The sequence below is a fragment of the Xenopus laevis genome, chromosome 9_10S, assembly GCF_017654675.1.
Source record: "Xenopus laevis strain J_2021 chromosome 9_10S, Xenopus_laevis_v10.1, whole genome shotgun sequence".
NCBI lineage: Eukaryota > Metazoa > Chordata > Amphibia > Anura > Pipidae > Xenopus > Xenopus laevis.
This window is the reverse complement of record NC_054388.1, coordinates 28,960,608-29,027,298: the sequence shown is the minus strand read 5'-3', so window position 1 is coordinate 29,027,298 and position 66,691 is coordinate 28,960,608. Positions and strand designations below refer to the sequence as shown.

The following is a 66,691-nucleotide window of genomic DNA, read 5'->3' as shown; positions in this document are numbered from 1 at the left end:
TACAGGGGCCAAGTTACAATAATGCTGTTTAGGAAACTCACAGTTATCTCTCAAACGGGTTAATTGGAGGAACAAAAGTTATTTTACACCTCCCAGTAATGATAATTATGTGAAACTGGTACAAAAAGATATACAAAAACTTAAAGTGAAATTGTCACATAATCCATATTTGGGCATGACAGGGAAAGAGAGAAGGTGTTTGAATGACTTAATGGGCAATAAGGAGTTAATATTCAAACCTGCAGACAAAGGGGGTGCACTGGTGGTTATGGACAAGGATTATTATCTATCTGAGATTTCTAGTCAGTTAGCAGATACTGATGTGTATGAAAACATTCCAGTTAACCCATTGAACTCCATAAAACAATGCATAATGGACAGGGTCCACCAGGCAGCTGATATGGGTATAATTGATGACCAGTTGAAAGAATTTCTTATTAAGACTAATCCCATCACCCCAGTGTTTTATACTCTTCCAAAAATCCACAAAAATTTGAACAAACCCAGTGGACGTCCGATAGTGGCTGGCACTGACTCTGTACTAAGCCCATTGGCCATTTATGTTGATATGGTTTTACAACCTTTAGTACACAACTCAATACCAACTCATATGTAAAGGATACCAATCACCTACTTAAAATTTTGAACACATTACAGTTACCAGATGATGAGGTGTATTTGGTGAGTTTGGATGTTTCCAGCCTTTATACATCAATTAGACATAATTCTGAGCTTACCGCTATAAAATATTTTTTGGCGCAAAGGGAGTTTATTATTGACCCGTTGGAAATTATTTTGCATCAAAATCCTCAATGGGCAGTAAAGTGGCATCCAGTTATGCCAATCTCTATATGACCTATCTGGAGTCACATAAAGTTTACAACCATCCTTTATATAAAACTCATTGTCGTCTTTATCTACGCTATATAGACGATCAGCTCATGATATGGGATGGTACCCTTGACACATTAATCACCTTCATTGATTTCCTTAATAACATGGAGAATTCAATCAAATTTACATAGGTATATGATACCAGATGTATCAGCTTTCTGGATGTAAACATCACCAGAAATGGGCCACAATTGGATACAGATTTATTCAGAAAAATAACAGACAAGAATAGTCTTTTACAATTTGACAGTTTTCATCCACACCCTCTTAAATGTTCCCTTCCATACACTCAGGGCAGCCATCAGGGGGGAGAGTTGTAGGGGGCCCCGAGGGTAAGGGGGGTCAGCCATGCCACACTTCTGACTGACTTCAGGAAGGCATGGATGTTTGAGGGGCCCTGGCCACCAATTTTCTCATAATGTGGGGGGTCCCTGGCCACCAACTTTGGCCACCAATTTTTTTTTCTCATGTGGGGTCCTAGCCACCAATATTTTGTAAGGGGGGGCCCTGGCCACAAATGTTTTTTATGGGGGGCCCTGACCACCAATATCTTTTTATTTTTTATTAACATGTGGGAACCCTAGCCACCAATATTTTTTTTACTGTGTGGTGGGTGGCGGACCTGTGGGGTGGGGAGGGCGGATCTGTAGGTGGGGCTTGCAGTGGGTGCAGCCAAGGGGGCCCAGGAAATTTTGTCGTATGGGGCCCTGCGATTTCTAATGGCAGTCCTGCATACACTCAATTTTCACGGGTCAAAGGAATTGTATCCAATACAAATAAATATGAGGAAAGGAGGGATGAAATGAAACATCATTTTGAGGAATGTGGTTATCCAAGGGAGGTTTTGAAGAAGGGGCTGGCATTAAGTGAGAATGAAAGTCGAGGTGAACTTCTACACTGTTCTAAAAAGAAAAACAGGGATAATGATAGTAAATTGGTATTTGTTTCTAACTTCTCGACTGCCAGTGAATCGGTCAGTAAGATAATTCATAAACACTGGCACCTACTTACCTCATGTTTTACAAATATACCAGCCTTTGCACAACCACCACTTATGGCATATAAAAGAGCTAAGAGCCTCAGGGACAATCTGGTGAGAGACGATATTGGTCCTTTGAAACAGAAATCCACACGTTTTCTCTGCAATCCAAAATGTGGGACCTTTCCCTGTTTAAACTGTGTACAGTGCAATTCGGTCACCAAAGGGAATGTATTTTATCATTTGGTTTGGTGCTCAAAGGAGAGACAGAAAGCGGAGTATATAGCGTCGCACAATCCTGAATTACCCTTGTGTTAAACAATGTGTCTGCCTGCCTGAAGCGATCAACTTGTATTGAAATGAATAAAAATTGTTAGATTCGTGTTGTGCTCATTGCAATCATGTCTTCTGTGATTAACAAAACAAAATTGATTAGAGTGCATTTATAAACAATTCATAGTGACTTAAATATTTAAAGTGCATGGTGCTTGGTTGTGAACATGGGAATGTGCTTGAACCTGCGGCTTGGACTAATTAAAGAGACATCATAAAAAGTAACTTTTATTTCATCTACTAAAAATTCATGGATAGAGAGGAAGTTAATTGTTAAATCCACTAAAAACAAGTAAAAATTCAGGGTGGAAATCGGATCTAGATTTGGTATAGAAAAGGGGTGACAGTAAAAATGTTTCCTTTAGACTGTTCCCATATCGATCTTACAACACCCGTTTCCCTATACTGGCTGATTAGTAGTATGGGAGTACGTTAAGGATAAATTAGCACTGTTGCAGTGGTCTCCAAAAACGACTGAGCGAAGGTAAGTGAGGATTGGGGGTTGTGGGGAGGTGCCCCTTGAGTAGATAAGCGTAATGTGCCAGCCACTGTACAGTATGATGTGCGCAAAATTTAACTGACACTGTGTCCTCTCAGAGGCACCTAATGAGTTGTGGCCTATTCCCTAGACACTACAAAAGCGACACATCGCACTGACAGAACCGCTGAACAGGACGTTCTGAGGATAGGTTCCCCCACCCAGAAATTATCATCCGATCCTTCCCCCCTAGTCCTCTAACCCACTGCGTGCTTGGGTAAGATTCCTTATAGTTCCCAAAATTTAAACCGCTAAGTTAGCGGCTGAGCTACTGTGCCTGACGCACGTTTCGCCGGTTAGGCTTTTTCAAAGGCAAATGGCGGCGTGTTCTCGCGATATTTACGTCCTCACGAGCACGCCGATTGGTCTCTTGATGTCACGTGACCCGCAGCCGTCACTGCGTTTGTATCTTATGCAAAATGCCTCACGTGATCATAACATCCTTGTATTTGTATTGGATACAATACACTGTGGCAATTCTGATCATGTTGGCCACTGTTGCAATACATCTTTCTTACATTCCCATGTTTTTAGATACTTTCTGTCATTAAAATAGCACTTAGATACATATGAATTCACACTTCTCAATAGATTACCTGCTGATTAAGCAATATATAAAAGAAGCAAAAAAGGGCATAATTTTCTGTTTTCTGTATTTTAATTTATAATATTATCTTGGATCTCATAATCTTTTTTAGACGTTTTAACAGATCCTATTTAAGACAATTATACCTGACAGAATTATGATGCTTATAGCTTCTATGAGCCTATATACGTGTGTAATGATAAACTTTCATTTAAACCATGGGGATTGAGAGTATTTAGTTCATAGATCCATCTGCTTTCTGTTGAAAGTAGTTTATGGTCTAAATCACCTCTTCTGATTCCTAGAGAAATTTTTTCAAGAACTGACACTGTTAAGCCATCTGGTGAGCCATTGTGGTGTAAATAAAAATGTTTCCCCAAAGGACTGACTTTTTTGGGGTATAGCATTTTTTTGTCTGTACACAATGAATCTGAAGATTGAGTTTCCAATAACGCTCTCTGTGTTGATTTTATACTATTTATATGTTCAGAAATCCTTTTATTTAAAGATCTTTTTGTTTTGCCTATGTAATGTAAATTACAAGGACAGGTGATCCTATATATCACTGCTTGTGTTTTGCAGTTGCTCCACTGCCGTAGAAGATGTTTCTTGCCGAATCTGTCTTCAACCTCTTTGATATTGTGTATATAGGGGCAGATGTTACAAGTGCCACATGGATATGTGCCCCATTTTTGTTTTGATACATTCCCTTTTTATTGTTGAAGTGACTTCGAACCAGTAGATTTTGTAAATTGGGAGCCCGTCTGGATGTTATTTGTGGGAATATTTGAATGTATTTACTCAAGGTAGAGTCAGCATGCAAAATGTGCCAATGTTTTTTCAGGATAGATCTGATTCCATTCCACTGTTTGCAGTATGTTGTAACAAATCTCACACTTTCTTGATTGGACTCTTTTTCGGTTTGACATAGAGTTTGTGATCTAGATATGGATTGTGATCTTCTCTTTCCCTCCCTTATCGATCTATTACTGTAGCCACGTTTTTTTAACCTTTTTGTTAGCTCTTCAGCTCTCTTATTAAAGGTGAAATCATCGGAGCAATTTCTCCTAACCCTTAGGAATTCACCAATAGGTATTGCTTTTTTCACATTACTTGCATGGTGGCTGGAAAAATGTAAGGTAGAGTTGGTTGCGGTTTCTTTCCTGAACATATCTGTTTGTAAGAGACCATTGTCATCCTTAATAATGGTTATATCCAGAAAATCAATCTTGGTAAAATCGACCGCATATGTAAGTTTCAAGTTGAGGTCATTGTCATTTAGCTCCTCAATAAACTCTTGTAGAGAATCCACTGTGCCTTCCCATATAATTAGCAGGTCGTCAATGTAACGTATCCATTGGTTGATCTTGCAAGTCCATTTTTCATATTCTTCAGAGAAGACATAAAACTGTTCCCACCACCCCAGAAACAAATTGGCATACGTGGGGGCAAATGGAGCCCCCATCGCTGTCCCTTGTATTTGCAAGTAGTATTTTTCGTTGAAAACAAAATAATTATGCGACAGAAAGAATTCTAATAAATCCATTAGGAAAATTCTGAAATCCAAGTCGTAATTGCTCTCACCTTCGAGAATAGTATTGACTGCTCTTATACCTGCCTTGTGACTGATGCAGGTATATAATGAGGTGACATCACAGGTTGCTAGGACAGTATCTTTGTTAACCCTGATATTTTCTAGTTTGCATAATACATCTCTGGTATCTTTAACATACGATGGAAGAGAGGTGACAAAAGGGCGCAATTTTGTGTCAATATATTGACCTGCAATCTCACATAGGTTCCCATTGCCTGAGACTATCGGTCGGCCAGGAGGTCTCTCTTTATTTTTATGGACTTTTGGTAACATATAAAATGTTGGTATCCTTGGATTATCATTAGATAATGCATTGAACTCTTGTACAGAGAGTAAGCCAGATTCCTTAGCATCACTTATGAGATCATGGTATCGTTTCTTGTAGCTGTCAGTACAACATACTGCAAACAGTGGAATGGAATCAGATCTATCCTGAAAAAACATTGGCACATTTTGCATGCTGACTCTACCTTGAGTAAATACATTCAAATATTCCCACAAATAACATCCAGACGGGCTCCCAATTTACAAAATCTACTGGTTCGAAGTCACTTCAACAATAAAAAAGGGAATGTATCAAAACAAAAATGGGGCACATATCCATGTGGCACTTGTAACATCTGCCCCTATATACACAATATCAAAGAGGTTGAAGACAGATTCGGCAAGAAACATCTTCTACGGCAGTGGAGCAACTGCAAAACCCAAGCAGTGATATATAGGATCACCTGTCCTTGTAATTTACATTACATAGGCAAAACAAAAAGATCTTTAAATAAAAGGATTTCTGAACATATAAATAGTATAAAATCAACACAGAGAGCGTTATTGGAAACTCAATCTTCAGATTCATTGTGTACAGACAAAAAAATGCTATACCCCAAAAAAGTCAGTCCTTTGGGGAAACATTTTTATTTACACCACAATGGCTCACCAGATGGCTTAACAGTGTCAGTTCTTGAAAAAATTTCTCTAGGAATCAGAAGAGGTGATTTAGACCATAAACTACTTTCAACAGAAAGCAGATGGATCTATGAACTAAATACTCTCAATCCCCATGGTTTAAATGAAAGTTTATCATTACACACGTATATAGGCTCATAGAAGCTATAAGCATCATAATTCTGTCAGGTATAATTGTCTTAAATAGGATCTGTTAAAACGTCTAAAAAAGATTATGAGATCCAAGATAATATTATAAATTAAAATACAGAAAACAGAAAATTATGCCCTTTTTTGCTTCTTTTATATATTGCTTAATCAGCAGGTAATCTATTGAGAAGTGTGAATTCATATGTATCTAAGTGCTATTTTAATGACAGAAAGTATCTAAAAACATGGGAATGTAAGAAAGATGTATTGCAACAGTGGCCAACATGATCAGAATTGCCACAGTGTATTGTATCCAATACAAATACAAGGATGTTATGATCACGTGAGGCATTTTGCATAAGATACAAACGCAGTGACGGCTGCGGGTCACGTGACATCAAGAGACCAATCGGCGTGCTCGTGAGGACGTAAATATCGCGAGAACACGCCGCCATTTGCCTTTGAAAAAGCCTAACCGGCGAAACGTGCGTCAGGCACAGTAGCTCAGCCGCTAACTTAGCGGTTTAAATTTTGGGAACTATAAGGAATCTTACCCAAGCACGCAGTGGGTTAGAGGACTAGGGGGGAAGGATCGGATGATAATTTCTGGGTGGGGGAACCTATCCTCAGAACGTCCTGTTCAGCGGTTCTGTCAGTGCGATGTGTCGCTTTTGTAGTGTCTAGGGAATAGGCCACAACTCATTAGGTGCCTCTGAGAGGACACAGTGTCAGTTAAATTTTGCGCACATCATACTGTACAGTGGCTGGCACATTACGCTTATCTACTCAAGGGGCACCTCCCCACAACCCCCAATCCTCACTTACCTTCGCTCAGTCGTTTTTGGAGACCACTGCAACAGTGCTAATTTATCCTTAACGTACTCCCATACTACTAATCAGCCAGTATAGGGAAACGGGTGTTGTAAGATCGATATGGGAACAGTCTAAAGGAAACATTTTTACTGTCACCCCTTTTCTATACCAAATCTAGATCCGATTTCCACCCTGAATTTTTACTTGTTTTTAGTGGTTTTAACAATTAACTTCCTCTCTATCCATGAATTTTTAGTAGATGAAATAAAAGTTACTTTTTATGATGTCTCTTTAATTAGTCCAAGCCGCAGGTTCAAGCACATTCCCATGTTCACAACCAAGCACCATGCACTTTAAATATTTAAGTCACTATGAATTGTTTATAAATGCACTCTAATCAATTTTGTTTTGTTAATCACAGAAGACATGATTGCAATGAGCACAACACGAATCTAACAATTTTTATTCATTTCAATACAAGTTGATCGCTTCAGGCAGGCAGACACATTGTTTAACACAAGGGTAATTCAGGATTGTGCGACGCTATATACTCCGCTTTCTGTCTCTCCTTTGAGCACCAAACCAAATATTTATATAGGAGTGGTCAGCACATCCATGTCAAGTTGCTCCTAACTCTCGGTTTAAGGGGCAACCCTAAAGAAAAACAACTGGTTAGAAGGTGCGGCTACCATCTATAGTATTCTCCAATGTATTTTATCACCCTCATTCAGGCAAAAAATATAACATTCGGGAATATTACACATGTGATTTTTCATATGAGATATATTCGATAAAATGCCCCTGTGAACTTATTTACATTGGTGAAACTACACAGAAGATTAAGGATCGCATTTCCAAACATAAATCTACTATACGTAAACAGTTGACGGCTCTGCCGGTCCCAGCACACTTTCAAGAGGCCAAACACACAGTGAGCCAGTTACGTTTTCAAGTCATTGACTCAGTAAGGATCCCTAGATGCGGAAGTGATAGGATACTTGCCCTTAAAAATATGGAAATGCAATGGATCAATAGGTTGGATACTATTTGGCCTTGCGGGCTTAACAGGGACTATATATACCCTGGGAATGTTCATCTAATACAAGATAAAGTATGCAGTTCTGTTTGATGGTGTGTAGTGTTGATATTAATGGAATATATAAAAATGTAAACCTTCAAGATTCTGTTTTTAACCTTTAACATTTTTCTTTTTCCTCCTTCTTATGTTAAAGGAATTTGATCTACAATGAACACTCTTGAGTATTGGTGCCTATTGGGACATACAATGAAGCGTCTCAGGTGCTGAGTGCTGAGTGCTGTATGTTTCTATGGCTCCAGGAGATTTCTCAGGATTGTCAGATCAACAAACTAAGTTTCTACAAACTAAGTATTAAGAACAATGTGTCATACTAAAGTCACTTTGGAAATTTTCACAATCACAATCTTTAGCTACAATTGTAGCTTTTTAATCAGGAGGTGGTAACATAAATTTCTTTTATATTGTTATATATTTACACTTGATATTTATGAACTTGGTGGTTTTCCAGTATATTTTTTAATTATTGTGAATTCTCTTGAATAATTATAATTGGTTGATTAATGAATTGATTGAGGGTGGGGCAGTAGGAGGGGCTAAGCCTACCTATCACTATTTAAATGTATTTTTATATTGCACCATTAGGCTTGACAAAGGGTCGTGTAGTGGCCATTTATGAGTTGAATTAATAAACCCACAACTGGTTTCACAAGCATCGGATGTGCCATTGGTGTTTTATTCATGGCCTTTAAGTCATTTGTCCAATTGCTTTTGAGCCCCTGAATTGAAGCAATTGTGTAAAAAAAAAAGGTTTTTGTTCCTCATATTTTTATGCAATCTTTTTGTTCAACCCACTGAATTAAAGCTGAAAGTCTGCATCTCAGTTGTTTCATTTAAAATTCATTGTGGTAATGTACAGAACCAAAATCTGTCCAAAGATTTACTGGCCTAACGGTATATAATCCTTTTCATTTTTTTTTTTAGATTTCCACGGTCATTACAGAGAGAACTACAGGAATACAACCACCTGTTGACAGTCTATGCTTGGGGCACCACCTGCCATGGGAAGCTTGTTTCTCATTACAGTAGACCTTAAGAAATAATTTAATATCCTATTGTATGATGTTAGTCAAACAAAGTAAACTTCATTTACACTATAAAAATTAAAACATAATTGGTTTATATGATTTTTAACAACAAGAAAATGTGTTTTTGTAAAACTTTTTTAAAAATATATTAGTTTCATGTACATAAAATGCAGAATTTTGTCAAAATCAAAAGAAAAAATTCAGTTAAAGGAAATAGCACTGAAACTAGGATCCAGGTGCCAGTGAGTACAACTGGGAATGATAAAATGGAAGCAAATACAGGCATGGGACCTGTTATCCAGAATGCTCAGGACCTGGGGGTGTTCATCTCCCAAACACTTTTTTTTCAATTCAGTTGTTTTCAGATTGTTCCCCAGAAATAAAAACTTTTTTCAAATACTTTCCATTATTTATTTTTTACTGTTTTTTCAAAATCTAAGTTTAAAGTTGAATGTTCCTGTGTCTGGTAGCTCAGTAATTCAGGCGCAGACTCTGAACTGTTACAATTTCTCAGCAGCATCTCTGGAGTATTAGTAACTATTGTATCAATTATAACAGCTGCCTGTAATGAAACCCAGAGATTCTGCTCAGCAGGGACAAAGATAAGAAATGTTTCAACTAAACGTATCCATTTAGAATAGTTTACAGGGTCGGTGACCCCCCCTCCTAGAGCTGCTTCAGAAGGTGAAAAATAACTTTACACTTCGATATTAGAAAAACGGTCACACATAGAAAATAGAAAGTCATTGGAAAAAGTCATTATTTCTGTTGATCTATCTGAAAACAACTAGTTGTTTGAAGGTGAACCACCCCTTTAAAAACAAATGTTAAATTCCCCTACTTTATATTTTAGGTGAAGGCCAAAGAGAAATTTTTATTTCAGATTTTGTGTGTACATGGGCCACATACAGCTGTAGCTCAGTTGCAACGATAATGCTGAAAATGCTGCATTTCAAAAAGAGTGCAATAATAATAAGTGCACTGCCACCACTATTACAGAAATGACCAATTTCGGCAACCATTTTGCTGTGTGGTCAGATAGGGGTTTAAACATTTACTATAACAAGAAGCATCAGGATAGCTGGACTCAGGAGAAGACTGTTAAGCCCTGGTTTCCAAGCAGCTTTGAAAAAAAATGCAAAATGTAAAACTGAGGTCACTGCTGGCACTAAATAATTTGCCTATTAGACGTTGCCATTAATTTAGACATGGGTGGTGGTGCAAGAAACACCTGCAAAGGGAACAACTGGCATGTGCCCTGGCTGATGCACAAGCAGAAAAGGTGACAGATGGACAGGGGATGTTCTGTTGGACAAATTGAAAGTACAGTATCCTTTTCAAAAAGGATATGAAAGATATACATATGATCTATCTGAAAACAACTAGTTGTTTGAAGGTGAACCACCCCTTTAAAAACAAATGTTAAATTCCCCTACTTTATATTTTAGGTGAAGGCCAAAGAGAAATTTTTATTTCAGATTTTGTGTGTACATGGGCTACATACAGCTGTAGCTCAGTTGCAACGATAATGCTGAAAATGCTGCATTTCAATAAGAGTGCAATAATAATAAGAGCACTGCCACCACTATTACAGAAATGACCAATTTCGGCAACCATTTTGCTGTGTGGTCAGATAGGGGTTTAAACATTTACTATAACAAGAAGCATCAGGATAGCTGGACTCAGGAGAAGACTGTTAAGCCCTGGTTTCCAAGCAGCTTTGAAAAAAAATGCAAAATGTAAAACTGAGGTCACTGCTGGCACTAAATAATTTGCCTATTAGACGTTGCCATTAATTTAGACATGGGTGGTGGTGCAAGAAACACCTGCAAAGGGAACAACTGGCATGTGCCCTGGCTGATGCACAAGCAGAAAAGGTGACAGATGGACAGGGGATGTTCTGTTCTGTTGGACAAATTGAAAGTACAGTATCCTTTTAAATAAGGATATGAAAGATATACAGTTGTGTTCAGAATAATAACAGTGTTTGAAAAAGTGAATAACACTCAAAATACTTATAATAGCTTTTATTTCCATACACACAAATGCATTGGGAACACTGCACATTCTATTCCAAATCAAAATGTATCAATTTTGTGTTATTCCTTTACAGAAAGTGAAGAAAAGGAAATATTAGACTGTTCCAAAAAATAGCAGGGTCTGCATTCTTCTTTACAATCTCAAAGATTTACTGCATAAACTGAAAAATGTTTATGATTTTGCTTTCCTTTGAATCACTAATATTTAGTTGTATAAGCAGTGTTTCTAAGATCTACTGCACATCTTGTGTCAACCAACTTCTGTCACCTGTTCCACGATTCTGCATGTCTTGGTTTTGCCTCAAAAACAGCATTTTTGATGTCACCCACAAGTTTTCTATTGGATTAAGGTCCGGGGATTGGGCTGGCCACTCGATAGTGTCAATCTTGTTGGTCTGGAACCAAGGTATTGTTCATTTACTGGTGTGTTTGTGGTTGTGGTTTTGTTAAAACATTTCAAGGGCATTTCCTCATCTTGCTATTTCTATTTAGGTCAGTCAATGGGGCAAATTGTAACCTCTTCAGCACACATCTTTTTTTTCAACAGTGGGACTTTGCAGTTGCTTCTTGCCGATAGCTAGGCATCTTCCAATTGTAACTGTACTCACAGGTAACGTTATAGACCTTCTTTGTTCTTCCTGGAGCTGAGCATTGGCTGAGTCTTTACCATTTAACTATTGTTATATCCATTCAAATGGTAGTTTTCAATTTTTTTCCACGTCTTTCAGGTTTTGTTTGCCATTTTAAAGCATTTGAGATCATTTTAGCTGAGCAGCCTATAATTTTTTTCCCTTCATCATTAAAGTTTTCCCTTCATCATTATGAGAGAATCTCAATGTGCGTCACGCACAAGGAAACAGATTACAAAATTATTATGCAATGGTACATAACAACCCACTAAGCTACACTCAATTTATCCGGCAGTATCACCAGATGTTGAAGACAGTGCAGCGATACGGGTACCCTATACCACATTTTTTGGACATGCCCTCTCTTAGAATACTACTGGAAAGAAGTATTATGTTTATTAGAACCCCTATTGGGACTCAATTTTGTCACCAACGGCACCCTAAATCCAGAACCAGTGCTAGGCTCCCTGGTCTCGGCTCTTGCTTCTGCCTTTAACCTCGGGAGGAGCCCTCGGCTAATTGGATGCCGTCTAAGAGAGGAGCAAAGTTACATGTTCTGGACAAGCAAAGGGGCACGATCGTCTCACCAAGGATACTGGATGGAAGAACACCACAAGGAAGGCAGGCCGGACAACACAGCGTGAAACAGGCAGGCCACGCCAGCACAAGTGGAGGTAGAATAGTCAGACAGGCCGGAATCAGGATTTGAGACCGTCGGCGGATGGAATACCTAGCAGCACTGCATCGCTCCCAATTACCAAACTTTGGGAAAGTGTGGGTTACGTGGGACACTTTACATCCTCGGACAGTATAGCACAATGTCTCTAAATGATGATAACCTCCCCAAAAAAAACCCGGGCTCAGAAGGTTTAAATTATTTTTCTTAGTTTTTTCTCCTTTCACCCACTTTATTTCTTTTTTTTTCCTACTCCTTTTTTGTTGTTCTCCAATTTCCTTTTTCTTTACTTCCTCAACTTCCTTTCACCATAAGATTCACATGGCTCCTCACTTCTGAACTGGAGAGAGATGCTCCATAACGAATAAGGTGGGAAATATGTTTAGCATGAGCTAATGTGTGAATTGATGGCCTTCTCTAATATATACAATGTGAAGATATGGATGTTATGATATGAAAATGGAAATTAAATAAAGAGTTAAAAAAAATAAAAAATAAAAAACAAAACAGGTAGGGTGTGGGAGGTGGGCAAAAACGGAGCTAGAGGGGGGGGCGTGCACTGGCGCAGGACGCGCAGCCGGGCCCCCCTCCGTACACCCGGAACTGGCCGGGAAACATGCGGTGGGCGGACTGCCGGGGGGCCCTGAGGGGGTGCGGGCCCCTGCTCCCCCGGTAGCTCTGCCCCTGGAGGTGGGACAATCTATGTGCCTTCCTACTCCTGCCCCTCATGTATACATTACAGTTCAAGGATCAAGTAATGCATTGTTTAAAGGAATAGTTCAGTGTGAAAATAAAAACTGTGTAAATAGATAGTCTGTGCAAAATAAAAAATGTTTCTAATATAGTTAGTTAGCCAAAAATGTAACTAACTATATTAGAAATATTTTTTTATTTTGCACAGCCTATCTATTTACCCAGTTTTTGTTTTTACACTGAACAATTCCTTTAAAGTGCAAAAAACCAAAATGACTGTGTCCATTTTTTGGTCTTTGTACACTGCATTCCTTATCCCAAATGAGTCTTAAAGAGCTGCAGAGAAATCACTCCCCCCCACTCCAGAAGTAATTCTGATAAATGCATAAAAATGTGGGTTGTGGGAGCACTTCAAGGCATAGTATACAAGTAAATATACAAGTACTAAACATTCCTGAGCATAAAAACACATATTTCCTTTTTCTCTATAATAATAAAGCAGTCAGTACCTTGTACTCGATCCTAACTAAAATATAATTAATTTTTATTGGAGGCTAGACCAGCTTACTGGGTTTATTTAAAAAGTACATGATTATCTTGTATAGTCCAAATTACGGAAAGATTAATTATCCACAAAACCCCAGTTAACGAGCATTCTGGATAACAGGTCCCATACCTGTACAATAGAAGTGCAACTGATCTGGCCAAATTAGCTACAAACATACAGAAGGGAAAATACATGCAATTTCGCTGGTCCCGTTTCATAAGTAATTCAGTATCTATACAAGTACATGGATTTTTAAAAAACGGGTTTTTAGTTTCAAATTTATGATCATAAAATTAGTGAGCCACCATACCCCATACTTTCACAGCTCTCTTTTATTCACTTGTATATAACACATTTATCAAGGTGTGAAAATGAGAACGATCTTACATTCCAAAATCACTTCTATGTGAAGGTTTCGATAAATCTTGTGTGTGGGATCAAGACAGACAATGAATTTGTCAAGTTTATCATTTATACATGAGAAGTTTGGGGGCTCTGTAAATGCGGTGCCAGGCAGATTCTAATTAGAGGTTTTTTTAATTGTATTGTGGGATACCAGTTTAAATTTTTCCCCTAAATCCACAATAAAATATAAATTTTCTCTGAACCCAATCCTTTGAACATAAAGATAATTAAAGTCATAATAAAACAAATTCAGTTATCAAATCATTGCTAACTCTGTGTGTATTACTTTTATATAACTGGAGTGCTGGCAGCAATGTTTTTGAGTGTGTATACAAGGGTGGGAGTTGCCATACAGTTTCCTCTGCTTAGAAAATCTCTGTAGACTTCACTGAATCTGCACTAATTAGTGGCCATAACATTTTTGTCGTGTCATAATATGGGGGATAATTTTAATTTATTGACATTGCATGAAAAAGAAATTCCAATTATTCTGAAAGCTTGTAACACTACCAATTTTATATATATTAATGATAAACAAAACAGCTATGGGATTAAACCTGAATCTACTCCAGGATTTGGTTTGCACCAGTTCTTACATCCCATTGTACGTCCTGCTTAGGAAACTTAGAGGCATGAACAGTGTGAGCTGACGTAGGTTCCTTAAGTTCTCCCTCCTAGTGTGTGTTACTCATTTCTCCAGCGTCTCAGAGAAAGCACACTCAAAAATGAAGACCTTGGTAGTGGCCTTGATTCTTATGGTGGCTTTGGCTATTTTTACTGGTAAGTGTCCAAAGAAATTGCAACTATTGCTTGAAACCGTAGACTTTTTGTTCGAACAGTATGTTTTTATACCAAAATTGGCAGAGACATCTTCTAAGGAGGATTACGTACTGCACATATAATGATACTGTAGGCTGATAGATAGATATTTGGATAAAGATATATAAACACTAAGAAATAATTTGCTAGAAGGATGCAGACAGATAGCTAGGCTGATGTGTAGATGGACATAGACAAAGGTAGATATAGATTACTATAGATTATTATGCCACTGATTTACAATAATAAATTGAAAATAATTTAAATGTGGAAAAATCAAGACTGTGTTTCAAATGTTATACCTGTTTTATGAATTCATGGATTCTGCCATATGTAATCGCCTGTACATGCTAATCAAATATCGTATTTCTGATTGCAGTCAAAGCATGAACACTGTGGGGCAGGTTTATCAAGGGTCGAATTTTGAATTGAAAAAACTTCGAAATTCGAATTCAAAAAGACCAACCGAAATTAAGTCCGTTTTTTTGGGTCGAATAGGTCCGTATTCGGCCGAATTCGAATTGAAGGAGTAGCGCATTCGATCAAAAAAACCCATTGATTTTTCAAAGTCCACCAACTGAAACCCAAATGGGTTCTAGGAGGTCCCCCATAGGCTAAAACAGCAATTCGGCAGGTTTTAGATGGCGAATGGTCGAAGTCGAATTTTTAAAGAGACAGTACATGATACATTTCGATATTCAAATTTTCGAATTTTTTTCAAATTCGAATTGAATTTGGACTATTCCCTAGTCGAAGTACACAAAAATAGCTCAAAACTCAAATTTTTTCAATTCGAAAATTCACCTTGACCTTTGATAAATCTGCCCCTAAATGTAGCAAAAATACAGTTGTACAAGAGTCCAAAGTCAGCACATATGTTATGCTCATATAGTGCAATAATATGCCTACTATTCTTAGCGGAGGAATATCTACATAGGCATCCTGGATTCAACTTCAACGCGATCCCTGAAACATGTTTTGTAGAAAAACTAGATCTGTTTCATATTCTTTAGAGAAGTTTTAGAATCTACAGATTTCCTGAAGACAGAACTAATATGTTAATAACACCCATATGCTAACTATACAGGTAAAAAATGCCACTCATCCTGTGGAATGTGCTGTCCCCTGAGGATGAACTTGCACTAAAAGGAGACTTTGTCCATTCATCAGACCAGACTGCACTTATTTGCACAGGAAGATGAAACCTTTTGCTTCGGAGGGACTATATATATATTATATCTTTCCTGCCTAGCGTGAATTTTTTAACTTTACAAAGCAGTAGCTTTCTTTAGAATATCTTTAAGCTTAAAGACGTTTACTTCCCCTTTTAGCAAATGAAGAATATCTCTGAAAATGCAGACCCACAATCTCTTTAAGGCAAAGTTAAATTAGAACCAGAATATTTAACAGTGGTGATAATAGATGTCCCCTGTGCAGTAAGATTTAGCCAACACAAGCAGGATAATGTACTAAAATTTGCACAGGTTCACTTACCCATTGTCACTGGTCAGCTGACAAGTAAATGCTCCCTATTTATTAGCAGCATTTTTTAAAAAAAATTACATTACCTCAATGGTGTCTGGTGAGCCTGAGGGCCCATGGCCAATAGGTAAGTATTAAGAGTACATTGGATTAGTTATCCAGGCCCTTTCTTACTTGTAAGATATTATTCCAAGTGTAATCTCAACTGTAGGTGCATAAATATCCAGGATTTTAATTACTCTCTGCCCAGTTCTAGTGGTGATGCTGTGGATTTACCTCTTGTGACCTAGTCCTAAAACAAACATTTATCTCTGTACAGACATAGTTTATGCACAAAACTGCAGTTTACAATGGCATAAGTGTATACCAAGTGCATTATGATTAAATTACAATATTTGCATATAGCTCCTACACCTGTGCTTTACTTTAGCCATCTACAAAATAAAAGTGTTTAACTTGAAATTAACTATTACTATAGTGCAGACAGATATTTTCTGAGATTTTCGGTTGGTCTTTATTTTTTATTTTGTGTTTTTTTTTTATTGATCTTTTTGTGCAGCAGCTCTCCAGTTTAGAATCAGCATGTAACTGGTTGCTATGGTCCATATTACCTAAGAAACCACGCAGACTAGAAGATAAAGAGGAAAGGACCTGAATAGAAAGATCGGTAATAATTGTAGCAATAGGAATGATGTTGTAGCCATTGGCTGCTGGGGTCAGTGACTCCCATTTGAAAGCTGGGAAAGAGGCAATTTTTTAAAAAAACTGTAGGAAATAAAACAAATAAAGAACAACTGTAATAGTATTTAGAATAGGCCATTCTATAACACATTGCTGTTCATCTGGTGCCCCCTTGTGTGGCCTTCCATTAAAGTCTGGCAGCTGTGACTGCTTACCTTTGTGAAAGCTTTAAAAGGTATCAGAACTGAAATTAACTGGCCCCTGCACTGTTCATACCTTAGAATCAAGCTTTAAAAGTCCTGCATTATTATTCACACCTGTAAGCACCTGTATTGTACACACCTCTGACTGTAAGGGTGCACATTCTTAACCTGATCACTCCTCAAACAAACTGTAGGAACAGCTATGGTATTGTGTCACTGTACTTAATACAGGATGTACTGTTCATCTTAGAGTGATCATGATCAGTTACTTGCATGGCCGTCTAGGTCTCTCGTCCCTGCTCTGCTTGTGTGTGGCATATTCTGCCTATCCTATGCTGCCTGTGTGTGCGAAATTCTGCCTGCCCTACTCTGCCTGTGTGCCATACTCTGCCTGCCCTACTCTGCTTGTGTGCCCTACTTTGATTGTGTGTGCCATACTCTGCCTGCCCGACTCTGCCAGTGTGCGCCATACCATGCCTGCCCTATGCTGCCAGAGCAGATCTGCTTCTCTCAGCCTGCAAAAATACACAGACTGAGAAGAGCTGGAGCCTTCAGTCTGTGTGCCCACGGCCTAAATGTGGGTAAATGTGGTTGGACAGCACTGATCTAACATTCTAAAAGTTAACTTAAAGGTTTGCCACCCCTAGAAGAACAATACTGCAAGTTCCCCTACATTATTACCTACATTATTATACTGTATATTGTAATATACAGAGGCCAGTCTATGCCCCCTACCTTTCTCCTTAAGTACACATTATACAGACATACAAGCAAGGGGTGCTGCCAGACACAAGCCACAAGGGAGCCCTATATGTACTGGGCCTATGGCAGGTAATAAGAACTTTCTGGCTCTGTACGTTGCATTGAAAATCTGCTGCCTGGTGTGGAGCACAAAGCCGGTGACCACAAGTCCTTACCATTGGCCAGGCCTCAGAAGCAAGTACTTCTTGAATGGGTTTTTGTGTGCCCCTGAATGCTCTAGGACTTGAATAAATGACCCCTCAGTATTTCCACACTTCTCATGGGACCTCTTATTAAAAAAGATTGGGACCTGGGGGGTTTCCCAGATAAGGGCTCTTACTCTATTTTGGATTACCATATCTTTAGTCTACAAATAAATAATTTAAACTTTAAATTACCGTAACCTCCAATATCGATTCATACAGCTTAATTAGAATCAAGTGCAGAGCACTGTCTTATTATTAATCATTGTATTCGATTACAATGGAGTCTGTGGGAGATGGCCTTCTCGTAATTTGGGGGTTACCAGATCCCATACCCATATATGCATCGATTAATCCAGATGAAGCCTCTGTTATAAAGGATCCCTATGTTGCTTTTGTAATTTCATTTTTCAATGAGTAATATATTTGTCTCAGAAGCAATATACTCAGACCCTAAATTTAAGATACCATTTGTTCATTGCAGATGCCTCCCCAATTCTGCCTGAGAAACAAGCCAAACAGGTCTTAAGAGCCAAGCGATCAGAAAGAGAAAGAAAAGCTGGACATCGCGATGAACCAATGAGGGTAATTTTGAACATCAAAGGCAATATATTTGGTTATGGCAAATCCAGTTGTATTTTATATATATATATATATATCTCATCATCGTGCTTTACCTTGGTTATAACAGGGAATAAATGGTGGATAACAAACAAGGGTTTACAGAGTACAATAGGATTAGAGGGCCCTACAAATTAGAGTTTACAAACTAGAGGTTAAGGTACAATGTAGACATTAGGATTTTAAAAACAATTTTGTGATTTATGATACAGCAATGATTGATTAATTAAGGTACATTGAATAAGCTTCTTTAAACAGGTGGGTCTTTAAGGAGCGTTTGAAAGTTTGGAAAGAAGGATAAAGTCTGAGAGCTCGAGGCAGAGAGTTCCAGAGAAAAGCAGAAGCCCAAGAGAAGTCTTGTAGATTAGAATGGGCAGAAATGATGATAGGAGAAGTGAGGCAAAGGTCAGAAGCAGAGCAAATGTTGCGTGAAAGAGTGTATTTGGAGATCAGAGATGAATATAGGGAGGGGCTTCACTGTTAAGGGCCTTAAATGTAAGTGTGAGAAGTTTGACTTTGATTCTAGAGGAGATTGGAAGCCAGTGAAGGGACATACATATGGGAGCAGCTGGTATTGAACGGTGAGATGGAGGAATGAGTCTAGCAGCAGCATTTAGAACAGATTGGAGTTGTGAAAGGCGACTTGTTGGAATACCTGCTAGGAGTAGGTTGCGGTAATCAAGGCAGGAGATGATAAGAGACTGAATAAGTGTTTTGGTTGATTCTGAACTGATTTGGTATTCGGGCCATGTTGAGCAGTTGAATACGACAAGATTTTGCAAGTGTTTGGATGTGAAAAAGACAGATGCGAGTCTAGGATAACTCCTAGGCAGCGTGCCTGTTTGTTGGAATGAAAGCTAGTGTTATTTACTGTGATTGATATCTGAGGGACAGGGGAAGAACTTGGAGGAAATATATTGAGTTCTGTTTTTGAAAGATTCAGTTTCAGGTGCTACTGTTTGTAACTTGGGAAAGTACAAAATATTGCGATTGCACACTCATTTATATAAAAATTAGGGATGCACCGAATCCAGGATTCGGTTCGGGATTTGGCCATGATTCGGCCTTTTTCAGAAGGATTCGGAATCGGCCGAATCCTTCTGCCAGGCCGAACCGAATCCTAATTTGCATATGCAAATTAGGGACAGGGAGAGAAATCGTGTGACTTTTTGTCAGAAAACAAGGAAGTAAAAAATGTTTTCCCCTTCCCACCCCTAATTTGCATATGCAAATTTGGGTTCGGATTCGGTTCGGTATTCTGCCGAATCTTTCGCAAAGGTTTCGGGGGTTCGGCTGAATCCAAAATAGTGGATTCGGTGCATCCCTAATAAAAATCTAATTTTATTGTATCAAAAACACTTATATAATAGTAATTTGGTCCAGCAATTGGCCCAATTGCTGGACCAAATTACTATTATGTAAGTGTTTTTGATACAATAAATTTTGATTTTTATATAAATGAGTGTGCAATCGCAATATTTTGTTTTTTGATAATTGTACCAGGAGGCTGAACTTGGGCAGTCTCCATGGGATTGGCACCTCAGCATTGATATTAATTATTCATTATTTTAGGATGTGCGTCTTCCATTATAGTTGTATGTAACTTGGGAAAAGGACAGAACGAGAGAGGTCAGGAGTAGACAAGTAGAGTTGGGTGTCATCAGCATAGAGGTGAAGGTGAAGTCCAAAATAATGAATACGTTTTCCTAGCGAAGTAGTATAGAACGAGAACAGCAGGGGGCCTAGAACAGAGTATTGAGGAACTCCAACAGAGAGAGGGAACGTAGCAGAAGTAGAGTTAGAGAAGGCAACTGTAAAGGAACGGTCAGACATATAGGATGTAAACCATTAAAGAGCAGTGTCACGAATATAATGAGTTCTGTTTTTGAAAGATTAATTTTTAGGTGGAGCTGTGACATCCAGGAGGAGACAGCAGAGAGACAGTCTGTAACTTGGGAAAGGACAGAAGGAGAGAGGTCAGGAGTAGACAAGTAGAGTTGGGTGTCATCAGCTTAGAGGTGATACTGAAGTCCAAGCGACTGAATACGTGTTCCTAGCAAAGTTGTATAGAGCGAGAACAGCAGAGGGCCTAGAACAGAGCCTTGAGGAACTCCAACAGAGAGAGGGAAGGTTTTAGAAGTAGAGTTAGAGAAGGCAACTTTAAAGGAACGTATAAATGTAAACGTAAGGATGTAAAGAATGTCTAGGAGGCAGGGCCGGGCCAACCCAGTCAGGCGCCCTAGGCAACCTGGCTGGGCATGGCGCCGGCTGAGTGCGCATGTGCAAAACCGTGCTCTGGTACGCAAGTGCAAAACTGCGTGCGCTCATGCGCAGAAGCACAATTTCAAAAACATATGCCTGGCAGTCGGGGAGATGGGACCGGACAATGGGGTAGGTGTCAGAGCAGGTACGTGCCTGGTCTCCCCCGGCTTTGCGCCCTAGGCACGTGCCTACTCTGCCTACCCCTAGTTCCGGCCCTGCTCGGAGGAGTGGGTGGTCAACTGTGTCAAAGGCTGCAGAGAGGTCTAGATCTAGTGCTGGTAGAAACCAAAAGCAAAAATGTAGCATAGAAGAAAGGTCCAGGGGAGTAGGGATGTAGCGAACGTCGGAAAAAAAGTTCGCGAACATATTCGCGAACTTGCGTCAAAAATGCGTTGCAGCAGGTGCCTGGGCTCGTTCTGGTGATTCCGACCAGAAATCGTGCGCTTCCTGCTCCTCGTCACGCTGGTCTACAGCCTCATCTGTCACTCGTCGCACGGCACGCTCCAGGAAGAAAGCAAAGGGTATTAGGTCGCTGATGGTGCCTTCGGTGCGACTGACCATGTTTGTAACCTCTTCAAAAGGGCGCATGAGCCTGCAGGCATCGCGCATAAGCACCCAGTAACCTGGGAAAAAAATCCCCAGCTCTGCAGATCCAGTCCTACCACCCAGTTCAAACAGGTATTCATTGACGGCTGTTTGTTGTTGCAGCAGACGTTCCAACATGAGGAGCGTTGAATTCCAGCGAGTCTGGCTGTCGCAAATTAAACGCCTGACTGGCATGTTGTACCGCTGCTGAATGTCAGCAAGGCGTGCCATGGCTGTGTAGGAACGTCTGAAATGGGCCGACACCTTCCTGGACTGCCTGAGAACGTCCTGGAATCCTGGGTACTTCGAGACAAAACGTTGGACTATTAAATTCAGAACATGTGCCATGCAGGGCACATGTGTTAAATTGCCCAGTTTCAGTGCTGCCAACAGATTGCTTCCGTTGTCACACACCACTTTTTCGATCTTCAGTTGGTGTGGGGTCAGCCACCGATCGGCCTGTGACTGCAGAGATGACAGGAGTACAGATCCGGTATGGTTTCTGCTTTCCAGGCACGTCATCCCCAAGACAGCATGACAACGGCGTACCTGGCACGTCGAATAGCCTAGGGGGAGCTGGGGGTGCGCAGGTGTGGAGGAGGAGGACCCAGCAGCAGAGGAGGAAGAAGAGGAAGAAGACGAGGTAGAGAGCGAAGGAGGAGTAGAGGTGGTGGCAGAACCGCGTGCAATCCGTGGCGGTGACACCAACTCCACTGTTGTTGTTGAGCCACACATTCCCTGCTTCCCAGCCATTACCAAGTTCACCCAGTGGGCAGTGTAGGTGACATACCTGCCCTGACCATGCATGGAGGACCATGCGTCAGTAGTCATATGGACCTTTGGCCCAACACTAAGTGACAGAGATGCGGTGACTTGGCTCTGCACATGGTGGTACAGGTGTGGTATTCCCTTTTTTTAAAAAAAATTGCGGCTGGGTACCTTCCACTGCGGTGTCCCAATTGCTACAAATTTGCGGAAGGCCTCAGAGTCCACCAGCTGGTATGGTAAAAGCTGGCGGGCTAAGAGTGCAGACAAGCCAGCTGTCAGACGCCGGGCAAGGGGGTGACTCGCAGACATTGGCTTCTTACGCTCAAACATGGCCCTCACAGAAACTTGGCTGGGGGCAGATGACTGGGAATGGGAACTGGTGGTCAAGGTGGAAGGCTGAGTGGAGGGTGGTTCAGACGGGTCAAGGACAGCAGAGGTAGAGCAGTAAGATGCTGGACCAGAAGGAGGGTGGCTTTTAGTTTGTCTGTTGCGTTTGAGGTGTTGCTCCCAAAGTGCTTGCCGTTCATGTGCCTTCGCATAGAGGTTGTACCTATGTGGCTGTTGGGCTTCCCAAGACTCAGTTTCTGACTGCACTCATTGCAAATTACAACGCTTTTGTCAGAGGCACACACATTAAAAAAATCCCACACTGCTGACCTTTTTGAAGCAGGCAATCTGGCGGTAACAGTAGAAGTTGGCGGCGTTGGCGGCAATGGCGGGTGCGTTGGCCGGCTGACCACAGGTGCCGATACATGTTGTTGCCCTACTGTTCCCTGCGAGCTGTCCTCCCTGCTTCTTCTAAGTCTTATTCTCCTCCTGCCTCTCTGACTCTCCGTCTCTCCATCTGAACTATCCTCCTCTTGCTCTCTTCTACTGGGCACCCACAAAACATCAATCTCCTCATCATCATTCTCCTCAGATGCATCAATTTCTTCTAACAGCTCACAGAAGGAAGCAGCAGCGGGGACCTCCTCATCACTCATTATCATCTCTGTTGTGTTCTCTGCCAGAATTAAATCTGGTGTAACGTCCTCATCTCCTTCATCTTCTTCTGCCAATAATGGTTGCGCATCACTCAGTTCAAGAAACTCATGTGAAAATAACTCCTCTGACTCCAGTGAAGAAGGGGCGCCGGTGGTGGAGGAAGTGTTACGTGGGGTGCCCATAGCAGTGGAGGATGAGGATGTTGTGGTAAAGTTAGAAACGGTAGAGGATGGGGTGTGCTGTGTAAGCCAGTCAACTACCTCTTCAGCATTTTGGGAGTTCAGGGTCATTGCCTTTTTAAAACTGGGCAATTTCCTAGGGCCACAGGATAGCATAGCAGCACGGCCCCTAGTGCCTCTGCGTGGCGGCCTGCCTTTGCCTGGCATTATTTTTAAAACAACAACAACAACTCAGGTGGTGTTTCTGGAGACGGTATTATTATTGATATTTAGACAGATTGTGAAAAAGCTCACACAGCTAGATGGCAGTTGTTTGAAAATGAAGAACACACTGGGCAAACAAATTGAAACAATGCCTGCAAGGTCAACGTATACACTACAGCAGTGGATACGGAATATATTATTGCTGCTTGAAAAACGTCACTCGGGTGGTGGTTCTGGAGACGGTATTATTATTGATATTTAGACAGAATGTGAAAAAGCTCACACAGCTAGATGGCAGTTGTTTGAAGAACACACTGGGCAAACAATGCCTACAAGGTCAACGTATACACTACTACAGCAGTGGATACGGAATATATTATTGCTGCTTGAAAAACGTCACTCGGGTGGTGTTTCTGGAGACGGTATTATTATTGATATTTAGACAGAATGTGAAAAAGCTCACACAGCTAGATGGCAGTTGTTTGAAGAACACACTGGGCAAATAATGCCTGCAAGTGCACTACTATTGGTGCACTACTATGAAGAACAGCAAACAGCACTGGACACGTTAAAGAACAGTAAGATAAGTAAAATAAAAAAAAAAATATATGTATATTAAAAAAAAAAATTACTCGGGTTGGTGCTGCTGAACTACTAGGAGCAGCACAGTAGCACACCAGTCCCACTCCCCAACACAGCTAGACTAATAGCACTGGGCGCTTATAGTAGCAAAGTAAAAAAACAAAAAAGAAAATAAAAGCAGTCCTTATAAGGACTATTGGGTTATTACAGCAGTCAGCAGATGAGATCAGAAGAGATCAGTGCCCACAGCAGCTACATACAGAGCACTGCAGTAGAAGGTAGATTACTAGCCAGCAAAGCTACCTAACCTAAAATGTCCCTCAAATCCCTGCAGAGTTCTGTCCCTCCAATACAGAGCAGTATCAAGTAGATTACTAGCCAGCAAACTTACTATCAACTGTCCCTCAAATCACTAACAGCTCTCTCCCTACACTAGCTCTTCCAAGCACACACAGGCAGAATGAAAAAACGCTGCAGGGCTTCAGTTTATATATGGAAGGGGAGTGGTCCAGGGGGTGTGGGGGTGGTCCAGGAGGGAGAGCTTCCTGATTGGCTGCCATGTATCTGCTGGTCTGGGGTGAGAGGGCAAAAATAAGCGCCAGCTAAGGCGAACCCAAATTGGCGAACGTCGCGCGACGTGCGCGAACAGTCGATGTTCGCGCGAACAAGTTTGCCGGCGAACAGTCCGCGACATCCCTACAGGGGAGACCTGACATTTTGGTCAGCAATCTGACCTTTATCAAAGTGTGATTTTGCTGTCAGGTCTCCTTAAAATAAAAACCTTTAATTGATTTATAAACTGATTCTTCCTATCAGCTACAAACCTTCAATTGGAATATCACATGGAGGGCATTATATATCAAAATCTGAATTTTTCTGACTATTTAAATAAAAAAACTAGAATCCACTATTAGACCTTATTCATTATTAAAATGGCACAATTTAATTGAATTGGGGACAAACACTAAAAAAAATCTGGGAAAATCCGAATCGTATGTTTTTTTCGGAGTTTTTTCCCGGATCGCTCAATTTTTTCTGGCTTTTTCCCCAAAAGCCCAGATTTTTCAGATTTTTGCCTGAAAAGTCAGAAATAGTCGAATTTTCTGGCTAATTCCAGCGGAGACCACAGAAATTTCCAAATAGAAGAGAGACCTCTCCCATTGACTTATATACAACCTCGGTAGGTCTCAGATGCTGGATTTTCAGATTCTGACTTTTTCCATCCTCGGGGTATAATAAAACAAGAAAAAATCTAGTTTTTTTTACACTAAAAATTTGGATTTTAATTTTTTGAGTTTTTGGCATTCAGACTTTAATAAATAACCCCAGAGTGTCTTTGATGATATAGAGTTATGGGACACATTGCATATACACCAGCACTTGGATTAGCACTAGGCCCCATTTACATTGCATCAGATAGCTGCTGTGACACCCCAGGGAGAATTGCCAGTACAGAGCACTTTATTTTGATCATGATTTCTGCTGCCGATGCCTTGAAATATTTCCATCTGACTCCTGAGAGCCTGGACTGCCTCTACAGAGTTGTTATGTTCTAACCTAGCAGTATGTCAGCTTGAAAGCTAGCTGGGGGAACAAGATATATTGCTAGGCCCCTGCCAACTGTTGTGGAACTACAGATCCCAACATCCCCTGCCAACAGCAAAAAACTGTCACAACTGCATAAAGGGTTTATTTTACTATTTAGAGTTTTGTTTTGTATTCTGCATATATTTCATATATCTGCATATATATTTTGACTAGAATAATGTACATATCACACTTAACAGTCATTTTTATAGATTTTATAAAGTAGTGAAGCATTTGATTTCTTTCTAGCCACTTACTGTATATTTTAAAAGTAAAACTAATTAATCCAAATGCAAATTTTTAAATAATTATTTTCTTACTAAAGATAAAACAAAATAGAAAAATGATTATTGTTCTATGCTTGTCTGTGCTATCCTTAGATACCTGTGTAAATATTGTGTACAATTTTAAACAATAGTAAAAAATGCAATCTGCTGTTTAGGAATTAACACAGGTCTCTTCAGTTGTATAGCTGTTTCTTCCAGAAATACAGAATGAGGGGAGGCAGCCAAGTAGGCGCTCCCCAATGATTTTTCCAACCTATCAGTATGCAGTATAGACATGTACTGTTTATATGAATAATTTTGGTAAAACAGCGCCACCTTCTTGTCACTTTCCAACCATTCTGACCACCATGTAGTTGAGGAAGTTGTCAGAAAAAAAGAAATAGGGCTGCTCTCATGTTCTTCTGGTTAGAAAAAATCAGATAACTTTTCTCACATATTTCCTAACACATCAATCCAACCCTCTTTCGTTGTCCTAACAACTTCCTTGACTACTTTGCGTTCGCAAACTGAAGAGCAGGCGGTACTCTTGTAATAAAATGTATTCATATTAACAGTACACTTATTCCTTGGAATTAAAACAAAATAAATAATGTAAATAGCAAAAGTGGTTAGAATAACACTGTCATCAATTTTACATTCACTTGTCTTAAAGGTTTACTTCATTATTCTAAGGGCAGTTCTGGTCGCAGGACTGCCAAAGTGTGCAAAAGATAAAAAATCATTAAACAACTTGGATTAAAAAGGGCTCCCTGCACTTCCAGATAGTTGTACTGCAGGAGAGAGTAGAAAGATACATTTTGAGACAATTTGCAATAGGTCTTTATTTTTTTCTCTTAGGTTTGTTTAATTATTTAGCTTTTTGTTCAGCAGCTCTTCAGGTTAAAATTTTGGCAACTATGGGGTTACTATGGTGCAATTTACCCTAGCAGCCAATCAGTGGTTTCAATGAGAGACTGGAACATGAATAGGAGAGGGTATAAACAGATAGATAAGGAATAAAAGGTAACAATAAAATTATAGCCTTGCAGATCAATACATTTTTGGCTGCGGGAGGCAGTGTACCCCGTTGGATAGCTGGAAAGAAGCTGAGGAGGAAGGCAAATAATTAATAAACTATATATATATAAAAAAATAAAATAATGAAGACCAATTGATACATGCTAGGAATAGAGCATTCCATAACGTCATTCCATAACGTTATTCCATAACTTAAAATTATCATTCCATAAAGTTAAAATTAAAGGTCAACTACCCCTTTTAAAAGCACCATCATGGCTACCTTACTCCCTTTTCTGTTTAGATGGGCCAGTGCTGATCCACCATGAACCTGAAAAGAGACAGGACTTAGACAAAAGAGTGAGGGGTGAGGGGAACAGATTAGTTGGGCATGGTCTGGCAATCCAGAGATGGATCATAAAATATCACAGATTGGCAACATTTTGTGAGTAGGATTAAAGAGGACATATTCCAAATGATTTAAAGGTGTGTTGCTATTATTATACAGGTATAGAACCCTGGTACTTAAAATCTATCTCCAATATACTTTAATTAAAAAATGTCTACTGTTTTTATAATAAATCTGACTGTATGCAGTGAAATTCCCCCTTCTTTTACTGCTGTGGATAGGAATTGTCAGACGGTCCCCAACTGCTGTGCAGGTAAACGATCATACTTTCAAATGGCAGGGGGAGCCCCCACCTTACTTCCCAGAACTCGAGCAGCATTGTTGGATTCCCTGTAGAGATTTGTATCCAGTGACTCAGTGCAGTCTTTATATTCTGATTATTAATCAGTCTTGCTGTATTGGCTTCTATGGCAGATATTATTTGACTTGTGCTGTTTTGATAATTTATGACAATCCCTAAGCTTAAACTCCCAACTGAAGCCCAGACCACACTCAGCATGTTAGAGTCTTGATATTGCAGAAATGTCTAACAAAGTTACAAGATGACAGCCCCCTGCTCCAACTTTGAAAGCATAAATCATTTGTCTTATTAGGCTGCTGGTGCAGCAAGTTCATGTTTATATTTAGTATACAAAATACAGCATTTCTAACATTATGCTATTTTAGACTTTAGTTGCCCTTTAAATCAATCCAATAGGATTGTTTTCCATCCAATAAGCATTCATTATATCTTAGTTTGGATCAAGTACAAACTGTTTTATTATGACAGTGAAAAAGGAAATCATTTTTAAAAATCTGAATTTTATGTGAATAAAATGGAGTCTATGAGAGATGGCCTTCCCATAAATATGGAGCTTTCTGGATAAGCATTTCCCAGAAATGGCAGACCCATTGTTCGAATTAGGGGCACCCTACAAGATATATCAAACCAACCCCTTCCCATTTTTCAGCCACTGACACCTGTATTTTATCATTCATCTACTTTGCTTCCTTTTTTCATTTTCCTGATTGCTGTGTATTCATTGACAATTATATTGTGAATAATGTACCCCGCATTGTAAAATATAAGGATATTATTAGTCACCAATAACGATTATAACTGGTGATATCACTAAGCACAGTTTCTAAGGATATAATTTACAGGATATGCATGGCTCTTGTGTATCATTAAAACAAATATGCCACCAGATTATAGCTTTGCTTAGTTTAAATTAATCCAAGTCATAATAGCATTCTCAAATACACCCAACAGTCGCTATGATCACAATATATCAGTCACTTTTAAACACAACTTTTAAGGTTTAGTTTTTATTTTAATCTTTAGTTACCCTTTAAACAATCTGAAAACATATACATTTCAACACAAGGAAAAAATATAAAAAAAATAGGTCTGTGTAAGTAGCTTAGGCTCCTTGGCATTGGTCCTTATTTTGATTTTGATTGGTCCATTCTACATGGAGCTGGCAGCCGGTTCTGTTTCACAATGCTGCAGATAATGGTAATTTTGTAAGAAATCCGTGTTTTTACACTTCAACAGGATATTGAATGCTCATAAAAAAAAGATTTGGCGGAATAACGGAGCCAATAATAATATAATACCCGGAATCCTATAAAAGTTTAACATACTCCCTGGGAGTGTTGCTTGACTATTACAGCAATGCATTGACTGGATCAGATCTTTGCTGGAAGGGATGATTTGGAAAGCACATAGCACTGGTCTTGGACCATGAACTTCCAAAGGGACTGCTTTGAATCAGATGGCCAAATCATAAAACTCTGCCTAAAGCTAAACATGAGAAAAAGGCCAACATCTTAATACTAAGCCCAATGGAGACATTCATTAATTTATTAAAACGACCCATTACATTAATTATGCATAATGGAAATAGTAAAAATTCGATTAACCATTAACAATTAATGCTTAGTACAGCTATGGGATCCATTATCCGGAAAGCTCTCCTTCTCCTATAGACTCCATTATAATCAAATAATCCAAATTTTTAAAAATGATTTCCTTTTTCTCTGTAATACAACAGTACCTTGATCCTAAGATATAATTAATCCTTATTGGAAGCAAAACCAGCCTATTGGGTTTATTTAATTTTCTAGTAGGCTAAAGCTGGCCATAGATGCAAAGATCCAATCATTCGAATCGAGGATTCGTATGATTTTCTGGCCGTGTGTGGAGAGTCTCAACATTTTTTGTCCGGCTATTTGGTCAGTCGGACAGGTTAAAAGATTTCTGTCAGCTGCCGTTAATATCTCTGCATGTATTGTCAATCAGATGACTTTCAGTGGGAGACCAGCTTTGTCAGACATAACTTTCGTTTGATTGCTGTCAGGGTCAGAACATCGGCTGATCTCTTCTTTTACTACTTTATTTGATCTGAATGGTTAGTGGCAGGTCGTGGAGATGGGGAAGTCCGATTGTTCGAGGATCTTTGCACCTATGGCTAGCTTTAGGGTACGAAGATCCAAATTACGGAAAGATCCGTTACCCGGAAAACCCCAGGTCTCGAGCTTTCTAGATAAAAGGACCCATACTTGTAATTAAATAGATGCACTATTTTGCAACTTGTACACCTCTGACCTACCAAAAATCTCATGCCATTAAATCTTCACTATCTCAGAATCCACTGCTAGACAGCTATACCAGCCTCATATAGAACATTGTGTTTAGCTCTGTGTGGGGTTTTGTTCTCTAAACCTTTCTAAAAAGAGAGGTATATGTTTGGACTTGAGCAGGGTGCATCTTTCCCTAAACAGGGAGTCTGAACAGCTGTGTATATCACCATTCACACATTGCTTACTACAGGTTATACCTTTGCTTTCCCAGGCAGTGGCGTAACTACCGGGGGAGCAGGGGGTGCGATTTGGCCAGGGCCCGCACCCCCTCGGGGCCCCCCGGCAGCTTGCACGCCACTCGTAAATGGGAAATGCGGCCGTAAATGCGGCCGTTTCCGGCTGTACGGAGGGGGGCCGGGCCCGGCTGCACTTCCCGCTCCAGGGCCCGCCCCCTCTTGTTACGTCTCTGTTCCCAGGCATGGGACTTGTTATCCAGAATGCTTGGGGCCTGGGGTTTTCCGGATAAGGCATCTTTCTATAACTTGTATCTCCTTAACGTAAAGGGCACCTGTTAGGCAAAAGTATTATCCCCAACCAAAGGTGCGGGCTAATAGAGCCCGCACTCCGGCTGGGGGTAACAGTAGTTTTTCTTAAAAAAATTGCCCCCCACCAGCGCTAGGCCACCTGCACCAGGAGGGAGCTCCCGGTATGAGTGGCCATATTGGGGCACAAGCATTCGCATATTGAGCGAGTGCCGCAACCTGTTCATTATGCGCATGATGTCAGAAGCACATTTGTGTATATACTCTGACAGACATGGCTGTTCGCACCGTGAGCTTCCTAGTGGCCTAGCGCTGGTGGGAGCAATTTCTTTTTAAAAAACTTGTGTTAGCCAGCACCTTTGGTTGGGGATAATACACCAACAGGTGTCCTTTACGTCTACTAAAATAATTTTAAAACAATTAAACCCAAAAGGATTGTTTTGCCTCCAATAAAGATTAATTGCAGCTTAGTAAGGATCATGTACAAGACACTGATTTGTCAATACTGAGAGGGAAATGGTAATTCTGAGCTTTCTGGATTATGGATCACATACCTGTATAGTTTTATGGTATCTTCCTGTATAGACTACAAACAATTCTAGGTGCTGCTCATGCAGATGAATAACTGTGCTGGCATAGTATTTCCTTGTATAGATTGTGCCTTTATTAGGGGGCTGTAAATGCAGAACTGTGCTCCAGTGAAATGTGGCAGTGAAATTGCAGTGTCAACATAGATTTATGTTATTTCTTTGTATACATTTTAAGCAAATGAGAGTGCTATTCCCACACAGTTGTGCTTAGTACAGGGGAATAGCTATAGCTATATAAAGTTACCATGTCATTTTCCAGCATATTATGAAATGTAGGGGGCAGTGGCATAACTATAGAGAAAGCAGACCCTGCGGATGTGTGTGTGTGGGGGGCTGCTTCCTCTATACAGGGGCCTACAAGGGGGGGGTTGCAAGTGACTCACAATTAGGAATGGGCGATTTTTTTCGCCTTGTTTCGCCGCGGAAATGACGCCCATAGACATGTATAGCGCCAAAAAAAAAGACACGCGTCAAAATAATTTCCGCGCGACAATTTTTTGGACGCCCATGACTAAACGGGTCAAATTCGCCCATCCCTACCCACAATTTCATGCATCGGGTCCCATTGAATTATTGAGAACATCAACCATTGAATATTTAAATATTTTCTACCGATATCAGGCTGAAAATATTATCCATGTCCTGACCTGCTAAAAGGTAATACACTACTGTTCCATTTCCAGGTATTGACCCACCACTTGCCCTAGTAAAATTCTCCTATATAAGTGCAGAGACTAAAAACTTTGTTAAATAGGAATAAAGGAAAATTGGCTATTCAGATTTATTGGGTGTTTAGGTTAAGTGAAATTTACATCTGCCCTCTAATATAATGGTTTCCAGTAATAATAATAATAATAATAATAATACTTTGTCATTCTGTTCATTACCTAACCCACAGACCTCTAAATGTAATTATGGGTTAAAATGTACAGAATGCAGAAGATGCAACATTTTACAATTGTGCAATTTCTGCTGAAAACAGAAGGTATTTACTTGCCTCATACCATATACATAGCACTGCCTAAATACCCAAAATAACAGTTTAACTCTCACATAAGGCATTATGGATAGAGACATGCAAATCACTCCTTTATGTCCCTGTGGCTAATTATGCATCCAGAACACTGGTTTTATAGCACAGATACAGCTTAATAGTTCTAACGGCCACCAGAGGTCACTGCTGACTAAAATGTAAAATCAATCCCACGTTTGTGAAAAAAGTTCATATAAAATCAAGTTGATATTCCTATCGTATTTATACCCCCTTATACCAAAAGCTCAGAATTACAGGAAGGCCATCTCGCATAGACTTCATTTTAATCAAATAACTACAATATCCTTTTTTCTCTGTAATAATAAAACATTACCTTCTATTTGATCCCAAATAAGATAGAATTCATTCGTATTGATTGTAAAATAATCCTATTGTCTTTTAATGAATGTTTAAGTGATTTATTGGTTGACGTAAGGTAAGGAGATCTAGATTACAGAAGGAAATCCCCAGGTCCTAAGCATTTTGAATAACAGGTACCCTACCTGTATTTGTTTTCACACTTCACCAGCATAGGGGTACTAGGAACCTACACAAGTGCTGCCACCTTGTGATGTGTACATACACCACAACTGTATGAATGTCCAATGCTGATGACTGAGTGGGAAAGAAGTATGGTGTTGCTTGCACCTGGTGGTCAGGGCCTACATACAAGTCAAAAAAATCATTGGTGATCAGGGCCCCCCCTATAATAATATAATTTAATATAAATAAATTGGTGCCAGGGCCCCCCATAAAAGTTTTCAAAAAAACATTGGTGGCCTGCCCCTCCCTTTCAATTAAAAAAAAAAACATTGGCACCAGGGGCCCCATAGAATATTTAAAAAAAACATTGGTGGCCAGGTGCCTATATAGTATTAAAATATTACATTGGTGACCAGGGATTTAAATAAAAAAAAAAAAAAACCACAGTGGGACCTACCTTAGGCTCCTTTGGTGGCGTGGGGTCTTTTCGTGGCTTTGGGGCTTCAGCTTCAGCTCCTTTCGTGGCTTTTGGTCTTTTCACGTGGCTTCGGCTCTGTTTGCGGCTTCAGGTCTTCAGGTTACTTTGACTCTTCGGCTCTTCAGGACTTCAGATTTTCGGCTCTTCGGGACTTTACCAGTTTGGTGCTGTCAAGGGGGGCCCGGCTAATTTTAAAAGGGCAGCACAGACAGGCCCCCCTTTAGGCCTAGGCACGGTACAAATGTGGCCCTGGTGAATGATATCACAAGCATGCACATAATCGCAGTCTGGGACATTAAGCTTAGTTTGCATGTTTGTGCCCCAGATTGGCTGCCTGCAACTCTGGTGGGGGAAACCATTTACCTCTGAAGCTGCCCTTTAACTTCTCACTTTACAAGTTATAAAAGGCAACGAGAAGTAGAATGATACTGCTTATTCCATACCATCAATAAATATTAATAGGTACTTAATACTAAACTGTATAAAGTAAAAACAAGTGATTAACTTCCATTTTTGTAACTGGTGCTTTAACTCTGAGTCACAAGTCAAAACCATTGCTAATTAGATTAATAAATGCCAAGTACTGTTAATACACAGCTAACTGGCCTTGCTAAATTGGTCAGAGAGCTGTTCTTGGCTAATGGCAGTGCACAGTCCTGACATTTCATTTAGGTGGCAGGGGGAGTACTCCAATTCGTCTATTTCCTCAGTCCGATTGACACCGCGTTAGGCTTTCATTGGATTATGTTGCCTTTTCCATGAGATGATGTATGTGAGATGCACGATTACAGAGCCCTTCTTGGTGTGAAAGTGTAACGTGATACAATGTGACTTTTGGACATGAGTAATGCCACTAATCTTTTTCCTGAGCCATTACTGGGGGGGCCTCCAGCTTCCCTTGAGGGGGTTGACGTCCGCTTTGCTTGGCAGCTAGATTCTCACCAGGGTGGTGTGAGCAAAATGTGCTGCGAATGGTCCATGCACGTCAGAAATTAGATCCAAAGTACATGAAGAGGAGCTTTTGTGAAGATAATTAGAAGTGTGAGATTCGGAGTCTATGAGTCAACTGCTGCGTGACTTACAAATTAAAATGAAACCCTATAGAAGGACCCATTACTTGCTAAGGAAAGAGGCTTTCTCTAGACAAGAGTCCTTCATCCAGCCTGGAAACAAGCAGGTGCCCGTAGCTGCTCACATTCATTTGGCAATATCCTAAAGTAGCCATGGCACATAGTTAGAAGTTCAGGTAGCACTTCAGAGCCCAGGGAGCTTGGTAGTGGGGCAAAAAGCTGCTTTTAGGCTGTTAATGGCCCCTGTTCACAATCAAGGTTCACAGCTTCTAATTACCCACACTAAGTACCTTCTGTTTACCCACACTTCGGCCTTTATGTTTTCTTTTTTATAGTTTTTGAATTATTTGTCTTCTTCTGACACTTTCCAGCTTTCAGAAGGGCATCACTGACCCCATTTAAAAAAAAAAAAAACAATGCTATGTAAGGCTACAAAATTACTGTTATTGCCAAGTTTTATTACTCATTTTTCTGTTCAGGCCCTGTCCTATTCATATTACAGTTTGTTATTCAACTCAGTGCAAGGTTGCAAGGGTAATGTGTGCGAACCGGAGAGCTGATGAATAAAAAGCTAAATAACTAAAAAAAAAAATACAAAATGAGAACAAATTGCAAATTGTTTCAGAAAATCACATTAAAAGTTAATTTAAAAACCCTTTTAAGGATGAGAATACCAAAAGTTCAAGTTGTCTTTTTTTGGGAGACAACTATTCTCTGATTTGACCAGAAGAATGGAGGGTATTCTTGTTGTGCTTTGTAAAACTGCTGTTTTGCTAGTAGAGTTGACACCTATTCTGTTAAAAAAACCAAAAAGATATTGGTTTTCCTATATTTGTATCTTTCATCCCTGAAACCAAAATATTTTTTGACTGTACCTGTGAAAAATTATTTGCAAATATTGAAAATTGGGTGTAGTGCTATAAATCTGCAGGCTATTAGTGAAGGAAATGTGAATCATGTATTGGAAAAGGTAAATAATGTAAAAGGAAAGAGTAGACTGGCTAGATTCAGGCCCATTGGAACTGGGTTTAACACTAGTGATGCAGGACAAGGAAGTGCATAATTTCTGTGTTGCTCAGGAGCACATTATGATGCCTTTGAAATAATAGGCTGTTTAAAGGACTATTACCAGTGGAGGATTAATGAGATGTGAGCAGGGGCACTGCTGCAATGAGGCAAAAAAAGCCACTCCTGGTAGCTTTAAGAGCCAATATTTTTTTAAAAACTGAGTTTTTGTTATGCTAGCACAATTGCTTTCTCCACACTATCTATGTGCCCCCCCAGGCCCGCTTTGCCGCTCGGAACAGCAAGTGCCTGATGTGAGGGGGTAGCCTTAGAAAGGCTGTTTCAGGGTGGCAAGGACCCCTGGAACTCCGCTGGATATGGGGGTCCTTAGGCTACATCCACATGCCCCCCATTCTAGGCACAAGTACACCTGAACTCTCTACTCTGGGTTGGGTTTGGCATGCCCAGGAATGTCATCTGGATCTGCATGCTTCCGGGGGATTGTGCACACACACCTTACCTTCCTTCTTCTCCCAGCAGTCAGATAAAAATAAATATTAAAAGAAAGTAGAAGTAAAAATTGGATCAAAGCTAGCCCCTGGTCATACTTGGTTCCTAGGCTATAGCCTTGGGCAGCCTGTGCATTAATCCACGTCTGACTATTGCAATTAGTGAGAAAATGGGGAACCTATATCTTCACTTAACAGTTCAAGGTACCCAGCAACCATAATATATTTTAAACCCCTCTAAGATAGCTGATGCCTTCTGTGAAATAAAGGGCACATCAAGCACAGTGATTATTGCTGATTTGCTAAGAATAGCAGAGATGACAAAATAATTCCCAAAGATACCCATGCGCCATGTAGTCTCTTGGAGGAGACGGAAATATTAAAGGGATACTGTCATGGGAAAACATGTTTTTTTCAAAACACATCAGTTAATAGTGCTACTCCAGCAGACTTCTGCACTGAAATCCAATTCTCAAAAGAGCAAACATATTTTTTATTTTCAATTTTGAAATCTGACATGGGGCTAGACATAATGCCAGTTTCCCAACTGCCCCCCCAAGTCATGTGACTTGTGCCTGTGCTTTAGGATGGAACTACATTCTGGCAGGCTGTTGTTACTTAGGGGCCGATTCACTAAGCTCGAGTGAAGGATTCGAATGAAAAAAAATCGAATTTCGAAGTATTTTTTGGGTACTTCGACCATCGAATTGGTTAAATTCGTTCGAATTCGAACGAAATCGAACGATTCGAACGAAAAATCGTTCGACTATTCGACCATTCGATAGTCGAAGTACTTTCCCTTTAAAAAAAACTTCGACCCCCTACTTCGGCAGCTAAAAGCTACCGAAGTCAATGTTAGCCTATGGGGAAGGTCCCCATAGGCTTGCCTGTGATTTTTTGATCGAAGGATTTTCCTTCGATCGTTGGATTAAAATCCTTCGAATCGTTCGATTCGAAGGATTTAATCGTTCGATCGAACGAAAAATCCTTCGATCGATCGATCGCAGGATTTGCCCAAAATCGTTCGACTTCGATATTTGAAGTCGAACGATTTTAGTTCACAGTCGAATATCGAGGGTTAATTAACCCTCGATATTCGACTCTTGATGAATCGGCCCCTAAATGTAACTGAATCAGTATCAGTGGGACTTGGCTTTTACTATTGAGTGTTGTTTTTTAGCTCTACCTTCCCATTGTTCTTTTGTTGGGATGCTGTGGGGGGGGGGGAGGGGATGATATCACTCCAACTTGCAGTAGAGCAGTAAAAAGTCACTAAAGTTTATCAGAGCACAAGTCACATGACTGGGGGCAGCAGGGAAACTGACAATATGTTTAGCCCCATGTCAGATTTCAAAATTGAATATAAAAAAATCTAGAACTTCACTAGCAGATGGCACTTCTGGATGTGTTTATTGGGAAAACTGCTGTAAGCCGTCTGATATAACCCCCTTCCTTTCCCCCCAAGCAGCCTAACAAAAGAACAATGAGAAGGTTACCAGATAGCAGCTCCCTAACACAAGATAACAGCTCCCTGGTAGATCAAAGAACAACACTCAGTAGTGAAAGCCAAGTCTCACTGAGAATGATTCAGTTACATTAAGTATAAGAGATAACAGCCTGCCAGAAAGTAATTCCGTCATAAGTGCAGGCACAAGTCACATGACTGGGGGCAGCTGGGAAACTGACAATAAGTCTAGAACCATGTCAGATTTCAAAACTGAATAAAAAAAATCTGTTTGCTCTTTTGATTTCAGTGCAGAATTCTGCTGGAGCAGCACTATTAACTGATGCATTTTGAAAAAAACATGTTTTCCCATGAGTATCCCTTTAAAAATATCATTTTTGTGCACTGATCCCAGCACTCTATACATGCCATGCTAAAACACAGAGGGAATATTTATCATCAGTACCTTGCCAAAATAGACTCCCAGCCAAAGCAGCTTCCAGTACACTCTGCATGGGACGGCTCATGGCTGTGCTGCCACATGGGCATTCTTGCCCGAGGTCACCAGATGTGTGCCAAGTTATATCATATTTTTCATATGAAGAATATGCTAAATTCCATTCTTCTGAATCTGCTGAGCATGTTTTCACCTTATAAATTTACATATTATCTGAAAGAATACACCAAGTGAGTCAACACAGAGGCTGTCTACACATCTGCTGGAAAAATAGGCTTACAAATTTCGAAATTCATTTTCTAATCTGCTCTTATGTCCTCTGTCCTTAACCTGGATTTTTGCCTTTGCTTTTTGGGTCGTAGTGAACCTTATCTTTAATATTAACCCAGTTTGCCTCCATCTTTTGGTCCTGAAGACTCACCTCCTCATATGCTTTTACTACCTCACAGGTGCACTATTATTATACTTTATTTACAATCTAGGGTTCCCATAATATAAATAGACTAGGACCGGTTTTATTAGGAGCCTCAAGGACCCCCACACATGTGTTTTAATTTTTGAATTCCAGGGAATGCCGAACAAGACATAATTAAAGGGGTTGTTCACCTTTGAGTTAACTTTTAGTATGATGTAGAGAATTTTGTAATTGCTTTTCATTTTTTTAAATTCTTCTTCTTATTATTATTATCTTTTTAATTAGCAGGTCCCCAGTTTGCAATTTCAGCAATATGGTTGCTAGGGTCCAACTTACCCTAGCAACCATGCATTGATTTGAATAAGTGACTGGAATATTAATAGGAGAGGCCTGATTAGAAATATGAAATATGAGCAATAACAATACATTTGCAGCCTTACAGATCATTTGTTTTTAGATGGGGTAAGTGACCCCATTTGAAAGCTGGAAAGAGTCGCAAGAAAAAGGCAAATAATTATAAAACTATGAAACATAAATAATGAAGACCAGTTGAAAAGTTGTTTAGCCATACTATTGCCCATACTATAATATTCTATAAGTTAAGTTAAAGGTGAACCACTCAGCGCCGGGCCAAGCTGCCAGGTGCCCTAGGTTATTGGGCCGGGGCACTGCTCTCCCCCCTCTGTGTGAGCGACCACAAACTGTGCATGTGCATAAGCTGTAGAGGAGGGATGCACAGAGAAGGCAGGGGAACCACCCCTTTAATGATGTTACTTGTGTGTTTCACAACAGGAATATCTGCTCTACCTTCAGCGCCTGGAACAGAGATCCGAAGAGCAGTTCTTTGAACACTGGTGGAACCCTCATTGCCAGCCTCACTGCAATCGCAACATTGTCAACCCTGTCTAATTCACTTTGGAAAAGGGTATGTCTTCCTTTTCATCTGTTTATGGTAGCGCCTATGTTAAAGCACAAAACCATACTTTAAGGCACACCCCAGTAAATTAAACCGCTAAGGTGTTTTTCCTGAACCAATTCACTGGTTCAGGGACCCCCTTACATAGGCTTGGGCTAACCTGGGAATGTGTAAGGCTAAACTTACACAAGGGGTCCTGGAAATACCAGCAAGATGACGGTACAGCAATTTTTTAGAAAGATACCTAGGTGAGTGATTTTTTTAGGGATGCACCGAATCCAGGATTCAGGTTCGGGATTCGGCCAGGATTCCGAATCAGAATCCTAATTTGCATATGGAAATTAGGGGTGGAGAGGGAAATCTCTGGACTTTTTGTGACAAAACAGGGAAGTAAAAAATGTTTTCCCCTTCCCACCCGTAATTTGCATATGCAAATTCGGTTCAGGGAAAAAATGCACCACTCACATAGTCCAAAAGAGACCATCTAGAAGTAGAAAAGGCAGGAGAGCTCATGTTCCAGGTTGATTATTGTGAAGTTACTTTATAGAGTCATAAAGCACAAGGGTTGTACTTTACTCAGATTCCTACAGAAGGAGGGTCAGCATAAGTACCCAAATGAATAAAGTTTTTTAAAGAAACACATTTATATCACACCTCTCTTTTTTTCCCCAAAGGAGAAGAAATTAAAGAGCAAAGGAAAAACATGCATCTTACACAGACATTATTAACACAGTAAACACACTGAAAAATAGTTATAAGTATAAGGTATCTGAATTTCACCAATCCTGTTAAACTGAACATCTTCTTTTGATTTACTTCTGAGCAAGATACAAGAAGGGCAAAATTCCCCCTAGTCTGAATCATTATCATCCACTTATCCACTCCTATCTGTTTCCCTCATTATAACCATAATTGTTCCTTATAAACTGTTTCAATTGATTTAAACCCTTTACAGTTTTCCACTATTGCACCCTTTCAGTGTGCCCATAGGCTTACAATACGTAACTTAAAAATACATATAAAATATACGGTTCATTCATGCATCTAAATCGTAGAACTGCAAAGCCTTGCATAGCAACTGTTTGTGAAATAACAGTCGTAACACGGAAATACACATGTGCTGGGTGAAAAAGGTATTGTTCCAGGGCTGATTGGGGCAATGATATAATTAATACAGCTGTAAAATCATTATACGGTCTGCTTTAAGGTTTGTAAAGTGCCACTCATAGACAGGATAATTAAATACTGCTGTGTTCGTTCTTACAGTCGCTTTTAGCCTTCTGATACAAACTGTAGATACAGTATAAGCAGCAGACTAATAAAACTCAAAGGCTTAGTTAGGGAGAGGGAGACAATTTGTACATAAGGAATAAGGCCCCCTCTGTAGTGCAGACAGGCCACACCCAGATTGCCTTACTCAGGCCACACGGCTAAACATAACATGGCTGCAAGGGACTGTGGGTAGACACATTTTACAAATAATTCCATAAACAACACAAGTTTTCTGGAAATCAGGCTTTGAATCTATGGGAATTTCTTATTAAGCAATGCTGATCCCTACTCTGTTATTTGTGAGTTATTTTTCTTTTCCAAGTGATAGGAAAAACTGATAAAAAAAGGCCAGTCTGAGCTCCAAACTGGAGACTGGAAACTGTGGTTTCGCAATCCTCCGAAAATCTGCTGTCTTGATTTATGGACATTGTTTGGCTTGCTTCGCATAAACAACCAAGTACAATTTGGTTTATAAAAATACAAGTATAAAGGTGATTCTCAGTTATAATAAATTATAATAACAATAAAAGGGAACTTTAAGAGTGACTGGCTAGTCTACTGAAATAAGCCATAATAAAATACAATAGCAGCACTGCTCTCTTCTATGTTTCCCTATCTTTATTAGACTGATCCACATAAATTCCTAAAAAAGAGCCAACCAAAATGATACCAATCACCCCAGGAGTATGTATAATCTATTAACATATATCAAGTATATGGGCCAGGGACCCATCAGCAAAACTCACACTTAAGGCCCAGCCTCTAAACTATTTTTACATTTCTCCAGACGCAATCTCATTCTCCTAGTCTCTTTTCTTTACATACTACTATAATCTGTCCTTCTACCAATTTTCTCCTTTTTTTCTCATATAGAAATCAGTAATGACCATAAAATACACCAAATGGTTTGGAGCAGGAAGGGCCACTGACACCTGAGCTCACAGGGGGTTTTCCTGTTATTATGGTAGACCAGTCCCAACACTGCCCAGACTCATGACAAGGTTACCGATATAAAGAATATCAGTCATTCAGCCATTGTTCTAGAACAGCAAAATCCCCCCTAAATCCCACCCTGCCCTTTTAGTTATATAATAGAGCATATAGGCATTTTCCATCCTCCTGTCTTCAGGTTGAGGAACCCTGCCACTACTAAACCAGCCACACCATTTGGGAATTGATCCCTGTTGTTACAATTCATAACAGTAACCTGTTTTTTTGTAATTTATCCATCAAATATTTCCTAAAACTTTCTACTGTACCTGCCAGAAGAACAATTTCAGGGAGTATGACTCTAGTACAACGATCCCCAACCTTTTTTATCCATGAGCCACATTCAAATATTAAAAAAAGTAATGGGTATGGGTATGGGGCCGGGCTGGTTGGCAAAAGTAACATCACGTGCACTTCTGCGATGTCCGTGTGCGTGACATCACGCACTCGGCGCGCTGAAGTCATGTACGTCACGCAGGGGCCGTGTTTAGGTCCAGTGCCTAGGGCAGCTTTGGACCTAAATACAGTCCTGCTCTAGTATATTACCAAATATGCGAAATATGAATTTACCAAGATTATAAGAGGATAGCACCTACAAGGCAGCCTAGAGATCATCTACAATTATTCCTGAATATTAAACCTAATGTTCTATTTCCACTTTTTGTGTTCACTTTTTTGTGCTTAAATCCTAATGGCAAATAATTCTGTGCAACTCAAAGCATAATCTGACAAATATTTTTCTTTCCAGGCCTCGATTTGAACGAAGAAGATAAGAGGATGTGAAATGTAAATGAAGAAGAAATCTGCCTCCATATTTAAATTACACTTAACATAAACCAACACTTATTATTCAACAGTTGAGTTAGTACTAATAGAACACTGCATGGGACTAGCCTATAATATACTTTACCTTTGACTCAAAAGGGGCCACTCTATAGCAATCAGATGATGGCTTTCAAACAACAGACCAGTAATTGTTATCTGGATGCTAAGGGTAACTATGTAATGTAGAAAATGAACAGCACCATCGATTTGGATGTGGTTTAAAAAGCCTTTATTTGTGCTCTTGTGGGCATCCCCCACGACGTTTCAGGCCATGTGGCCTTTTATCAAGCTTGATAAAAGGCCACATGGCCTGAAACGTCGCGGGGGATGCCCACAAGAGCACAAATAAAGGCTTTTTAAACCACATCCAAATCGATGGTGCTGTTCATTTTCTACATTACATGGTCTGTCAATGGAAAGTGGTCGTTGCAGAACGTGCACCATCAAGGCAAGATACTAAGAATCGGTGTGCTGACTAAATTTGTTCTCCAATGCTAAGGGTAACTAGACATAGAGCAAACTTTGTAATTGTTATTTCATTGTCCCAAAGCTATTTAAAGACTTTTCTTAAGTTTGAATAGCATAATATCCTCACTCTTTGTTTGTATAGGAGTAAAACCATCATGACAAGGATTATTTTGCAGCTTCAACTATTCTCTGATCATAGACCCCATGCAATACATGTGCTTGGACCCCTCATTGCAGCCAAAACACCCATGCATACTCCCATACACTTTTCTTATACCCTGTTCCCATAGCAATTTGCAATACAGTACTGAAAGATCTATTTGTGCCCATGTTATTGTCTTATTGACCATTTCCTGGTAGAAGATATAAAATCCTGAGGTTACTCCCTCCGATGCTTGATGCGTTTCCAGTTTTTGCACTCATACTGTATAATATGTGCAATAGTTTCTGGTTCTTCAAAACAGTTGTAGTTTGTTGTTCTACTTTCATTTAATGTTCTTTTAATGCCTCAGCTTGTGTACCCCTGTTCTTGCTGCTCTACAACTGGTGCATAACAGGTAGGAAGATCTGCAGTTGCTTAATAGATATACTGTTATACATAACTATTATTGTTAAAAGCCTTCCCCACCATCAGTATAGTATGGCTTATCTACTAACATATTTCCAGTGCAGTATATCTTAATCGATCAGCAATAAATGTTGTTTTCTCTAATGCAGTGAGAATAATAAAAGCAAATGCCCAACTGGTCTCTGCACTCAAATTTGCACCACAGATAAAAAATACAAAGATATCCTTTTGCAAATTAAAAGAATATCCATGTCGATGCACAAAGGAAAAAAAGGCCCAGCCAGTTACATAAAAAGGATAAATGTATTTAGAGTGTGTCCCTTGCCTAACAAGCTATTAAATATTACATATAAATATATATATATATATATATATATATATATATATATTTATTTATATATATATTATATCTTACTGCATCTTTACATATTTTTAATTTGAATGTTTGCTTTTTTGCCATGTGTAAAATGTGAAAATAAAAACCAGCAGACTGTGATGTGTGGATTTTTCAATGATGTTTTTGTTTAGTATGGGCTTACTGGGATGCACTATATGTTTAATGGGATGGGCCCTCTAGATCCCAAATAACACCTTTCAACATCCCCTCAACAACCTTCCCAGACTTCATGATACACAAAGTTTTCTGGTTTATTCTGTTAGAAATTTGATGTTACTCGTCATCCTGGCACTTGTTTAGTATGGATGAAAAGCTCTTCTCGCACTCCCTGGCCTACGCGTTGATTGCCCGGTGCACGGTGACGAAGGGGTCGGCACCCTCCAACAGCAAATGGGTAAGAAATCACTGGCACTCAAAGGGCAGGCAGGGACAATCCCTTGCGTTTATTAGCAGAAAATGCAACGTTTCGGGGTCAGACCCCTTTATCAAGCATTTGATACACAAAGTTTTCTGGTTTATTCTGTTAGAAATGTAATGTTACTCGTCATCCTGGCACTTGTTTACAATCTATGCGTACATGAGATTAGAATCTAGAAGTAAATTCTGACATTGTATAGAAAGTGGAAAGAGATTAGATTTGATGTTAACAATATGGCAGCCATTCACAAGTCCCAAATACATTTGAATGTTTACACATTAGAGCAGGTGTCCCTAACCTTTTATACCCATGAGCCACATTCACATGTAAAAAGAGTTGGGGAGCAACACAAGCATGAAGAAGGTCCAAGAGGCTACCAATTATTGACTGTGATTGGCTATTTGGTAGCCCCTATATGAACTGGCAGCCTACAGAAGGCTCTACTTTATGCAAATAAAACTTGCCTCTAAGCCTGGAATTCAAAAATATGCATTTTTTTTTAAGCCATTGGGAGCAACATCCAAGGGGTTGGTGAGCAAGTTGCTTGCGAGCCACTTTAATCACTGCATTAAAGTAATAAAAAGTTGCTAGATGGTGAAAACGGGAGCATGAATCGTTTCCTCACTTTAATGGCAGACAAAACTGAATGAATAATGTCCCCTTCATCGCCAGAAAAGAGGCTTTAATTGTAATTACAGCAAGATGGTTAATCACAGATATAGAATACAGGAAAGTGCAGATGAACAGATCATATGCAAATGATCACTGATGAGGCAAACATGCACAAAAGTGTAGGCAGCCCACACTGCCCATAGTCTGTGTAAGCAAACTGCCAGACTTTGCTTTGACAGAGTGCTCAAGTGGTAGGCAATCCTCTTCAAGGTGTGGTTCACCTTACTAAAAGTTAACTTTTAGTATGTTATAGAATGGCTAACTATAAGCAACTTTTCAATTGGCCTTCATTTTTTTTATAGTTTTTTTTAATTATTTGACCACTTCTTCTAACTCTGAAAAAATGCTCTCTAAGGCTGGAGATTTATTCTTATTGCTACTCTTTATTACTCACCTTTTTTATTTAGATCTTCTTGTATTCATATTTGGGCTCATTCAAATCAATGCATGGTTGCTAGAATAATTTGGACTCTAGCAACCAAATTGCAAACTGTAACAATAACCACAAATAATAAAATATGAAAAACAATTGCAAATTGTCTCATAATATCACTCTCTACATCATACTAAAACTTAATTTAATTAATTTAGAGGCGAACAGCATCTTTAATTGGGGTAAAGATTTGATTTATATGCAAATATAACAATATAATAAGAATATTTGACCACAACCGCCGGGGTGCCCATAAATGAGTTCATATTTTCTTTGGCGATAACCCCAGGGTGTCCATAAATGAAAAATTGTCAAATAAGGCTGAAATTAGACTACCTGGCCATTCATTGTCCTGGCCATTCAATGTCCATGTATGGACATCTTGAGTCTTGACTCAATGGAACAATGAAAGCCTTGGGGTATATCTATCAAAAAAGTGAAGTTAGAGATGCTAGAGTGAAATACCACCTCTCTCCATTCATTTCTATGGGATTCTTAAAGGCGTATTTATCAAAGGGTGATCTTTCACTTTCACCCTTTGATAAATACGCCTTTAAAAATCCCATAGAAATGAATGGAGAGTGGCAGTATTAGTGGACTGTGGTGATCTCTAACTTCACTCTTTGATAAATATACCCCCTGGAGTCTCAAAATACAAGATTGTTTTATTTGTCAATATAGACCATATACAGTTATACAGTGTATAGAAATCACGTTTCACTCAGCCCCCCCCCACTTGGTGCATTTACATAAAGAAGGAGCATTTGAGGATACACATAAGGTGACAGAAGCAGGGAACAGTTAGCTTTTCAATATTATCATTGTAAGGGATCTGATTGCTTGTCGGAAGAAGCTTTTGCAGTGTCTAGAGAACAGAGAATGAGATGGGTGGGAGATGTCTTTTGCTAAGATATTTGCTCGCCGTATAATGGGTTTACGGTAGAGTTGGGAGATGGTTGGGAGATGTTCTCCTATGATCCTTTCTGCAGTTTTCACAATCTGCTGCAGAGATTTTTGTTCTGCGACAGTGCAGTTTCCAAATCATAGCGTGATGTAGCTGCAGAGCACACTCTCAATGGTGCCACGATAGAATGTTGTGAGAATCAATAGGGGAAGACTGGCTTTCTTTAGCTCCTGTAGAAAGTGGAGGCGTTGTTGATCTTTCTTTGTGATAGAGTTTGTGTTTAGGGTCCAGGAGAGGTCATCTGCCATATGTACTCCTAGGAACTTCACACTGTTCACTATCTCAATTGGGGAGCCATCGAAGTACAGTGGTAGGTGAGTAGCAGAATCAACAACCATTTCTTAGGTCTTTTCGACATTTAGAGTCAGGTTGTTGTTCTGGCACCAGTCTGCCAAATGTCTTACTTCTTCTCTGTATGCAGACTTATAATTTTTCCTAACAAGACCTACTACTGTTGTATTATCTGCAAACTTGATGATGTGATATGCACTGTACTGGGCGGTGCTATCATGTGTCAGCAGGGTAAATAGAAGAGGGCTAAGCACACATCCTTAGTTTTATGAAACTTTTGCTCTGATAGAAAATACCATTGTTCATCAAGTAAATGACAATAGTGTAGCATTTACTATTGTACTTTCTCCAATGCAGTAACTCAGCATAAAATATTAGTTCAATGTGGGCCTTTTTAAATGAAAGGAACTAAATAGATTCTTTGGTCGCATTTGTGTGCACATGTGTTGGTGGGAGATGTCCTTGATTCATTGTTTAAGAAAGTGTAACAAAACAGCGCTTGCCGTTTGACAATTCATTAGAGGCAAACAAGCACCATTTACATCCTGAGCCTCTGACTTCTAGTAACTTGCAAAACAAATGTTCCAATCATATTCATTTGGCATTTACAAGCTTGTTTTTCCAGACTTACCGTCCCCGTTTTCTCCACAAGAACACATTTCCAAACCCTAAGATCGCAGTTTCAGGCTTTAGGATTGTGCTGGCTGTCTGCTAAAAAGCTGCTGTCGGAAGCTTTGGGATTCTTTGGTCTCGGGGGTTGGCTTTACAGGGTGATGAGTATCACTCTCATAACTTTACAGAACAGCTAGGAGAGGGAAAGGACAAAACCTTACTGTTATGCACGCTGCTCCACAGCGGAACTCCCTTTTCCAGCCAACATCAGTGCTATCTCCTATAAAACAGTTCTTGCCTTCCAATTAATGCCTGATATTTATTCTTTCAACAAAATGCAGCCATTGTCTGGATATTAATAGCTGTGCACCCCTTACTCCTGCTGCAGAAAGCACCATAATGTTGTACTTGATGGCACATTTATATTTAATAAACACATTGTTTAGAAATCTGCAAATCTGGAACAAAAATTAGATGTTATGTCAAACCTAGAATAACAATGTATGATATTGTGCAATCAGATGGACAAATGTTTTCTTGGTCCCATGATCCAGATCTACCAACAGATATGATTGCACTAGACCAATAACTGTACAACAATGGCATGACATGTCAGGATTCATTTTTGTAAGCACCAATGCAGAATTCTGCTTTTCACAGCACCGAACCAGCAGTTACAGAAGACCAGTTTTTTTTAGTACAGTTAATTAAATCAAGCATCTTATTGGTTGTTATATTTTTTTGTTAAAAGGTTTTTATTTTTCGTTTTGCACACACAACAAACAAAACAACACCTTATCATTGCATTTTGTATAGTCAGCAAATTACTACCATGTTATCATAATACCTTTACATTATTGTATAAATCCATTACATATCAATGCATATCCATTATTCAAAAACTTCCCTTCTGTCAAGGAGCACCCACACCATTTATTCTAGGTATGTTCCGATACCTGTCTCTACACAGCTGTTTCTGCCTTAGGGCAGGCCTCCAACCATGGCTCCCACACTGCATCAAATTTTTGTGGGCTGTGTCTAGCCATATAAGTCAATTTGATCATGGGAAGTTTACGATTGACCATTCTTATCCATGCCTCGATTACAGGAGGAGTGGGACTCATCCACCCAAGAGCTATTAGCTTTTTCCCATAGAAGAGCAGGGTTCTGAGCAGTACTCTGGTTTTAATGCGAGGAGCTAAATCATCTACTAAGCCAAAAAGGCAAATTCCGGGGGTTACCGCACCAGGTAATAGGACCTGAGTTGTTATATATCTGATCAAGTTAGTCCAGTATTTTTGTATTTCCGGACATGTCCATAACATATGGAACAGTCCAGCATCTGGGGCTTGGCATTTAGGGCAATTTGCGTTCGGATCTTGTCCCATAGCTTTGAGTCGCAAAGGAGTAATATATGTTCTGTGAATAATTTTGAACTGTACCATTTTATCCCTAGTGGAAATAAGTGAATTATATAGGTTCGCCTTCACATCTTCCTAGACATCTTCATCCAGGGAGGGGATGTCTACTACCCACTTGTACCTAGCTTTCTCAAGCGGGTTCCCCAGTGTACCCACCAATAGTTGATATAACTCGGAGATCAGTTTTTTGGGGTTAGGGTCCCATAACCTAATCTCGAAGGGAGTCATTTTTGTTTGGACCCGTACCGAGCCAAATTGAGCCACGAATGCATGCCGTAGTTGGAAGTATCAATATATTTCAATGTTAGCCTGATTTAGGGATGTTTTGAGTTGGGCTGTGGTAGGGAAATCCCCCTCTATCAGTGAATTGCCTAAGTGTCGGAGTCCCATACTTGGCCAATACTGGAAATTAAATGAGGGTAATATGCTGGAGATTAAATGAGGGTAATGTGAATTTCTCCATAAGGATGAGCGGGGTGACCTCCCTGGGAGTAAGTTCCCAAATAGTCTGGTTGTTATGGCCCATATCTTCTGTGGCAGTGTCAGGACCAAGGGGAATTCCGGGGTGTCTCTGGCTTTCCGATAGGGTGCATTGCGTAAGGCTTCTAGTGAGCCAGCTAGAGTGGCATGGAGAAATGTGAGGGAGCTGTCAGGGTCCAAATGAAACCAATTATGAATAAATGCCAGTTGTGAGGCATAGTAATATATGGTGATGTGCAGAGATGTGGGAGAGCTAATCCTCCTAGATCTTGAGGAGCCATCAGCATTAGCCTGTTTACTCTAGGGGGTTTGTTAGCCCAAATATATGGGAAAAGAATATCATCTATACAGTTGAAAATTTGTGGGGGTATCCACCAAAGAGCATGCTGTAATACATAAAGGAATTTGGGGAGATAGACCATTTTAAACAGATTGACTCTTCCCCACAGAGTTAAGGGAAGCTGTATCCATTGGTTAACTGGTGCTTTAAAGTTTTGTATAACAGGTTCAATGTTGTTGGGGATGTAGTCCCCAGGCTCTGATAATATATCCCCAAATATTTAAATGTATTCACCCATTTCAATCCCAATATGTCACCTTCTGTCCTATGGAGTTCCAAGGAGAACAAAGTGGATTTGGTTTTGTTCACTGTGAGGCCACTAAATATACCAAACGCCTTAGTGGCGTCTAATGCCACCAGGGTTCTGGATCCCATGTAAGCGTGCCGAATTTGCAAATGAGAAAAGAGGCGTCTAAGGTTTATTGCCATACTCTTATTGGGCATGAAGCCTGTTTGATCAGGGTGAATAATTGTGGAGATGACCGATCTCTATCAACAGGATAGCAATTTCGCTAGTATCTTTGCATCTGTATTTATAAGAGATATAGGCCTATACGAGTCACACAGGTCCGGGTTTTTCCCCTCTTTTTGTATGAGAACAATTATTGCAGAATAAAAGGATTTAGGAAGAGACCGGTTTCCTGTGCCCCTAGAAATGTTGCATGAAGTGTGGGCATAAGGTCCTCATTAAGTTGGCGGTACCACGCTGATGGCAGCCCATCTGGGCCTGGAATTTTCCCCGGGGCCAGGCTCCCAATTGCTTCTGCCATCTCCCCCACTGTTATAGGACTATCTAAGTATGCAGCCTCAGCTTGCCCAAGACAGGGGGAAATCTACGCCTGAGAAGAAAAGATCCAAATCAGCATCTGTATACTTGGCTTTATGCCTATATAAATCTGTATAAAACTTCGCAAATTCACAGGCTATCTCTTCAGGCTCTGATGTCTACCCTCCCGTGGCTGTTTGTATCCTGGAGATGAGTGTGGAGGGGTGCAGAGTTTTGGCCAAATATGCCAGTGTTTTTCCATTTTTGTCCTTCTGGTCAAATGCTCTGTGACTGGCATATAGTAATTTTTTCCGAGTGGCGGTGGTTTGAGCTAATTCTAAAGTTTCTGGGTGGTTGTAAGGAGTTGGTGGTTAGCTGGATTATTGTCTACACTCACAACTTGTTCAGCCTCCTGTACTTTGTTTTCTGCATCTTCTATAGCTTCCCTGGCAGAGGTGCGTGACCCTCGGGCTGTAGCTTTAGAGGCTTCCCACACTATGTTACTGGAGCTAGTATTTGTATTTACCTCCCCATAAACCTTATATTCTGAGGTTTCTAGTACCTCTGCGTTATTTAACCATATGGAGGATAATCTCCATATATGGTGCTGAGGGCGTGCCTTAGAACAAAAAGTTAAGCAAATCGGTGCATGATCCGATAAGGCCCTAGGGAGGTATGAGATGTCCCGCAACCAGTGTATAAACTCTAAAGAGCCAATTGCCATATCTATACGCGATAAAGAATTTTTCCCCACTGAGTGACAGGAAAACTGTTTCACCTCAGGATGTCTGTGTCTCCAGATATCTGTCAGGCCCAAGGCCGTCCGCCATTGTTCTAGTGAACTTGTTAGGTCGTGGTGGTAAGTCTATCCATTTCCGGATTAAGGACAGTGTTAAAGTCCCCCAAGAGGCAGACTGGACCTGGCAGATACACCGAGACCTTAGCAAATATGTGATCAAGAACTTCTCTGCTGAATGGTGGCGGGACATACAGTTTTACCAGCATCATGGTCTGATTGTTTATTGTGTAGTTTAGTATCACATATCTACCATATCTATCTGTGTGTAGGTTAAGAAGCACAAACTGGACATTTCTGTGAATTAGAATAGAGACTCCCCTGAAATAGGTAGAATATGGTGCATGATGTGCGTGAAGTACCCAACTCTTTTTTAATGCCAACAGCTTCTGGCCCACCAGGTGAGTCTCTTGCAGAAACAGGAGATCCGGTTTATGTCTAAGTAGTCAAAGACCAGTGCTCTTTTAAATTTAGAGTTAAATCCCCTGACATTCCAGGAGATTATCTTAACCTCCCCCATCATAAATTCTTACAGTCAGTTTATGCATACGGTATATGATCTGTGATTACTACTGGGTCGTTCAGTGGCATTAGCAGTTTCATAAACATCTACAATCATGGATGTTTTGCAAAAATTAGGTGTATCTAACAGAAAATCGAACTTATAACATAAAACCCCTTCAAACCCCTGTTCCCACCCTGCTAGCGTATCCAACATAGACAGCCTTTACCCCAAACCTAGTAACAAGAGAAAGTAACCAGAGGTTGTACTGTATCCTTTGCAGACTGCTGGCTACTGTGGTCACTATTGTCCCGAACTTCTATTTCTGTGCATGGCAGCAAGAGATTGTCCCAGATGAAAAAGGAAAAAAATAAAAAATAAAGAGAAAAAAATAACCAGAAAAATGAAAAAGGAAACCCAAAGATTCCCCAATGAGGGTGGAGCAGCCACACAGGCCATCCACTATAGTGGCTTTAAAATGTAGGAAATTCCCTCCCCCAATATTCTGTAGTAAGCATTCAGCTTGTCATGTCTCACAGAGTTCAAAGATTTGGCGCCATCTGAGCAGCATGGTGGGGGAAAAAAAAAACTGGCGAAGGGGCATCTACGCTTGTACTGTTATCCACGTCCTGTCTTTCCTCTTCATGAACATCCCCTGTGCCTACAGGATCGCATTTAATTAATGGGGATCTTCCCTGTTACGGAAATGTGTGTAGTGGACAATCACTGTTAATGCTACTGCCATGTCTCTCTGTGACAGGTATACATTATCACATCCACATATTCCCAGAAGTGTGTGAGATAGTGGCGCAAAAGTTTAGGTAGAGTGCTTTCTATTAGAGACAACATAAAGGTGGGGCATTTGCTTGGGATGACCTCCATGTTTAACCTGGGCAGTAGTTAAATATTTATGTCGCAGTAGTTGCCATACTCACAATTAGTGGGCTGGTATTGGGCGGACCGTATCCTCCATTTCAGAGATCCTCCGCTCAGCTAATCAGATAATGGCGGTCAACGTCTGCAGCCTGTTCAGGGCCCTGAGAGGCTTGTAGGTATCTGTCCAAGCGATTGTCCGGCTTAGTTTTGTTGGTGTTCTTCCCCATGATGCAGATTACACTTTCAGATTGGTATTTATTGCTTTTCCAGCCGGTATGTCTATTCTTTTCCTCAGAATTACTTATAGTGACATTGAGCTGCAGGTAATGCTTCCGCTCAGTACGCCATCTTGGCCACTCCCTCCTCATTGGTTGTTATATTAAGGGGTTTGATGGCTTTGAGACAATCCTGAACTTATCTCTAAGCACAAATTGATCCTGGAACTGTCCAAGGGAGGGCCCCTGTCTTTAATGAGTGGGGGATGTAGTGTCGATCTAAGGGGTGTCAACAAAAACAATTATGTGCAGCAATTTTCATCATAGAACAAGAGAAGTTCGGCACACAGGCATTCAAATTGCAGCATATACCTGCTCGTTTATTTGTGCGGAATGCACCGTTTCGGGGTTACACCCGAAGCATTATTATGCAAAAATTATGTGCAGCAATTTTCACCTACTGCTATGTTCTCCTTTAGGGAAGACTACACTGTGTATCACTTTTCCTGTTGAGAAGAACCATGATAACTTGAGGAGAAATTCCTTTAAAAGGTGCTGCTTGGTAAACCCAGGTACGCACTTTATTTGTCTTGATAATGTAGTCAACAGAGATTAATGTTTCACTTGGGTGGGATCTGAGGCTCAGAAGAAACATAGCTGCTCCAGTTCATAGCTCCATACTGTACTTAAAGAGAAGATGACACATTCCAGAAAACTCTACTTTGACATAAAACCTTGTTTTATTTGCCTTCTTCTTCTGACTCTTTCCAGCTTTCAAATGGGGGTCACTGACCCCATCTAAAAACAAATGCTCTTTAAGGCTACACATTTATTGTTACTACTACTTTTCATTACTCATCTTTCTATGCAGAATCTCTCCTATTCATTTCCCAGCCTCTTATTCAAATCAATGCATGGTTGCTAGGGTAATTTGGACCCTAGCAACCAGATAGCTGAAATTGCAAACTGGAGAGCTGCTGAATAAAAAGCTAAATAACTCAAAAACCTCAAATATTAAAAAAAAATAAAACCAATTGCAAATTGACCCAGAATATCACTCTCTACATCATACTAAACGTTAACTCAAAGGTGGACAATCCCTTTTAGAGCCTATTCTTCCAAGATGGCCAGCCTTTCCTCATGTCTGTTTTTTAGTCCTACTTGTCTGGAGACCAAAAGTGTCCTGCATATGCTAGATGGGATCTTCTCAGTAATAAGGGGAAGAATGACGCTGCCTTCCTGTAACACATCTCACACAATGGCATTCACTAATAGGTTTTTTGGTCAAACTTTATAGAACAATACAGTAAGCACAAACCCTACTTCAAAATAGTCAATTATTATGGCATTTCCCCTTTTATAATGTGTTTTGTAAAAGATTTTTATTAGCTTTTAATGTCCCTCTGTAGGCTTTTTGGCACAAGCAGCAATAAGACCAGATTGATTAAACAATAAAAATGCTTGTAAACAATATGGGCAACAATTATTTATGAGGTTTCCTGGGGCTGTATAATGTGACAGAGGCTGTACTGCTCATTAGACTCCAGGTTGTGTCATCAGCATTGGCCTAACATAAGAATCTCCCTCCATAGTTTCCTGCACAAAGCTAATAATTATGTCTTCTAATTTGACCATCAGCTCTGTTGTAAACAAGGCATTACATATTTAGACAATTTGTGTTTTTCCCTGATGAGCTTTTATTACCAGGCAGAAGTTCCATCGACATCTGCAGAATATGAACCCTAGCACTTTTTTTGTACTATTGCATGGTAACATTCATGAATCTATGTAGATATCATAATTAGCACTTAGGTGCCATAATATCTCAGCTACTAGACCAGATAATTGGGAGGATACAGATTGCCCTTTATGCTCTTAGCAAAACATGACTTATGGCAGCATTACACTGAGCTGCCATTGGTCTGGCAAAGCAGTTATTTGGGTTAAACAGTCATAGTTGCAGTATACATTGCATTCTTCACGGCAAGTCAGTTATAGAGGTGGATGACAACTCTTGCACCTAAAATTAGTCCTGGGACACGAGTTATAGAAACGCATATAGAACCCACAGAAACTACATATTGGTAGACAGGGCAAAGCAAACATAGAGGCAAACAACTAACTTGCATAGTGCATTATTTTCGGCTGGGCAAAGCAGTCATGGCGGCACACAGCTGAAAATGTACTGTACATGGCAGCCGAGGACCACATCATGCCGACTTCTGCCTTTAGGGTAGCAGGCATCAATTAACAAATTAACTTCCATCGGTATCGAGAAGAAGTGCCAATGCTGTAAGCTACTGGTAAGCTATGGCTACACCTACTGTATATAAATCCCAGAACTCCAACAGACTGCAAAATATGAGCAATGTCACACAAGGCCATTTGTTGCCTGCAGTGAATTTGCACTATGCACAGCAAATCTCCTGAAATTACTTTTATCTCCAAGGGCACCTGTTGCCAAAATATATTATGATTAACCAAAGGTGCAGGCTAATAATGCAGGTTGGGAGTAAAAGTAGTTGTTTTTTTTAAATGCCCCCCTACCAACATGGCCACTCATCCCGGCAGCTCCCTCATGGTGCAAGTGTCCTTGTACAGGGGGGGGGGGCAACTCCATTATAAGCTGGAAAAAGTCACAAGAAAATTCAATACTACACCAAGACCAACTAAAAAGTTAATAAGAATTGATCATTCTATATTTAGTATATAATACTAAAAGATAACTGAATGGTGTATTACCTCTTTAAGTAACATTGGAATTGTGGCATGTAAAAGGCGTGCATTATCTTCATATCTTCTCACCTGCCATTACTCGAAAGATATGACAAAGAACAAAAGAACATGCAATGAGTAACAGACCACCACAGCTTCTTTTGCTTTCCAATTGCATGGAATTTCCAATGTGCCACGCAAACAATATTATAGAACTGCAAAGCCCCCCAGTCCCCCACTATAGAATATGAAATCCACACATTTATTTTGTTTGTTTTTATAGCCTTTATTTTTCTTGATATCTTTGTTTTAATTTTCTGGCACCTGTGGAAAACAATCTGTCACTGTGGCCAATAAAATGGGCCCATTCAGCACTGTACTCCAACTACCCAATTAAAGAGCACACGTTTATGGTTTGTGGCCATTCTAAACTTCAGAATGTGTTTGAGTTTGAGAATAGTCCAGTATGTTTGGCATTCAATAGCTACTCGGAGGCTGGTTTGTTTCCTGGCACTCTTAATTTAATGAAATATGCACCGCCAGCTAATACTGCTCCAAATGCATGTACATGGACTGGGCACAACTTCCATGGTAGTTTATTGCATCAAAGGAATGGGACTGCAGAACTATGTTATTAAAAGTTTGGTTAAACAGGATTCTGCAACAGGTGATTTATCCAAAGCTATGATTCCACTTTATAACAAATAAGGGAAAGTTGTGTTCACCACTAATTTTTAAAAACATAAAGCGGGGGTGTAATGAGGTTGTTACCACAAAATTCACATAGACAAATACAAGAGGTCCTCTGCACTCAACCCATTATCAATATATTAAAGTCATCCCCGTTGTGGACAGTTCCTACACCCAACTTGCATCTGAAGGCATTTTTAGTAGTTTAAGGCACAGAGGACCTCTTGTATTTGTCCATAATTCCACTTTGTACCTGACTGCGTGGAATAGGGGTCCCATGCTTTGATATACCACATTAAGACATATAAGTGCTAAGAATCAACATGTTAAGACATATTCAAATATAAAGGGGCAAATTTACTAAGCAGCGAAAATTCACCAGCAACGGCTTTGCAGGCAGCGCAACAGTTCGCCAGGCGAAAATTCGCTCAGACAACACTAATTCACAGCGTCAGTCTCTTTCGCTAGCGAAGTTATGCTTGCGCCCGTTATTAAATCGGCGAAGTACCGAAATGACGCCTCGCTGGTGAATTTTTTAGTAAATCTTTAGTAAATTTGCTCCAGAGATTATAGAAGATGTACTGATTGGCAAAGAGTTTTGGGGAGCCACAACAATACCATGTTCAATTAAATTTTTTGCCATCTAAATGTTTTTTTCAGCATCAGTGCTATAATTAGCTCCTGGCAAGTACCACGTAGCAGTCTCTGATTGGCTGTAATCCTAATCTGATGTCACACCTGGAGATTGTTCAATTAAAGAAGCAGTGACAAGTCTGGCAAACCTGTGCAGTTCTTTTCTTAACACATGGATACAATTGTGGTGGCCATACTGTGGGGATTCTGTTTGACCAAAATGACAATATTTGTAGAATCATAGCTAGGTCTGATCTCAATCAGCATTACCCTAAAATTCATGTGCTGGGAACAATGAAAGTGGTCATTTTCCTTTAAGTTAACTTTTATTATGATGTGGAGCAGGGATCCCCAACTTTTGTTACCCGTGAGCCACATTCAAAAATAAAAGGAGTCGGGGAGCAACACAAGCATGCAAAAACCTCCTGGTGAGCCAAATAAGTGTTGTAATTGGCTATTTGGTAGCCCCTACATGGACTGGAAGCCTATAGGAGGTTCTATTTCACAGGAGTTTGTTTTTATACAACCAAAACTTGCCTCCAAGCCAGAAATTCAAAAATAAGCTCCTGTCTTGAGGCCACTGGGAGCAACATCCAAGGGGTTGGTGAGCAACATGTTGCTCGCAAGCTACTGGTTGGGGATCACTGATGTAGAGAGTGATATTCTGAGACAATTTGCCATAGGTTTTAATTTTTTTTAATTATTTGTGGTTTTTGACTTTTTATTCAGCAGCTCTCCAGTTTGCAATTTCAGCAGTCTGGATGCTAGGGTAAAAAGTGCCCTAGCAACCATGCATTGATTTCAATAACAGACTCAAATATGAATATAAGAAGACCTGAATAGAAAAATGAGTAATCAAAAGTAGCAGTAAAAATAAATGTGTAGGTTTACAGAACATTTGTTTTAGATGGATTCAACGAGTCCTATTTGAACGTTGGAAAGAGTCAGAAGAAGGCAAATAATTCAAAAACTATAAAAAATAAGTAATGAAGTCCAATTGAAAAGTTGCTAAGAATTGGCCATTCTATAACATGCTAGAAGTTAATTTAAGGTGACCCACCCCTTTATGAGCCTGAGCCAGGATGCATTATATGGTGATTGCTCCAAATGCAGAGCTTTGCTTTCTGATGGGCAGAATAACTTGTATTTCCTCAGTTCCCCAGGACTGCAAAACAGGTGGCTATTAGTGATGATGAGTGAATACTGTATGTCCTGTTTTGTTTTGCCAAAAAAAAAAAAATGTGAAACTGATTCTCAAAATGGTAAAAAATTTGCGAAAGGCATTCAATAGACAACAACCTTTTTTTTGCTCCAAATGCATTAAAGTCAATGGGTGGGTTTTTTTGTTGCGACTTTTCAACTTTTTGTCCAAATACATTAAAGTCACTGGGCATTCACAGCAAATTTTTGTCACAGTTTTGCGAAAGCATTTGTAGATGTAAATGCGGAATTTCACCACAAAACCATTGTCTGGCCAAAAAAAATTGCTCATTGCTAGTGTCTATTATGTAATTCTATAAAGTCCCCTGTGCAGTTTGGGTTTTACTGCAAGATACATGTGTTCTGATAATGTTGGAAGCTACTAGCCCAGGGTGTGGGTCAGGGAGGTCCAATGGTCAAGAAGCAGTTTGTTTACAGAGGTCAGGAGGAAGTGGGAGTGCCTCTGGGAGAGGAAGTTGCTGGAAAGACTTGCTGCAGTGTGGACTGATGTCTGCACAACAGAGTGAGATAATCTGGACCAGGTGCTGCCAAAGGGACTAGGCCATGAATTTTAATTAATGTTACATTTCTGTTGAGCAGTTATACCCTGCCATTTACATAAAGAGATTGCTTGTTAATAAAGCTTAGTTGTACTGTTACCTGTCTGTGTGCTTCTTTTGTGACCATAAACTGGTCCCTTGCTCTGGGACACCATAATACTACTTTAAAGGAGAAGGAAAGATTAAAACTAAGTAAGCCTTATCAGAAAGGTCCATCTAAATATACCAGTAAACCCCCAAAGTAATGTTGCTCTGAGTCCCCTGTCAAAAGAAACACAGCATTTCTTTCCTTCTATTGTGTACACATGGGCTTCTTGTATCAGACTTCCTGCCTTCAGCTTAAACCTCATTGCCCTGGGCAAGAGCATGCTCAGTTTGCTCCTCTCCCCCCACCCCTCCCTTCTCTACTGTAATCTGAGCCAAGAGCAGGGAGAGACTCAGGCAGGAAGTGATGTCACACCATGTTAATACTGCAGCTCCTATCCTTAACAAACAGAGAGTTTCTAGAGCTTTTTACTCAGGTATGGTAAAACATTCTACAGAATAAATATAGCATTCTAGCTTGCACTATTGCAGCTAATCTATTGGCAATAAAATGCCTCCGTAGCTTTCCTTCTCCTTTAACTTTGGGAGGGTGGACTCAGGGGTCTATCAGCAGACGCAAAAGACCCAGAGGCTGTTTGGAGCTGAGTAATATAGGGGTTTAAGGGTTTTCACAGTTTTAGCATAGGTCTGGAAAGCTGAAAATAATTTTTGCAAGAGTTGCTTCTCTGGCTGTGGGTACCTGTAAATATTAGTTATGTCATTGTTTGGGTCTAGTGTTGTTTGGATAGCCACTGCTAGAAAAAAAAATGTATTTCATGCCTCCAGTGACAATGGTATAAGCAAAGAACAAGGGTCCTTGTATATGCAACTGCTGCTGGCCCTGGAGAGTACACAAATATAGCATTCATTAGCCAGTTGCATTTACTGGGTCCCGCAGAAAAATATTTTTAGCCTGCCTAGTTCTTAAAACCTTGGAGAAGGATTTAAAATGCATACATTGAATTTATATAGGTCCCTCTATATTCTACATCTCACAAACCCTTGAAGAGCCACTGGATTTGCTGTATTTCTTGGCTCTAGCAGCTTAGGTATACAGTTTATTTTTGCCAGGATATTAAATACAGGACAGCCACACACCTTTGCAAGTTCTGCTTACAGTGGGTCAAAATATTACCTAGTAAAAAATCTTGGGACTGTGGGGAAAACATTATGCCACCTTTCTAAAGGAGCCCACTGTATGCTCTTGGCAGAAGGGTAGAGAGGGTGCACAACCCAAACTGATTAAATAAGGTACTCAAATTTAACTCATCTAAAGGAACCTACTGTGATTTATATGTCACATTATAACAGTGTTATATTTTCCCTACTATTTAACATGTCTGAAAATAAGAAACGCATCACTTGCATGTATTAATCCCTTACTGTAAAATGGCCTGACTGGTTGGATTTTATTTTTGCAAGTGACAAAATTCTGGGTAAAAATATAGAACTGGTATTTATGCATATAGGACAGTATTGATTCAGGGACTTACCCAATTGGGATTTTCTAGCCCTGACAAATTTGACATTGGTTCAGATGTACCTTACTTCTGAATAAAGTGAAAGCTGTAAATAATTAAAAGGGTTATTCACCTACATTTAGTATGATGTAGAGAGCGATATTCTGAGACAATTTGCAATTGGTTTTAATTTTTTAACTATTTGTGGATTTACATATTTAGCTTTCTATTCAGCAGCTCTCCAGTTTGCAAATTCAGCAATCCTGTTGCTGGGTTCCAAATAACCCTTGGAACCATTCATTTATATGAATAAGAGAAAGAGACTGGAATATGAATAGGAGAGGACAAGAAACAATGAATAATATAAAGTAGCAATAACAATACATTTATAGCCCCACAGAACATTTGTTTTTAGACGGGGTCAGTGACCCCCATTTTAAAGCTGGAATAGTCCGAAGACGGAGCAAATAATTTAAAAAAAAAAATGAAGGTGAATTGAAAACTTGCTTAGAATTAGCTATTCTATAATATACTAAGACAGGTGTCCTCAACCACTGGGCCGCGGGCCAGAAGCAGGCCGCAAACACTCCCACACTGTGCCGCCGAGCCCAGTGCGCAAAAACGAGGCGTGCTGAATTGGATGCTGGCGTTCCCCAAATTGGACGCCGGTGCACCAAAATTGAATGCCGGCGTGTCCAAATTTGCTGCCGACGACACGTATTTGTAATCAACCATTTTATACCATCAATTTACAGTTTTGTCACTGCTATTCCAATAATGTAAAAGCACAGGCCGCACAGCTGGACATTTTTTTCTATTAAATTAGGCAATTAATCAAAGCATGGTGGCTTGTGGCCAGTTAGTTATGCAAGACAAAGCTCGCTGGGCTAATGTATCAATCATGTTGCTGGTGTTGCAAAATTCACTACTAATAAAAACCTTGTAACAGTGCCTAACCAGAAAAAATGTCAGGTCTTTGCCAACACTTTGGCTAATCAGGCCCAATTCTGCGTGAAAGCAGATCAACACTGTGTCTAAATGAGGCTCACTGCACATTAACCATGTTTCCTTTCCCTAAGCTGAAGCCTAGAGATGTGAGGGACTGAGAGAACATTAAAATAATTTGGGGATTTCTCTTCACATTCAGGGAAAAAAAAAAGTTATAATTATGTTATTCCTGTTTTTGTTAGAACACCATGTATCTAGAAAATATTTTTACTCTCATTGGAAAATTAGAATAATTTGGGGATTTTTTTTGGAAAAGGCACAAAAAATTATAATTATATTTTCCTGTCTTCAAAGACTTTTTTTTAACATCTAAATGTTATTTTATATTAGTGTGTTTAAATGCCAAAAAAGAAGAGATGCTGACGTTAGTTATATCCAGTATAAAGGGAACACTGGCATGTATCTCTCATTCTGAAGTACTTGATGGATTTGCCTTGATATCTGCACTCAGCTGATTCCAAGATAATTGTCCATTTAGCCTTGCGTGTAAAAGCAATTCACCAACATCCTGCTTGAGGAAGAATGTACTGTACCTTCATCCATCATTACTTCTGTCTGTTACTTCTTTCTTTTGGGCTCCCATGCCAACATTACCTTAGTCATTCTTGGCTTCTTAAAGCATCAACGGGTAAGACTCAAGCTATGTGTACCAGACCAGAGTCTATGATGTCTATTTTCCTAGCCATGATAACCAAAACAACAGACAATGGTCTAGCATATAGGCAAACGATCACATGCATAATGTGATGATATCTTCATAGTTAATGCATCTCAGCGACAGCGAATTTTTGGCGAAGCAAAACGGGTTAAAGTCGACCATCCCTAACACTGATTTCTATGAGGATCTTATAGGTCTTACTATGCATACTCTGATCATTATGTAATTTATACAGTTTCCTATATCTCTGGTTCTTTTCCACTCCCTACCCAACCAGAAGCAGTCTTGCTATTAGCTCTATTTCCTGTTGTATCCCAGTATAAACCTGTACAGGTCCAACTGAGTGGACCTACACCCACCTTGCTACCTGCCTAAAACTAGAAAGTCATTGTGGAGTTTGAAGTAGGCAGTAGTAGATAGTAGAGTAAAGACACTTCTGCAAGACGCAACTGACCCACAAGTACTTCACCTACAACTCTCTGCCTGCCTGACAATCACCCTACATTGTGGGCTTCCAGTATATACCTTTTCTTTCCCATCTGGTAAAGCTATCAGTAAAGAACCACAAAGCTTCCATGAGCAGAAAATATTTTTACTCTCATTGGAAAATTAGAATAATTTGGGGATTTTTTTTGGAAAAGGCACAAAAAATTATAATTATATTTTCCTGTCTTCAAAGACAGGAAAGCCCATGAGCAGGGCAACCTCTGTAAAGCTCAGTAAGACATAGAAATGTCCTTGCTTGCATCTATTGCTTGCTACGTAGCCTGCAGTGACAGTATGCATCTGTGATACAAGGCAGATGGCCCCACACACAAGAGTCAATAAATGGAATATGCACGTCAAGTTGCCAGTCTTGACAAACCTACTTTGATTTGAAAAAGTCTGTTAAAATAGCCATTAACTACAAAGGGAAAGAAAGTGGAAGCACTCCAGGCTACCAAGTAAAAATATTACATTTAAATACAATGGAAGTGCAACTGATTTATCCTATTAATCAATGCACATTCCCTGGTCCCCTGTCTCACAATAAATTCAATATATATGCAAGTGCATGTGTGTATAAAGACAAGGGTTTTTAGTTACAAAGTTATGATCATAAAATTGGTAAGCCACCATACCACGTCAAGGTAAACCCCATATGGTGGTCCCTAACTGTTTACCTCTGGTCAATAATATAAAAGCAGTAGTCCTTGGGATCAGTGTCTACTGACCTTGAGTTTGGTTTTAATGAGAGGGCTAGATCCTCCCACCAGCTACTGCGGCTATTAAAGGGAGAGATTGCCCAAACCAACACCTATTTTTAAAGGTATGGGACCACTTTAGTTGAAGGGGCAGGTAGGGGGTGCTATTACAAACCACTGAGAGCATCGCCTGCTTCTGGCTACATAACAACTACAAAGGGAAAAAAGTGGAAGCACTCCAGGCTACCAAGAAAAAAATATTACGTTTAAATACAATGGAAGTACATTCTTTATACACGCATGCACTTGCATATATATTGAATTTATTGTGAGACAGGGGACCAGGGAATGTGCATTGATTAATAGGATAAATCAGTTGCACTTCCATTGTATTTAAACGAAAAAAAAAATCTTGGTAGCCTGGAGTGCTTCCACTTTCTTTCCCTTTGTAGTTTAAATAGCCATTAACAGAGAGCCTACACAGAATGATGGCTAAACATGGACTAACCAGTCAAGACTGTGAGTTCTGCCAGTCTGAAGCTATTATTATACCAAGACTATGCCTACTTAGTATGATCTCAGTTCTCATTAGTAGTCAGCTCTCATTTAACTTTGCAAGAACAGCAGTTGTGCTTTGCAGTCAAATTGCAGGAGAAGCAATTCTTAAGGGCAGGAATGCAAAAGAGACACTTTTCATCAGAATACCACAGCATTGTCCAAATAAGATGACTGAACTACCTCCTAGAGGGTAACATTTGATGCCAGCTCCAACAATGGGACATGCACATGAAACCAGCTTAAACCAATGGCATGGAATACATTGTGGAACCTTAAATGTTTTTTGTAATACATTTCATTACATTGCGTCCAAATTTTAATGACTTCCTTAGTCTTGATTTTTAGAATTGCAATGTTTTACTACCTAATGACGTAAGACTTGCTAAGTTACCCTATAACACTGTATTATATTAGATCTTGATGCAATTTCAGTGTTTCTATTCGCAATGGCCCATGGCAGGCCTGCTAGGGGTAAATAGAACTGTATAAACATTTTTATGTTTTATATGGATCACCCTGTGAGCTAGTTGAATAGTCCTAAAGCCTGAAGTAGAAGTATTAGTAGGGTCCTACTTAAGGCTGAGTCTATTTCTCTTTACAGAAGCAAACATTATGAAATGTTCCATGCCTTAGCATGAAATGTCTATGGCAATGAATGCTGGAATGGAATTATGCTGCTATTGCAGTTATTCTATAGACACAATACAAAAGTCATTATTGCTCTTTTTTATCCCTCTGTATGGCCAGTACTGTCACATTTTCCACCCACCAAACAAATTATCATTTAGTTTGCATTCTTAAATTACTACAGAACCAAATAAGTAAGCTGGTTGCATGGACCTATTTGCAAGATGTGTTGTGGACAATATGAAACAAAGAAATAATCTGTGTTAATTTCCACATTCTATCACTAACATGAAAGAAACATTTTAGATCCACGTATCTGCTCATTTCCCAAAAACTGTTGTCATTCTCCCTAACCCTGGGACCTATGCTTTGTCCAAGGTCCATATGTGTACCCACATGTTACTGTATAGAAAGGTATATCAAAATATTGATTATTGCAGCTGCTCTGCTATAATTCCAGGTGTCCAACACACAAATGTGTAAACCCACAACATCTCCAAGTGCTTGCTTTTAGTGTTATCTTAGTGGTCACTTGCAAACAAGCTAAGGTTTAGGGTGAATTACACTTTGTATATGTTATGTTTAAGGTGTAATTTGCAATTAAGTCACTCGAGGGAAGCAACCCCAGAGGCTGGCCATAGTTAAGAATAGCCCTTAGAGAAATCTACCATGGCGGAGGCCCTGCAATCTATATAAGAGTGTTTAAAAAGAGGGCTCAGTTACATCAAGGAGACATTACCCAACTATGTGATTCCCCCAACCAGACTGGAGCAGGAAATCCTTAGTTAGGCTAGTTATGGGGAGGTTAATCTTTGAATAGTTGACCTCAGATGTGAGAGTCAGTTAGGATAGTTAGAAAGGTCATTTGTGCCCCCAACGAGATTGTTAACATTGAGGAGTTGAGTGAATGCCAATCAGTGGTAATATTGAGAAGTAGGTAAGTGTGTACCCTGTTGGGGCAGGAATACATTCCTGGTTGGCTGGGGAACAGATTGAATATCCTTTAACTGAATTAAAATGGACACAGTGATGCAGCAGGAAATTATGCCACTAAATGAAGGGGAATCACAGTAAAAAACAAAGAGCAAACAAAATGGCAGCTTTACTAGGCACACAGTTTTATTGCACATATAATGCTGTCATAAACGGAACATGGCGAGTCTAACAGGTTTTATTATTTCTTTAAAAAGAAAATGCAAACTATTCCCTGTAGCATTTTATTTGTGTCCCCCTTCAGCACTCTGCTATAATAAAATGAACTGTTTTGGCATTACTCTGAATTTCCTTTCACACCTAATATCTTCCTGGGATTCCTGTGTGGCGCTGAGCGCTTGGTGCTGGGGAAAGGGAACTGCACCTGCTTAGACGTCTTCAGTAACTCTACATTTTCTAAGAACTTCTCACTTAAAGTAAAAGAGATCTCTTGATCAGTATCATGGCAAACTGCTGGGCCCTACAGCAAAAGCTTATTTGGGCCCCTCCTCTTTTCTATAGGCCACCTACAAATGGACAGAAATGCAAGAGCAGTTCATTCAGCCTTTTTTCCTGGGTAATACTGTCTGGTGGATAGAGGGCAAGTGCGGAGAATTGATTGGGTGAGCCAGGGATGGAATAAGTAAGGAGTACAAATCTACCAGCAAGTACACTGGCCCCAGCAGACCCCATAGTTGCTTATCTCATTTGCTGCTCTTCAACTTTTGTGTCTAAATAATGCACAAGTTAAGGTGGCCAAATACTGTAAGATTTGCTCATTTGGTGAACACGAGCAAATCTTTTCCCCCCGACAGGCCCACCTTGGGTAGATATGATAGTAATTTGATTGATTGTGTTATGTTTTGGGTAGCCGAGGATGAGTAGAGTATAACAGTGCTTTATTAGCAGGCTCTCATGCAGCCATAACACAACAGTAACTTTCACTTTCACTTTTAAGCTGTCCAGGAAGTATGCAGTATGCACAGTATAAGTCTGAGCACAGTGACATCTACAGGCCATTTGTATAAACACCACATATTCCCCCTATAGTAGGAAAGCATTTGGGCAAATGTAATAAACAACAAAAATGCATCTTAAAGCAATAATATACATCATTCACATCACATAGTCCTGGGTCCATGCAAGTAGTTTTCTGATTCTCTCAGTACGCCTTATAGGTTCACTTTCTTCAGGCCTATTGCAGCTGACATCAGGAGTAGGAAAATGTCCTTCATCAAATGGAGCTTCTCCAAAGGTAACAGGAGAAAGACGACTTGCATTCCATATGCGTCCATCAGACAGTTCATATGTGTATGATCCTAGCTGGCATCTCTCTTCAAGTGAATTTAGAGTGTCCTTGTTTCAGTATTCCTGATTTCTTAATTCTGACTAAAGATCCAGGCTGAAAGTGCACTTCTCTTGCACCACGTTTTCTGTCAATATAAGCCTTGCATTTGGCTTGTTGACGTTTCACAATGTCAGTAGTAGATGATTTTGTAGGCGCAATATTTTGTGGAAGTTTGATGTCTGCAACATGTAACTTTGTGCGCATCTGTCATGCCATGTAATAATTCAGCTAGAGATGATTGGGTTGTTGCATGGCGCATTGCTCTGTAGTTATGTAGGAACTCTGTTGTAAATACTTTCCAAGATTTCCCAGTAAGATTTGCTGTCTGTAGTAGTGATGGGCGAATTTATGCGCCAGGTGCGAATTCTTGGCAAATTCCCGCGATTTGCGAAACCGCAAAGGATTCAAACTCATATGAGACAAAATGTGGTCCGTTGTCTGATATTAACTCCTTTGGATTACCTTCTCTGCTGAAGACTGTAGACAGAAATGTTATTACTGTAGCTGATGTTATATGAGAAACAAATGGAATTTCAGGCCATTTACTGTAATAGTCTATCAAGGTTATAGCAAATCTACAATCTATAGTAGCATCTGTAAAAGGGCCGACAATATCAATAGCAAGTTTTCCCATGCTGAATCAGGG

The 66,691-nt window shown here is 39.8% G+C and overlaps 1 protein-coding gene across 1 annotated transcript; it reads left to right on the top strand.

Moving 5' to 3' along the window:
* The first annotated feature begins 14,562 nt into the window (after positions 1-14,562).
* On the top strand, positions 14,563-42,325 carry c17orf67.S (chromosome 17 open reading frame 67 S homeolog). The gene is made up of 4 exons (XM_018240537.2): positions 14,563-14,722; positions 18,556-18,656; positions 38,919-39,051; positions 42,053-42,325. Exons 1-3 carry the CDS (start codon positions 14,668-14,670, stop codon positions 39,033-39,035), a joined length of 273 nt encoding a protein of 90 aa, XP_018096026.1. The 5' UTR covers positions 14,563-14,667; the 3' UTR covers positions 39,036-39,051; positions 42,053-42,325.
* The last annotated feature ends 24,366 nt before the right edge of the window (positions 42,326-66,691 follow it).

What these genes read in the sequence shown, in the direction of transcription:
- c17orf67.S (XM_018240537.2), top strand. Translation starts at nt 14,668, where the DNA reads ATGAAGACCTTGGTAGTGGCCTTGATTCTTATGGTGGCTTTGGCTATT. An exon ending in GGCTTTGGCTATTTTTACTG is followed by an intron (nt 14,723 to 18,555) that starts GTAAGTGTCCAA and finishes TGTTCATTGCAG; the next exon opens with ATGCCTCCCCAATTCTGCCT. An exon ending in ATCGCGATGAACCAATGAGG is followed by an intron (nt 18,657 to 38,918) that starts GTAATTTTGAAC and finishes GTTTCACAACAG; the next exon opens with GAATATCTGCTCTACCTTCA.